This window comes from Rhododendron vialii, chromosome 10a (assembly GCF_030253575.1).
Source record: "Rhododendron vialii isolate Sample 1 chromosome 10a, ASM3025357v1".
Classification (NCBI taxonomy): Eukaryota; Viridiplantae; Streptophyta; class Magnoliopsida; order Ericales; family Ericaceae; genus Rhododendron; species Rhododendron vialii.
This window is the reverse complement of record NC_080566.1, coordinates 17,220,322-17,292,410: the sequence shown is the minus strand read 5'-3', so window position 1 is coordinate 17,292,410 and position 72,089 is coordinate 17,220,322. Positions and strand designations below refer to the sequence as shown.

Below are 72,089 nucleotides of genomic sequence, written 5' to 3'. Positions count from 1 at the left end.
TTTGTTACTATAGACACCCTATTTTGGGCTTTCCAGATTAGTTTACTTACGGCATTTGATTCCCCAATGATGAATAAGATCAAGAACACCCTGAGAATATTAGTGTGTTTGAACTTTGAGCGGATAAATCCCTTTAAACCAGAGCCAAAAATCCTCAGCCAAACCCTACTTGCATACGCTGGTCCCCCCTAGCGTACGCTGGTTCACTGCCACGTGTCAATCATCAGTCAGCTTTGACCATTGACTAGGCAAGGACCGGTGCACGCAGGTCAACAATCAGCGTACACCAGTCAAAGGTAGTCTTATCACCTTTATTCAGCCATGTTCAGAAGACTTTTGTGGCACCCTAGTGGCCTGTACATTCGTTTGAGAAGCAATCTCAGACAGAGGATGTTCCCTCACTCTCTCACATTCCCTCTATCACCTTGTCTTGTGCATTTAATGCATGAAGACTTTCCCTCCAAGAAAACCAGCCCCAACCTCAACTGGTTACACCCCTTGCTCTTACCACCTTCTCCAATATATACCCCCTTGCATTTATGTGCAAGGGGTTACAAATTCTAAAGCTCTAGTTACAAGTTCAAGTTTCAACTTCTTGTTCATCTTTTCCTTGCCAAAGGAGAACATAGACAAGCTTCATACATCCCCACTACATACATCTACTCATATACATTCTCCATCCACCCATCAAACCACAAGCTCAAGCTCAAGCTCAAACTCCTTTCAAACTCAAAAACCAAAGGTGTATATACCACATTTGAAAATTTTCTATTTTGATCCCTGAGAGGGGTTGGCAGGGTCAAGGCTAGTAATCAATACCAGCCCTGGCCCTAAAGCTGGCAAAGTTTCAAAGCTGTTCGTGGCTAGAACTGGCACATGCTAGTCCCAAGCTCGCGTACGCTAGTCATGGTTGTATGTGCACTACTGGCGTGAGGATCAGTGTCTAGCTATTTTATCCCTTTCTTTTTATTTTTATCACCTGTGAACCATGCAAAGAGCCAATTTACTGCTTTCTATAGTTAGAACTGCTAGTTTTACTTTCTCAATCTTCGTTTCTGCTGCGTTGGAATGCCTCTGGGGTCTTTCTGACCATGTCTCAGAACCCAGAAAGTGCAAAGCCAAGCACTGGATAAGAGGTTACAACTGGCGTATGGTAGCATTCTACTAGCGTTGCGCCAGTCGAACTTAGTTCAGTGGCTGGCCCTTGCATGGCAAACTAGGCCTTGGCTTCTGTTTTGTTCCCACATTGTTTGTGGGGTGTGTTATTCTTTTGTGGCTTCGTAGCCCATTTTATCTGTTTATGATTGTATATTTCCTGTGTATAAACTATTTTGGTTTGTCCTGGGTGTGCATTGGTCATTTCCAAAGCCCAGAGGGTTGAAAATAAGAATTGTGGGCTTAGGCTTATTGGCGTATGTTAGTCATGAAATGGCATGCGCAGGTGGGATGAGTATGTAGTGAGTTGATCAGTGCATACTGGTTTTTTCTTGTGCATATCACTCCAAAACAATGTCCTCCAGTCTGTTTAAAGTTCCCACAGGAGAATGTTTTCAATCTATATTAATTGTTTCAATAAAAGCAAGCATGCCATTTGTCACATCCTGCCAACATGTTACGGTTTTAATCCTCTTTTAACTATTCCCCGCCCTAATTGGCTAAAAATTGATTAAAAGAGAGAATCAAATGTTTTACAAATGCCCGAGTAGAAACCGATCTCTGGATTGGGCGAGATGGGTGCCTTAAAACCCTTCCCCTCTCATAACCTGGCTCCCGAACCTCAGATATCAAAAGGTGACGACAGACCAGTCTACAAAACCTTTTCCAATCAAAACGTAGCAAACGTTTCAAGTTCAGTTCCTTGGGTGGTTTACCGCAAAACCCGAGTGGCGACTCTGAATTGAGGCGTTTTGCTGCGCTTTTCCAAAAAGGGCGCGCCAAATTTTTAGGGGCGTGTGCCCACAGTTACACCACACATGGTTATAAGGTACACTGCACAACATTTGTAGGAAAAGTTCTGACTGGCTCAGAAAGTTGTAGGCCACGCTCATTTGAGCCACAACTGAAAAACGGCTTGGCAGGGAATAAACTTCTAGCCGGCTTAGAAGCCACCTCCTCTATTTGCATTGATATTCCTTGGCTTTTTGCCTATAAATACACACATCCTCTTAAGTGAAAATGACTCCTCCTGGACATTCACTTACTACACACATTCTCTCTCTACAACCTTACACCCACTACTCCTCCAAGTCTTGAGAAAGTTACTCTAACATTCTCTTGACATTCTTTCTCTCTCTACAAAAATTTCATTCTTCCTCACTTCCAAAGCTTAGTACACTACTAGTTTTGGAACCCCACCATTCCAAAACTCCAAACTCGTAATCATCCACACTCATACACACTTATCCATCCTCGTTCAAGCTCAAAACCGAAGGTATAAAGGCAAGTTTTCTTGGGCCAAGCTCAGCCTTGTCCCTAAGGGGGGCTTTTTGCAGTCACACTTGACCTGTTTTTGTTAAGTGTTGACTTAAAAAACCATTTTCATAAACAAAGCAAAAATCAATGATAGTACTGGAAGCACTACACCGTGCAGTGTTCTGATACATCGCACGATATAGTGGGTTCCAACATATGGTGTTATTTTTGTTTATCATTTGTCTATTTTACTTGCCTTGACCATACTCACTTACTGATAGCTCTGCTAGTGTTACTGAGGGTTCGTACAGGTACATTCCAGAACGGGGTTGTATCTAAAAATCATGCCTTCATTTTCTAAAAGGAATTTTTATGATCATTCTTAATGATCAAGTGCATCAAAAAGGGTTTGAAAACAAAAATCAATAAGAAAGATAAAAAAAAGGGTTGTTTTGATCAGAGGTTTGCTTTATCCTGGGAATACAAAGCTGTTCTGAAAAGTGCTGGAAGCTACACCATACAAGGTTTTGAGTAATAATAGTGGACTAATAGTGAGCAGCTATACCGTGCGGCGTACCAAAAGATCGTGCGATATATTTGTGCACACCGTACGGTATTGTGTATGACTAAGGCAGTCTGTTGTTAATTTGTTATTTCATCTCTGCACATCATTCATTTACCATCCACTGTACAGTAAGCACCATAGGCACACCAATGTGGTATATTTAATCCCATGTCTCTTTTCCCTACTTGTTTATTAAGAGTTTAATCTTCCAAATGATATTTAAAGTTTTTCCCTTTGAAAATATTAAGTAAAGACCGGTTCCGACAGGACGAGTGGGGTGCATTTCAACAAAACCTTTTCTATTCGTAATGTGGCTCCTGAATCCAAAGTCTCAACATTTTCACTAGGCCAAAAGCCTTATTTTCAAATCAAACCCCTCAGTTTCTCGAATCATCCATCTCAAAAATTCGGATGGCAACTCTTTCGGGCGCGCCGATCGAAGAGCCCACAACAGGTTCTGACGAAGGTTATTTTTTCATCAAGGGGTAGATGAGGGGTTTTCCGGCGACAGTTTATGAGAGTTATGGGGAATTGCGAAGGACTGTTCTTTAATGAAGTTTAATTTGAAGTCATGAATTATCATGGGGTGGTCATAGGCAACATGAGTTATCAATTATTATGATGCTCAATTAAGCGTGTGATGGGGGCCTGAAAATTAATTTTGTGGGGTTGAGCATTGGAGTGTTTAGTTGGCTTCTTATCAACTATTTTTATTATACAAAATCAAAAAGTTAAGAGGTAGATTAAGTAATGCAAGTAGCAACACTAGGGGAGTATTACACTCTTTAAGCTCTCTCAATGTGTTTGTTTTTCCTATTGCAAGGATTTCCTTCTTTTATCTATATGATAATGAAATTTTCTTTGCTGTTAAAAAAAATACTTTTGTGAACATACAAAATCAAGCTCCAAAAGTGTAGATAGAGAAAAAGGTGTGAAATTGAGATATATATATATATATATATATATATATATATATATATATATATATATATATATATATATATATATATATATATATATATAGATTCAATCAAGAATACCTTCACGTATTTGCATATTAGCGATTGAAGAGAGAGCTCAAGAGAGTAAATCAAAGTTCAGATTTGACGCTAGATAATCTCTGTGAGAGTGCGGGAGAAGGGAGGGAAATCGATTGGGAAAGCGAGTAAACAATACCTCTTCTAGTATGACGAGGACTAGACCACTTTAAATGAAAGTCTAAAATAAGAGGCACAAACAACAGTGGTAAAAATGTAATTTTAAAAGTTTGTGGGTTAAATTATATAATAGGGAATGGAATATTTGTCGGGCGCTGCTATTCGCAGCCCTCTATTTACTCCCATAGCCCGTTAAAAATTTTCAATTATACTCGACAGTTAGTTACCGAAATTGAGATATATTTTCAGCATCCAATTACCGAAATATAATATTTTTTTCAACAGATGTTTACCGAAAATGCATGTTCGGCAGTTGTTTACCGAAAGTTGAACATATTTTCGACATGTAGTTACCGAAATATAATCTTGTTTTCAACAGCAATTTACCGAAATGTTATTTATGATTTTCAACAACCATTTACCGAAATGTAGTGGGCTACGGGAGAAAATAAAAGGTTGCGAATAGCGGCGCCCTATTTGTCTTTGAGAATCAACACCCCTAGTCAATCATTGGAATCAAACAAACAAAAAAAACACCAATGGCCTTTCATTTTATTTCCTTTTCAAATGAAGCTCTTTCTTTACTTAAGAACAGGTTTGAGCAAGTTCAAGAATGTGAGAAGCTTTTTCAATTTGTGTTTGACTTTGGAGAAATTAAAGTTTACGCTGATGATTGCTTGAAGATCTACTGTGCCAATCTTGAATGCAGTGTTTGGATGAGTTTTTGAGTTGGGTTTTTGGGATAATGAGTGAAGAGAAAAATAGGGTAATAATTGGAGATATATGGGTAATGAATGGAGAGAGATAGAGAGAGAAATGAGAATAATGATTGAAGAGTGGAAAAATAAATGAGAGTAATGATTGGAAGTAAAGGTAATAAGTTTTTTTTGAGTTAGAATTTTTTTTTTCAAAAAGCAAAGCAGAAACATTTTGAGACATGGCGAGCATTCTAATATCGATGAGAGAAATTTGTTTTCAGTATTGAAAGTTATGAAGGATGTTTTACCAAAAAAAACAAGGGAGGCTTCGCCAAAAATTCCTCATATTTATATTTTTTTGAGCTCAAGGACAAGCGCCTGTATGTTCCAAGACCTTTTTTTAAAAAATAAGCAGTTTATTTTACACTTTCAAACTCAAAAATAATGTAAATGAAAAATACTAATTTTTTTATTTTTTTCGCACCGTTCAAAAGATCTTAATGAGATTTATCAAACAAGATCTATATTGCTAGAAAAATTATTTGTGTAAACACATAATTTTAAACTTGAAATTGCCTTCTTAAAAAATAAGTACTTATTTAGGTTTCTGGAAAACATAAGGACAAACACATTGTAATTAAACATAATGACAAGTGATTTGCATGATTACTAAAATACATTTTCTGCAAAACTAGTAAAAGTTTTCTAATAACTGAAAGTTAGTGAAAATACCTAAAACCCTAGGGTACCTGTAGAGACCCGAATAATTTTAAATGTTTGAAATATTTATTAAATGACTAGTTGGAAGAATATGGTTTATTAGGTGATTTATTGAATTGGAGACTAAAGTGAAAAATTGAGAATTGAGGGGTGAATATGTGGTTTAAATGATACTCCCTCTGTCCCTTTTTAAATGTCATTCTTCGTAAATCCAACTTATTAAAAAGATATCATCATTATACCTTTCACATCAACTTTTTCCTCCACTTTTCCTTCTTACCCATCATCATTACACTTTTACTCACTAAAATTTTCAAAATGGAATATACTTTTAGAGACAAAATAGACAATACACCAACTTTTACCCACTAACTTTACAAAATAGACACTTATTAAGGGACAGCCCAAAATGAAATACTGGACTCTAAAAAAGGGACGGAGGGAGTATATGTGTATATGAGGGGTGTGTGTGTGGTGTGGGAGAACATTTTCCCATCTCCTCATCTCTCTCTACCGTCCCCCTCCCTCTCTCCACCGTCCCTCTCATTCTCTCCTCTCCTCCCACTCAAAACCTCACTCAATCTTGCAAAACCTTCAAGGATTGACCACCCTCCGACCTTCCAATCGTGTTTTGAAGTTTGAATCGAAGATTAGGAGCTCGAGAAAGCTAGGGCTTGTTCGAATTTCGAAGATCTTTGTTATTGTCTTGAGGTAGGGACTTCTTTGCCTCTTTTGTGTGTATATATGTTGAAATGGTGTAGAAATCGTGCTTGGATCGTCCCTTTTTGGTGCTTTGAATGTCTGTCAAAACTGCAGAAAATCGCCTCGAAACAGCGGGGTATTGATACCCAAATTTGGGGTATCAATACCCCATCCTTCTCTGGATTTCCCGCTGACCAGGTATTGATACCTGATTTCGAGGTATCAATACCCCTTGTTGTTCTGGACAGCTTTGATGCTATTTGTGTTTTCTTCGATCGTTTCAACCCAATCGATTCTAAACCCTTTTGGATACCTTCTAGCCTATCTTTTGCTTATCTAATTGACGTCCTATGATTAATTGATGTTATTCGTGATCCTTAGGCCTTCCGTTAGTAAGAAATGATAAAGGCTTAATTGATTAAAACTTGTTAATTTGCATATTATTGATCGGTCGAATGTTTATGAACGTTTGTGACATATTTATGATATGGTTGGCGTGTCGTAACATATTTCATGTTTGATTGTGGTTTTGGGAAGGTTATAGCTTGTATATCGAGTAAGGGAATGGTCGTTTGTGTCGGGAATTGATTTAGGAAGTCTCGTAACGCAAGGGGTGGTAATACGAAGACTTAGACGGTCTCGTAACGCAAGGGGTGGTAATACGGTGACCCGAGTTGTAGGGATCACTGTGACGCAAGGGGTGGTAACACGGTAATCCTCGTGGTGTTATCCGGTAACGCAAGGGGTGGAAATACTGATGGAGGGGATTTTGGGAAATGGGGAATCGTATCGAGGTTATTGAGTCGTTTGACATTGAGTGAACTTAGTGACATTTCAAGCTATATGCATGTGATAGAATCATCGTGTTGAATGTTGGGAATATCCTTAAATCACTTTTTCCATTGTTTGAGCTGTACCTCTTACCTTCATTTCTCCTGCACATTTCATCATGTTTACATATAGAACTGGTAAAGGTTTTCCTACTGGGCTAGTGTAGCTCAACCTAATCTTTCTTTTCAGGACAAAATGCTGGATAATAGCTCGCATGCTATGTATGCTTGGGAATGAAAGATTTTTTTGGAAGTTAATCTCTCGTAGTTACTTAACATCTTTGTATTAACTTTATTTTGACAGAGATGTAATTGTAACTTATTATCTTAATCCTTTTGACTAAACGTTTGTATTATTCTAAACAGGATCGTACTTGCACTTATGTATTTTTGGGGCCAAAGCGCCAAAGTTGTAAACCTTTGATCGTGGGGATTTGATTTGCAATTTAAGACAAGTGGAAACCTTTTTGGGTAATATGTATGATAGGCGAGGCTCTTTATTTAAAATGTATTACTTAATTATGTTGAAAATCGAGGGCGTGACAAATTGGTATCAGAGCAACTAGGTTTGAATACTTTGAGACCGTGGGGAGACTTCTAGTCTCATGGGTTCAAAGTCACACCTTTTTCATATCACATGTGTGCTTGCGTGCATTGATATTATTTGGTTTACGTGGCATTGCATTTTAATACAGTAGAGTGGCGTAGAGTTGTTTCGACCCGTGTTGGAATAGTTGGAGGCTTTTACCTCATAAGATGATGTTGTTGTTGATGAACCCTTCTTTTCTTATAACTGTAGCTAGATGCCTCCGAGAACGCGTGTTAGAGCAGGTGAGATCGGAAGAAGGGGTGGCCGTGGCCGTGGTCGTGGCCGAGGGGCACCGGTTGAGGATGAAGTTAGCCAACATGGGGAGAATCCGAATGGAAATCCGGGGGAAGGGGCTGGACACGGTCAAGGAGAGGAAGTACCAATCATTCAAAATCCTTTTGCTAGGGATTTTGTTGCGGCTCTTGCAGCTGCAAATCTTCTTAACCCTGCTCCTAGGGAAAGTGCGGATAGCCGTGCTTTGTCTGCAATGAGGGAGTTCAGTCGTAGAAATCCACCTACGTTTGATGGGTCGAGCAGTGACCCTCTTGTAGCCGACCATTGGTTGGCCCAGATTCGAAAACTCTTTAGGGCTCTCAAAATTACGAAAGACGACTTGTGGGTAAATATAGTGGCCGTTCAATTAACCGGGGAAGCTAACGAATGGTGGGAGTCGGTCTTAGAATCGAGGAAGGATGCTAGGAGAGCGGCAAGGACCGCGGCTCAAGCAAATGAGCCAGATGTTGAAAACCTAACTTGGGCCGAATTTGAGGTGCTTTTCGAGGAGCAATACTTTTCGGAAACGAGTCGCGACCAATTGAGAGATGAGTTCGAGAAGTTAGAGCAAGGGGATATGACCGTGTCGGAGTATGCTTTAAAGTTCCAATCTTTGTCTCGTTTTGCACCGGAGTTGGTGGCAACTGAAGAGAGGAAATGTAGGCGGTTTGAAAGAGGCTTGCATGACACCGTGAAGAAGTTTGTTATGGCACAATGTAAAGGAAAGTTTGCCGAAGTTGTTGAGTGTGCACGGAGCATTGAGACACCTAAGGAGGCACCTAAAAATACTAAGGTTTGGGAACCAAGACAACCATTGGGAGGAATGAGCTCCTCTTCGGGGAGTTTCGGTAATCAAGGGAGGAAGAGACAACAAGATCAAATGTCGACTTCGCAGGGTCCATCAAACTTTAGACCTTCGCCTTCTTCTTCGTTTGGAACTCGAGGGATATCCAATAGGCCACCGATCGTATGCCATGAATGTGGTCAAACGGGGCACATTCGCGCCCAGTGTCCGCGACTTTTGGGGACATGCTTCACTTGTGGGAAAGGTGGTCACTTTGCTAGAAATTGTCCGCGTGGGGATGGGGCTTGCAGCGAGTCAGGATCGGTGCTACAGCCGAGGGGTGGACAGGGTCCTGGCCGACAGTCATTTCGGGGCACTCAGAGACAGCAACAGTCTCACTTTCGTCAGACCACTTCGATTCAAGGATCTCAGGCTAAGAGAGGAGCGAGTTCTTCGACACCTACTCAGGGTTCCAGTCATCGGGGTGGACACGTTCAGGGTCAGACTACGCAGGGGAGAGCTTTTGCCATTACTTCAGCCATTCCGCCTCCACCACCTCCTGTCACTTCTTAGGCCCGGAGACTTCGGTTGTGAGGGGTACATTTCTACTGTTTAATTCATTTGCTAGAGTATTATTTGATTCCAGAGCATCTCATTCATTCATTGCTGCATCTTTTGCTTGTGCTTTGGAATTGGAAATCGAGAGTATCAGCCCTCCGTTGTTTGTTGACACACCTATAGAAGGTAGGTCGCCGTTAGATCGCATTTGCCGGGATTGTGAGCTTATTATCCGAGATCGTCGTTTTACCTTTGATTTCATCGTGTTGAATATGTCGGGGTTCGATCTTATTTTAGGAATGGATTGGTTGTCGGCGTTTCATGCTACCATAGATTGCTTCAAGCGTCGAGTCCGTATTTGTCCACCTGGGGGTTCTTGTTTTGAGTTCTTCGAGCAGCGTCGGGAACCGATAGAACCGTATCTGTGTGAGTCTCGGGAGCGGGAGTCGATGTATGCCTTATTAGCGAGCTTGGCCTTAGATGAGGATATATCCGCGCGTGGAGAGTTGCCCTTTGTTGTCTGCGATTTTTTGGACGTGTTTCCAAAGGAGTTACCCGGTTTACCACCCAAAAGAGAAATTGAATTTACTATCGATTTACTTCCTGGCACCGCTCCTATTTTCGTACCTTCATATCGTTTCGCGCCCGCCGAGTTGAGAGAATTGAAGGTTCAATTGCAAGAATTGGAGAGTTTGGGGTTTATTCGTCCGAGTACGTCACCATGGGGAGCACCGGCTTTGTTTGCTCAAAAGAAGGATGGGTCGCTTCGCCTATGTATCGATTATCGTAAGTTGAACCGCGTCACCATTAAGAATAAGTACCCTATGCCTAGAATCGACGATTTGTTTGACCAACTTCGAGGCGCCACTTGTTTCTCTAAGATCGATCTAAGGTCCGGTTACCACCAGTTGAGAGTTCGGAGGGAAGACATTCCTAAAACTGCTTTTCGCACTCGTTATGGCCACTACGAGTTTGTTGTTATGCCCTTTGGTTTGACGAATGCACCAGCAACTTTCATGGATTTGATGAACCGTATCTTTCGTGCCTATCTTGATCGTTTCATAGTTGTTTTCGTGGACGATATCCTTATTTACTCGCCTTCAGAGGAGGAACACCAAACTCATCTTTTTATCGTCCTTGAACTCTTGAGAGAACACCGATTGTATGCTAAGATTAGCAAGTGCGAGTTTTGGTTGTCCGAGGTCAAGTTTTTGGGTCACGTTGTATCGAAGGATGGGGTGTCCGTTGATCCGGGAAAGATAGAGTCCGTAATGAATTGGCAACAACCGAAGAGTGTGTTCGAGATTTGTAGTTTCTTGGGCTTAGCCGGATACTATCGTCGTTTTGTGCTCGATTTCTCTCGTCTATCGGCTCCGTTGACTAAATTAACTCGTAAGGGGACTCGGTTCGTTTGGAGTGATGCGTGTGAGATGGTTTTTCAGGAGTTGAAGAAAAGGTTGACTACCGCACCGGTTTTGATCGTGCCCGAACGGGGAGTTGGTTACTCCGTGTATTGTGATGCTTCGAAAGAAGGGTTAGGGTGCGTTTTGATGCAATTGGGACGAGTGGTGGCGTATGGATCACGGCAATTAAAAACTCATGAGTGGAATTACCCTACCCATGACTTAGAACTTACGGCCGTCGTTTTTGCCTTGAAAAGTTGGCGTCATTACCTTTACGGCGAGAGATTCGAAGTCTTTTCCGATCACAAGAGTCTTAAGTACTTGTTCTCTCAAAAGGAGCTTAACTTGCGACAACGCCGATGGATGGAACACTTAGAGGACTATGACTTTGAGTTGCAATATCACCCGGGTAAGGCAAATGTAGTAGCAGACGCATTGAGTAGAAAATCAACTCAGCTTGTGAGTTTGGCCATCCACGAGTGGAAAACGATAAACAACTTAGGCTCATATGCTTTGCATTTCGAGGAGGTTCGAGATGGGGTTACATTGTGCAATCTGACTGTTCAATCAACCTTGTCGACTCGAGTGATTGAGGCCCAACAGCAAGATGAAGAAGCGGGAGAGTTTCGCGCCAAGTTTCTTAGCGGAAATGCTCGAGAGGGGTGGATGATTCATGCCGATCAAGATTTGCGATACCAAGGAAAATTGTTCGTACCCATTTCGTGTCGGGAAGAAATTTTGAGGGAATTTCACCACTCACCATTAGCCGTGCATCCAAGAGGAACGAAAATGTACCATGACTTACGTAGACAGTTTTGGTGGCCGGGAATGAAGAGAGATGTCATTGTCTTCGTGTCCAAATGTCTTACGTGCCAACAAGTCAAAGCCGAGCATCAACGACCTGCGGGGGAGTTGCAACCATTGCCAGTAGCCGAGTGGAAGTGGGAGAATGTGACAATGGATTTCATTACCGGTTTACCGAGATCGCCGAGGGGGCACGACGCCATTTGGGTGATAGTCGATCGATTGACTATGTCAGCACATTTCTTACCGATTCGATTGATACGCTTAGTCGTTTGTACATCCGCGAGATTATCCATCTTCACGGGATACCAGTTTCTATCGTGTCGGATCGAGATCCAAGGTTTACCGCGCGCTTTTGGCAGAGTCTGCAGGCCGCTCTTGGCACCAATCTTTTATTTAGTACCGCGTATCACCCTCAAACGGATGGGCAATCTGAGAGAACAATTCAGATTCTAGAAGATATGCTTCGGGCTTACGTTATGGACTTTCGGGGCAGTTGGGAAGATCACCTACCGTTAGTCGAATTCGCGTACAATAATAGCTACCAATCTAGTATTGAGATGGCGCCGTATGAAGCCTTGTATGGGAGGCCGTGTCGATCACCCATTTGTTGGACCGAGTTGGGCGAGGCTACGTTAGTTGGGCCGGATTTGATCAAAGAAACCTCCGAGAGTATGAAAGCGATCCGTCAACGCCTTTTAGAAGCACAAAAGAGAACCACCGACCAAGTCAAAACGATTCGTCAACGGTTGTTAACCGCGCAGAGTAGGCAAAAAAGTTACGCCGATCGTCGTCGCCAGCCGTTATCATTTGAAGTGGGGGATCACGTGTTCCTTAAGGTGTCGCCACGCTGGGGGCTATCTCGTTTTGGGCAAAGGGGTAAGCTTTCACCGTGTTATATCGGACCGTTTGACATTATCGAGAAGATCGGGGAAGTCGCGTATCGATTGGCATTACCACCCAGATTATCGAACGTTCACGATGTGTTCCACGTGTCTATGTTACGAAAGTACGAGCTGGATCCGTCACACATTCTAGAGTGGTCCGAACTAGAGTTGGAAGCCGATGCATCTTATGGGGAGGAGCCGATACGTATCCTAGATTCGCGTGAGCAAGTTTTGAGAAGGAAGACCATACCGTTAGTGCGAGTTCTATGGAGTAATCTAGGGAAAGAAGAGTCGACGTGGGAAAGGGAAGACGAAGTAAGAGAGAAGTACCCGCACTTGTTTCCGAGTTAACCAATGTGAGTCTAAAAATTTCGAACCTTACAATCATTGACTTGTTGTTTGGAAATATGTGTGGTGATATGAGCTTGATTTCTTGATGCATGATCTTGTTTGACTTGAATTGAAAATTTCGGGACGAAATTTCTTTAAGGAGGATAGATTGTAGAGACCCGAATAATTTTAAATGTTTGAAATATTTATTAAATGACTAGTTGGAAGAATATGGTTTATTAGGTGATTTATTGAATTGGAGACTAAAGTGAAAAATTTAGAATTGAGGGGTGAATGTGTGGTTTAAATGATATATGTGTATATGAGGGGTGTGTGTGTGGTGTGGGAGAACATTTTCCCATCTCCTCATCTCTCTCTACAGTCCCCCTCCCTCTCTCCACCGTCCCTCTCATTCTCTCCTCTCCTCCCACTCAAAACCTCACTCAATCTTGCAAAACCTTCAAGGATTGACCACCCTCCGACCTTCCAATCGTGTTTTGAAGTTTGAATCGAAGATTGGGAGCTCGAGAAAGCTAGGGCTTGTTCGAATTTCGAAGATCTTTGTTATTGTCTTGAGGTAGGGACTTCTTTGCCTCTTTTGTGTGTATATATGTTGAAATGGTGTAGAAATCGTGCTTGGATCGTCCCTTTTTGGTGCTTTGAATGTCTGTCAAAACTGCAGAAAATCGCCTCGAAACAGCGGGGTATTGATACCCAAATTTGGGGTATCAATACCCCATCCTTCTCTGGATTTCCCGCTGACCAGGTATTGATACCTGATTTCGAGGTATCAATACCCCTTGTTGTTCTGGACAGCTTTGATGCTATTTGTGTTTTCTTCGATCGTTTCAACCCAATCGATTCTAAACCCTTTTGGATACCTTCTAGCCTATCTTTTGCTTATCTAATTGACGTCCTATGATTAATTGATGTTATTCGTGATCCTTAGGCCTTCCGTTAGTAAGAAATGATAAAGGCTTAATTGATTAAAACTTGTTAATTTGCATATTATTGATCGGTCGAATGTTTATGAACGTTTGTGACATATTTATGATATGGTTGGCGTGTCGTAACATATTTCATGTTTGATTGTGGTTTTGGGAAGGTTATAGCTTGTATATCGAGTAAGGGAATGGTCGTTTGTGTCGGGAATTGATTTAGGAAGTCTCGTAACGCAAGGGGTGGTAATACGAAGACTTAGACGGTCTCGTAACGCAAGGGGTGGTAATACGGTGACCCGAGTTGTAGGGATCACTGTGACGCAAGGGGTGGTAACACGGTAATCCTCGTGGTGTTATCCGGTAACGCAAGGGGTGGAAATACTGATGGAGGGGATTTTGGGAAATGGGGAATCGTATCGAGGTTATTGAGTCGTTTGACATTGAGTGAACTTAGTGACATTTCAAGCTATATGCATGTGATAGAATCATCGTGTTGAACGTTGGGAATATCCTTAAATCACTTGTTTCCATTGTTTGAGCTGTACCTCTTACCTTCATTTCTCATGCACATTTCATCATGTTTACATATAGAACTGGTAAAGGTTTTCCTACTGGGCTAGTGTAGCTCAACCTAATCTTTCTTTTCAAGACAAAATGCTGGATAATAGCTCGCATGCTATATATGCTTGGGAATGAAAGATTTTTTTGGAAGTTAATCTCTCGTAGTTACTTAACATCTTCGTATTAACTTTATTTTGACAGAGATGTAATTGTAACTTATTATCTTAATCCTTTTGACTAAACGTTTGTATTATTCTAAACAGGATCGTACTTGCGCTTATGTATTTTTGGGGCCAAAGCGCCAAAGTTGTAAACCTTTGATCGTGGGGATTTGATTTGCAATTTAAGACAGGTGGAAACCTTTTTGGGTAATATGTATGATAGGCAAGGCTCTTTATTTAAAATGTATTACTTAATTATGTTGAAAATCGAGGGCGTGACAGTACCCTATGCAAGTATCTAAATCCTAGGATACTCAATAAAAGTACCTAAACCATTATAACCCTAAAATAAGAAAGTGTACCCTAAAATCCTATAAAAATACCTAAATTATAGAGTAATCTACCCTAGGGTAGTTTTTTTGGTGAAAATATGTTTTGTCCTTGTGACTCAATAACTCAAAAGTAGAAGGACCTCTACTGAAAACTACTTATTTTGATGGCGTTCTTCCCTAAATAAAAACTATTTTATCGTACTTATGACTAACTTTCCCAAAAGACAAGAGGTTAGTTTAGTAATTTTATATGAATAAACCCAAAAAACGTAAGTGACAAAAAATAGCGTGTAAAAAAATTAATACCCCTGAAAATATTAGGATAAATTTTTCACAACTTGAATTCTATGACAAAATTTGGAATTTTTCAAGGAGTCCCGGCTATGAGTATCGAAACTTGGGATATCGAAAATGTACAGAAGGCACGTGGGGTTCACTTTTGAGTCTCACATGAATAATCAAACCGTTCATTAATTTTAAAATAATTTTATCGATAATTTTATTTTAAAATAATTTTTGTTAATGGAATTTAAGATCCTAAATTTTGAATGAAAAATTCGAACATTGGATCAACCACTTATTCAATTGAGCTGAATTTTTTAAGAGTTAGTTGAAAATTATTTTAAAATTAATAAATGGTTCGAATTATTTGTATGAAATTTTAAAATGACACCACATGTCATGTGTACATTTTCAGTACCCCTCGTTTCAGGACCCTAGCATTTGCGATTTAAAGAGAAGAAAAATGAATCGTCAAAAGTAGTCCCTTTCACAGTAACTAGTAGGGGTGTGCACGGGTCGGGTTTGACTCTGAACCCGAATTCGACCCGACATGTCGGATAACATTATCTTAGGCCCCAAATCCAAAACGAATAAAGGGTAAGAACCGTCCGCGAGCCCGATTTTTTACGTTGGGTCGGGTAAGAAACATATCACCCTGAACCCCGAATCGAAATCTGAGTTTTAATAGAAAGTAAACCCGTATTTGACCGAATCAGTGAACCACATGTTCGACCACGCCTGAGACCCTTCGGATCGAGTCAAGTAACGGGTTTTTTTGCACAGGCCTAGTAACTAGTACTAGTACCTCCACACTTTTTTCCCTGTGCTCAGCCAAAATAAACTACTGTACTACCTAATTGCATGTCCATCCATGCATGTCCATCCAGCTAGGCCTATACGTACGGTTGTTGCTTTGTCAAACAATTTCTGTTATAAGAGCTAGCGTCACTAACGGTATGCTATGGGCCTGTTTGGACGGGGTGTTGTGAAAGGGTATTGTGATATACCCCTCTTAGTACCTGGGCTCCACCTCAAGACCCCGTTTGGCAGTCAATTTTGGAAGGGTATTCCCTTTGGGCCGGCTTCCACAACACCTCCTAATACCCCCTGAGGGGGTGTTAGCCATGGGCAGGGTTCCACCTGTTATTGTGGAGTCCCCTAATCTCCTTCATCTCGGACGATTAAACCCTTGTAATTCTTCTTCCCAACCCCAACCCCACGTACCCATTAAGCAAAAGCAAAAAAATTAAGTGTTCCAAATTTCAATCCGTTTGAATGGGTGAGAAGATTTTATTTTTCTGATCATTTAATTCTAAAGGGCCATAATTAAATTTTTTAGGGCTCTGTTGATTAGCCCTAAAAAAATCGTAGAACCAAATATCTCTTAGGGCTAACCAACGAGATCTCTAGAGTCAAAATTTAATTATGATCCTTTAGAATTAAATGATCAAAAAAATAAAATCTTCTCACCCATTCAAACGGATTGAAATTTGGAACACTTAATTTTTCAACTGCAGTTTATATATTAAAAAATATGGTTAAAAAATTAAGTGCTCCAAATTTCAATCCGTTTGAACCAATAGAAAGATTTTAGTTTTCTGATCATTTTATCATAAATGGTCATAGTTAAATTTTGACTCTAGGACTCTCGTTAATTAGCCATAAGAAAGTCCTACAACCAAATATCTTAGGACTAACCAACGAGAGTACTAGAGTCAAAATTTAATTATGACCCTTTAAAATTAAATGATCAAAAAAATAAAATCTTCTCACCCATTCAAAAGGATTAAAATTCGGAACACTTAGATTTTTTTTTATGCTTTCCCCAAATGAAGCCTTGCACTTTTTTTTTTTCCGTCCCTTGCGGCTTTGCACTTTTTTCTTTGTTATTTTTTTTTTCTGTCCACTGCGGCTCAAAAAAGCACATATTTATTCTAATTATAATAAAACTAACAAATTTTGTTATAAAACACTGCATAAGGGCAAAAAAGTCATTTAACAACTTTTTACATCAATCCCCCTTCCTTATACCTCCAATTAATCTTCCATCCAAAACAAGTACTATTTAATACCCCCTCCATAAACATCACATCAACGTGGGCCATTCTTTATTAACCAATACCCCCTACTATCCAATCCCCCCTTCTTACATAATACCTCCAAACTTAATTCCGCATCCAAACGGGCCCATATTGCTATGGTCATATCTTTCTCCATATACTGTTATGTTTGTTTGGGAGATTCAAATTTCTGGGCGCGGTCTTTAACAAAATATTTTATCTCTCTCTTTCACTCATTACTTTCAAAAATCTCCTCAAAATCCTCAAACGAACAAAATATTTACCTATCGATAATCCTACGAGGATCGATGGGGTCTGACGTGCATACGGGGCCTACTTTGGATCTCGCACAAATGATCCTAGCTGTTCAATAATTTTAAAAAAAAATGAGCAGGCCTGCAAGAAATCAGCTCTATCCGATATGTGTAGGTGTTCGATTCAATCAGCTTTTAGTGTTACACCCACCGCCTCCCCTCCTCCACACCGCCTCCTTCGGTCCACACTGGTCACTCCCCGCATCCTTCACGTCGCCTCTTTCTCTCTGTGACCGACTCACCTCTATCTCCTCCTCCTCCTCTTCTTCTTCTTCTTTACTCGATTCCAACTTGTAAACATTTTTTTTCAGTTTTGTTACTCGATCTATCTTTGCAAAATCAACTTCTGTACTCTATTTTATCCAACTGGTTAACATATTTTTCGGTTTTTTTACTCGATTTTGTTGGAATGAAACATTAAGCATGTGATGGCAGATTTTTGGTCATGTTCTCGGTTGATTCCCCCTGCCCCCTTTCCTTAAGTTCAGGTATATTGTTGTTGGAGCAAAAGCATTATGCCATATTTTTGGTGGGGTTTTTTTTGTTTCCTTTCTTGTGATCTGTTAGGGTATATTGATCTGGTTCTTGGGAAAAAAAATCGAGCCCAAATTTGGCTTGGTTGGGCTCGTTTGAGTTTAACAAGCCCTAATGAGCCGAGCCCGAGCCTTGAGGTTTTTTTTACGAGCTGAACTTGAACTTAATTATTTTGGCTCAAATCAAACCCGAGCTGAACTTGAGCCTAACTTATACCTTACTGAACTGATCCCGAATGTAGTGGAGTTCGCCTCGATTCGGCTCGTTTACACCCCTTTATTTAAACGTAACTTCTTTTGTATTCAATGGAAATGTTTTGGGTTAAGCAAGTAAGGCAATATCAATTTCAATAGGGTCAATTCACTAACAACCTACAAACTACTAGCAATTGATAGGATCTTAAATAATTGAATGGCCGGGGCAAAGTCGCCTCACTTGATCGTTACTACCTAGCTCCCTCGATCCTCAATTAAGAACGAGGATAAAGGGACATGTGGGTTTTTCAACAATAAATGGTGAATAATCTTAGATTTTGGTTCACTCTTGATTTCTGGATGTAATTTTTGCCTTCGGGCTTTGAAATATACGAAATGTGCCATTGATAAAAAAAATATTGGTGAATAATTACTTGTTATACCATTGGAGAATAAGACATATTGCTCAAGGCTCAAACTAAATGCTGCAACTATCCCAAAAAGTTTGCTCAATATGAAAGACATTAATTTTTTAATTGAGAAATAAAGTACATATATACGTGCATATTTTTTAATTATTAACAGCACGTTAAAGATCTCAATTAGTTTTTGAAATTTGTGTCCAAAAATTTTAAAAACTACTCTATAAGACTTCTTCCCGTAGTAGACTAATTTTGTGAGAAGGAGGCAGCACCACCAAATCTTGAGTGGTATTATATAATCTCGTATATGGGTACTAGACAGAAAAATATGCTCAATGTTCTAATCCCATTTTGGAGGTGTTTGGGAGCCCATTTTTATTTTGAATTATGCCTTTTTCGATTATGGGTGTTTCAGGAGCAAATTAGAAACTTTGTTCTGATAACGTAGAGTTTGATAAAAGAAAATACAACTCATATAAAAACAACACACTTATGGCATGAATGTGATATAAGTATGAGTGCAAAACTGTATGTGAAAAACTTTACATACACGCGCACATGCACTCAAATTTATGTGGTTGTTCCACATACATTGGCTGGGCAATGTGTGTGACATGAATATGAGTATGTGCAGAGACGGATCCAGAAATATAGCCTAGTGGGGGCACCTATTAAGCATAATTGCAAAAGTTCATTTTTTTTAGTCAATGACAGTAAAATCGTACAAAATTAAGGCATGCAGTACTAATTACAAAAGTTTATAACGCGTATTTTAAATTAAAGTAGGTAAAAATGAGCACAAAATCTTAGACAAAAAATTTAAAATATGTTTCAAATGAACATCAACAAATTTTAGAATAATCGAGTTAGTTTTGTTAATGATTTTATTTTACAATATTTCTCCCAGACGGTTAAAAATAAAGAGAATCAATAAACAATAGCTCTAAATAGACAAACAGCTCATAAAACAACAAATATAAATGTACCATATGATGAAATTCAGGCATAAAACTAATTTTATATGTGTATTTTTGATATATATATAAACAATAATTATATATATATATATATATAAGTGTGTATATTTATATACTAGTACACTTTCATAATTATGCAAATTTATACAAAAATATTTTTAAAATATTTTAATTTCGAGTATGGCACGTGTCCTCTTTTGTGTTTGTCCCCGGCTATGTGTGCAAAACTGTGTGTGAAACGTAAGTGGTGATAAAACTATTGAAAAAAATACTCATTCCGTTCAATTTTGTTGGGTCCTCATTAAAAAAACAACCATTAATTTTTAAGAAAACATAATGGTTAGATTGTACTTTTGTTAACTTATTCAATTTTGCCCCTGGATGGATATTTTTACACAAATCCTAACTTATGACGGCATTTTTGTCTAATAATTGTTATATATTTTGTATAATTGAATAAATATGAATCATGCATATTGTTTTAAAAACAGGCTCGACGACTTTTTGTATTTGAGAAAGGATAGATAAATTCCAAGGTCATTTATTTTGCAACCAGCATAAGATGTCTTTTTCATCGTAGACATGTAAGCTATCATTCATCAATGGATTAATGTTCACGTGCGAAAGTGTTTTTCACGAACTGCATATCTAACATATTCTATTTTTGTACGTGTTTGGGGCAATCTAATACTTAGATGAAGTAAGGCAAATATCACTTTCAATGGGTCAAATCACTAACAACCTATAAAAGCTTTAATACAATAGGATTTTTAATAATTGAAGGGGTCAAGTCACCTTGATAGTTATTAAACTTATTACCTCTCTCCTTGATTAAGAATGAGAATAGAAAGGACATGAGATTTTCAATAGAATTGTGTATGTGTAAAGAGAGCGAGGTGCGGAGACCCTAGGGGCCCGTTTGGATGCATGATAAGGATTTAGAGTATTAGTTATGAAGGGGGATAAGATAAAAGTGGGTATTATGTTAGAAGGGTGGGCCTACATTGATGTGACGTGGTGATTAAATAGTACTTGATTTAGATGAGAGATAAAATGAAGGGATAAGGTTGTTTTATAGTTGAAATGAAAGAGAGGGAGGTATTATATAATAACACCCCAGAATCTTCCCATAAATAATTCCACTGCCGGGGGTATTAGGGGGTACAAGAGAATCCGGGACGTAGCTAATACCCCTGGCAAAATGTGTTCCCAAACCATGGGCCCACGGTCTTAGAAGGGGGTATTGCTAATATTCCTTCGGTAGCTCCTATCCAAACAAGCCCTAGAGGAGGTATCTGTTATTGTTAGGAAACTTAAGGGGGGTCAAAGAAGGGTATTAATGTAAATTCATGTGCTCCGTTAAGTGATGTCAGACGAAAAGGTTGACGGGGGGAGGACAGTCCAATTGTATAAACCCGAGGGAAGGTTCCTAACCACACACAAAACACACACACACACACACACACCAATTTAAAGGACTCTTGTATTTAACCAAGGGTAGAGGTACAACCCTGGCTCAATGGGACCAAGGCCCCCTAACCTTTGAATTTTTTTTCGTGTGTCAGATTCTCACCAAGCGCCTCTTACGGGGGACACCTCATGTCCAAAATTTCATTTTCTCATGAACTGCTGAGCGGACAAAATAAAATTGCTTCCAAACAAAACCCTCTCACAAAATTGCTCTATTTTGATGGATGATCAATCTTGAAAAATGTTAGAATTCCTATTTTGCTATCCAATCAACCAATTGGAGCATACAACTGTGTTTTTGCTTTTTGTTTGTTTGTTTGTTTGTTTTTGACTATAGAATGCAAGGATATTGGTAGTTATTTTTTCAACTTATTTAATTTGTTGAGTAAGCAGTAGAAAAGATGTTTGAGATTGAATTTCCTGTTATAAACGATATATGGAAGGGTCATTTGATATGCAAAAAATATTAAGATGTCTTTTTTAACAAATAAATATAAGAGATTGTCCATTTAATTTATATTCACGTGCAAAAGTGTTTCTCACGATTTGCATAATAAACGTTTTCTTCTTTTGTTAATCAATGAAAATGTTAGGGGCAATCTTATATACCTTATAGATGAAGTACTTAGGGCAATATCAATTTTAACGGGGTCAAATCATTAACAATCTACAAACCTCAAGCAATAATTGAATCTTCAAATAATTAAATGCAGTCAAGTAACCTCACTTGATCGTTACTACCTCCATCACTAATTAAGAAAGAGGATAGAAACTGATGGACCAATAATGAGCCAGATCTGACAAAACATGTCATCCCTGATTCAGGGGAAGATATTCACTTTGTTTGGTTCTCCTTTTAAAAATAAATAGTCTCTCCAAAATTTTTGACATTTTCGTCATCCGTATTTTTTTTTTTATCTTTAGTGATTTTTTGTCAAATGTTTTACTTATTTTATACTTTTTGGATGTATAAGGCGTACCTCTATTCAAAAAGTAAAAGAATTTGTCAAAATGTTAAAAAAATTACTAAAGACGAAAAAATACGCAAATCTATAAAAAAAAAATTATCTCAGAAATACTGTAAATCTCAATATTGCAAATCAAACACAGTGAATGCAATTTCAAGGGAAAATGACGGCTCATGACGTGTTTTGATAATTAATACTCGTTAAGGACATGCTAAGAACATTTATTAATGCTGAAAATGTTATTGATGGATATTATTTATCAAAATACGTCATTGGCTGCCATTTTCCCTAATTTCAAGCCTCTCCATTAGGTTCAAATTCACCAGCTCTTCCAAGTCCTAGTTGAGAGCGGGGGCCACACCCAGTGCCTCATGGCTTAAAAAAGAAGATAGCTAGTCGTGCGATAATATACAAAAAAGGCCAAATGAATTTGGATATTAAAATATATTTAACAGATATTAATACATTTACACACAGATATTCAATAATATATATTTTTCCGCATATCGATGCCCCTTTTATCCATTATCCCCGTCCTTAAAGTTGAGGTTAACATTTTCCAAAAAAAAAAAAAAACGGAAATGAAGGAATAGCATGCGAATTGTAATGGGAACAGTCGGGACCCAACAAGAAGTCGCCGTCCTTGACCCAGCGGAGTATCACATGGTCTGCTTATTTAGACAGAGACAAAATACTATAACAGTCCTTCAGTTTCTTGGCAAATCCAATCCCCTCTGGCTCTGGACAAAAGAAAATCCTGACCTCCGCATATCTCTATGTATTCCCCTTTTAAAAAATCTCATTCGGGCATTCCGTCCAACATTCCGTATCCAAATCCATTTTCCCAGTAAATAAAATTAACTAGAGAAGCACTGGCCCTTTCTTGCTTGTTTATCATTCTCTCTGCCCCGAGTTCCACACATATAAAAACTGTACGTATATGTTTGCGTATAATCTACTTTGTGCTGGAAGACAAACTGGGTTTTGAGCCTGAGAGTCAACTGTTCATCGGAGCTTAGGTATGGTTGCGAAAGCTCAACTTTTTGTTTTTATTTGCTGGCTCATAAACTTATGGTTGTGGGTTCGGAGCGATTTGGTGTAAAGTTTGTCGAGTTTGTTGCAATTTGAGAGGTTGATTTTGATTTGGTACTTTTTTGCCGGACCTGACCTTTTTAACAAGCGTTTTGAGTGGTCCAGATCCACACGCATCCCAGTTGCCGCTTTATATTGTCGCCCACTAGTGTAATTAGTTAGTATATACTTATGGGTATAGTGCAGAGAAAATGCTAAAAGTAAAAGCCATTTCCTAGGGTTAAATCTTGGCATAAAGAGTTATGTTTGTTTAGAGCCAGTTACCTAGGATTTTGACATTTAAATTTCCATTTTTCATTGAAGAATCCCATTTCTAAGAGGTATTTTCCTTATATTCGAGACTAATTTCTCTTAAGAAAAAATTGAAAATGATATGAAAATGAGTGTTCTTTTTTTCGAAAAGAATTCTAAACAGCTACTTTTATAAGCAGCAATCAAAGATAGATAGATAATTTGATGTTGTGGTGTTAGTGTGTCTCAGTGAACATTGTAAAAGCTCGGCTCGTTTGCAGCCCTACCCAGAAAGATATAACAAATAAGCAAAGTAACAGAACCATCAACATTTAGATAACTGCATTCTTTCAAGCACTCAAAGGTCAATTTTCTTCTGAGAAAATCTAATCTTCCCCAGGGGACAACTGGCTTCACCACATCAGGGCAATGCAGTTGGCAATATGACCTCTCCGCCACAACTGAGAGGCATGAAGAAACATTCTTTGATTTCCCGCAATACGGGTATTTATTCGAGCCCAGGAACACCGGATTACCACGATGGAAATGTGGGTGGTATTCAAAAGGGATGGAATTCAGAAAGAGTTCCATTACCATCAAACAGCAGCCGGAGGCAAATAAATGCTGTCGCATTGATGCCATTCAACAGCGGAAGGACTTTACCATCCAAATGGGATGATGCAGAGAGGTGGATTACTAGCCCAGTTTCAGGGTTGGGTGTTAGCAGGCCTTTACCTCAGCAACCTCAGAGACGGCCCAAGTCAAAGAGCGGTCCAATTGGAGGTCCGGGTGTTGATTCCTTTTCCAACTATTCCCCTGCCCCGCAGGTGCTGCAAGGGGGAAGTGTTAGAGATTTCATGGCGGGGTCACCATTTACAACTGGTGTGCTTGTACCAGATGGCGTGTCCATTCAATATGGTGGTCACAATGTGGTGCAATCTAGTTTAGTGCATACTGTGACTGCTATGGGTCAAACAGCTAGTCTACTTGGATGGTCGGATACACTAACTGAGTCTTCATCGCCTAGCTCTCGAGGTATCATGTCTTTTCATTACCTTTCGAATTTCCAGCAGTTTTTAACCTGCAATTTAATATCTGGAATCAAGTAGCTGAATGACTCACACATTGACATACTTGACGATTTTCCTTCTATGAAAACTTTGAAGTCCGTTACATCAATACAGAAAGATTGATTCAGAGTGACAATCTAGTATAGAACAGTGCCATGCTAATCTTGCCACCATTCTCATGGATATAATGCATTTTAGCCGTCACAAAACATTAGAGAGTTTTAAACTTGTCCAAGCTATTCTTGATTCTTATAAAAAAAATTTCTTGATTACAAGTGATAGGATAAATAATATTATATGAATTACATCAAGCTAGACATAACATAACCGCACTACGCCCAACTGATAGCCCCATTAAGGGGACAAATAAGTAATGGGTAACCCCAACCCGGGAATAATTGAGAGGCAGGAGGAGTTTCAAATTGTGGGTGTTTTATAGTTAATCACTAACATAAAGAAATAGCTGGATTCTTGATTGAAGCAGTACAGTTTAACTCGAGTTGGAGGTTAGGCTAGCATCAAATGAAAACACGGTCATGGAGCAAAGAACCCCCATTGAGGGGAAGAAATAATCAAGCTTTGCTTTTGGCAAGATTTGACCCCCCGGCGTCCGATTTTGAAGTGTACAATGGTGGCCAACTGGGCTAACCGAGTTGGTCTTGATTCTTATGAATTCAAATTTGAGCTAAGCCTAGCAAGTACACCGGTCCAGACAACATGGAATCATAAATTGTTAGAGGTGGTCGAATGTGATGACTTGGTGCGGTTATTGCAATGAAATTTGGTTTTTTCAAATATGGAACGATATAAATAATGGAAGCCCACATCACCATTCAATATTTCTTGGCCCACTTTTGTCCAGCTATTTTGGGCCAACTACATGTGCATCTAGTGCATTGGCTTGGTTTAAGAACCCTTGACCATCTTCCAAAGTTATAAATAATCTACTGATCAAAGGCTGTAAGGGTGGACTGCTCTACATTCAGCCACACCACAGTAAAGAAAAAGGGTTTAAAGACCACTCAACTAATAAAATGCCTTCAAGATCTTCCTTCGAGCTATTTGAGAGTTATTTACAGAGGGATGGAAAAATTGGAGAAAACCGTTAAATACATGCCTCTTTCAACATCGAATCCATGTAAATTCACTTCTCAAAGATGATCCTCCTTAAAAAAAACAAAACGAAAGAGTGACATAAATAGAGGAGTGTGGAGGGCAAGAGTGGTGACCAGAGTTGTACTTGAGATCATTCTTTAAGTGGATATCAAGAAAACCTGAAAATGATGATTTTGCTCTTCAACAAAGTAGTCTACTTATTGGAGTTCAATTTCAGGTCGTGATCCGTAAATGGTGGGATACCGTGGGAAGATAAGGAAATGGGGGTTTGTAATGTAAGATCGTAGCATCTCTCAGATCTATGTGAGATCAACGTTCCCTACGCTCCTATTGCCAGAGTACTTGAGATTTTTGTTGAGAGATACCCGGTACTGGTTCTGGAGCAGGTTTGGACGGAGGTGAGGGGGTTGATGGTGGTTTCTAAAGATGTTATGGTAATGTCGTTGGCTAGTGAGGGGGTGGGGGAAGAGGAAAGATGAGGTGGAAATAGTGAAAATTATTGTTGACCGTAAAATGGCTGGAGTTAGTACGTGTAACATTTGTGTACAAGTATGTTGTGTTAGCAAAAATATGTGCAAACACACAAACACAAATAGACACATACATATTGAAACAGTATCTTCTGTATTAGTATTTGGGCTCAGTGGCTCGAGGTGGCTATGTGTTGTGCAGGCTAGCAAACTAATAGTGGTGGTATTTAGGCCATTTTCTGATTAGGCTAATTTATTTTGGCTGATATATTCCTGCACATGCCGCCATGATCACTAAATTTAAGGGAAAGAAAAAAGGAGAAAGATTGCCGTTGTATTCTTAAAAGGCATGTGCTCAAGGGAGTTGTCATGATGAATGATAGCTAATTTTGATGGCACCCATAACACCAATTACTATAGTAACATTTTAAGCCTATATCAGCGAAATGGATGATGTTTCTAGTTTATGAAGCACGGACACCTTGCCTTGGGGAACCTTTGACCCCACAGACACCTCGACGATGGTCACGCACCGGTGTTGAACACTGACACTTATTGCAAGCTCTTGGGACATGTTTCTGACACTCAAATTAGAAGCATTCCGAATGTTTTTTCAATGTTGTTCACTAGACACTTGGGGTACACTTTAGAACACAATCAAGACACTCGTTGGACTTGTTAAGAGTGTTAAAATGAATAAGAAGAATCAAGTTAAAGCTTAGGGAATCATTCTTTTTGTGTAATAGATAATTGTTGATAGATAACAACACGAGGATGATAATGCCTTTGTGCATGATGTAATGGCAACTTTGAAGGAAGGCATTTATGGTATTTCACAATAATTAGAACCTCTTTTTTTTCGTTTCTCATTACCTTTCTTTAAACACTCAGGCCCATAATAGAATCACATAAAGTAGGTTATTTTAACGTGCCCCAACATACTTTCTTCCATTTTTTCGGTTATTGTGTCAAAGTATCGATGTTGTGTCACATGTCCGTGTTGGTGTGACTTAGGTTCTAGTTTTTTAATGATAAAAAATTCTAAATATGTTCCTTTATAATGCTTGTCACTGTTGGATCAAATGTAGATGAGAAGCTTGATGGCACCAAAGACGCAGAAACCACGGTTTCTCGTGTTTTGCGTCGGGATATGGCGACACAGATGAGTCCTGCGGATAGCACACACTCCTCAGCCACATCACCCAAGGATAGGTTATCATTCTCTACTTCTCCTCCATCGATCCTGCCCGTTTTGGAGCCTTACAGCAACCACTCCGCTAAATTGGAAATCAGGGATGTCCAGGTGGACAAAAGAGTCACAGTTACAAGGCAGTCCGGAAAACATGGAGTGAGAACAAAGCAGAACGAATCGCCAGTTGTTGAGGACTTAACTTCGACTTGGGATATTTCGAAGGCAACAAGGGACATATCTAAGTATGTTTTATTGCTTTGCATTCTCATCAATGAAATTACCAAGTGCTTAGGCCATCCACAGTGGTATAATCAAAAATAGATAACCAAAAGTTGACACATCAGCTTTTGATTATTCACTTAAGAGATTACTAAGCTTAACAATGTTGAGGTTCACAATGGTCACTTCTAGTCCATAACCAAAATAAGGGGTCAACTACAATTTCACACAATCTCTCTCTCCCCTTTTGTTTCCCTCAATTCACTTCCCTTCATTACGTTTTTTTTTTGGCAAAAATATATCGAATATATGGTGTTCTTCCTAGAGTTATCTATCAAAGCAACACCGATTTTTTTTTTCCTTCTTATTCCTATAGCCTATATCACAAATCCACCACTCTCTTAATCTTTCAAAAAAAAAAAATAGATGTGTTCTTAAATTTGGAAAAGAATACAAGGTTCTTCCTCTTTTTTTTTGCAAGGTTCTTTGTTTACTCAACCATAGGAGGAGAAGCAAAAAAATGAATAACCACTTTTTAGTCCAAAAAATCAATTTTTTTTTTGCTAAAAAGTGATTATTTATCAAAATACTTGGATAAAAGTAAAAAAAAAAAAAAAACTTTTCCCGATTCCTCTTGTTGAAACGAATTAATAACCTATAAAAGTTTGGTTCAAAACTAAAAAATGCGAAAAAAATTCAAATAAAGACAATTTTCAGATTTAAGTTAAGTTTAAGTTAAATTCATAAGAATGCAACCTAAAATAGAAACGTAAAAGAAGAGTAAAATACCTTAATCCTGCAACGATGAGTTAAATTATAGATGATCGAGAAATATGAGCTTCACTTTTGGAGGAAAAGAAAGAGAAACAATTTGTGGTTGAAGTGAAGAAGATAGCAAGTGAAGAAGAGAAGAATAAAATAGTAGTTGAAATACGTGTATATAAAAATTTTGGAACTAGTTAACTTATGTAGTGTGAGATTCACAAATTTTGATTATTGAAAAAGGTTGCTAGTTTTGGTTATCCAAAGCCCAAAATTTGATTATTTCTAAGGATGTTGCTAAATTTGATTATACCATTGTGAGCCATTTTTTGCACAAATATTGTTAACTTTAGCAACAATTGTCTTTTGGTTATACCACTGTGGATGGCCTTAGTTGCTTATTTGAGAGAATACGCAACTAAGAATAACAGATTTGGAGAACCAAGAATAAGCAAAATGGTCGGTATCCACTTTGCTTGTGTAAAGGAAAAATGTTGATTTTCTTGAATGAGCAATTAAGCAATGCTAGCCCCCACCAAACAAACTTATTCACTTGGTTGGTTATCTTTAAGCAATAAGCAGATAAGAAATTGAGCCAAATGAGCCCTTGAGAGACGAAGTTGGATAGTGTTAGGGGTCACGTGAACCTCTCGTTTCATAGATGTTTTAGCTGTGTTTGAAAACTGTGTTGTCCCTCTGCCCTGCCAATCATTTGGTCATGGGAAAAACCACCATATTAGTTACCCTTTTCTCCATGATTTCAAGTAAACAAGCCTTGTAAAATCAAACGTTTAGGCTCCATGAAACTCCAAATTAGAGGAAGACGTTTCTTGAGACATAATCGACGGATTAGTAATTTATCAATGACACATACATCACATAGAGAGCTTTTTTAGCTCTCACGCACCACCCCTAGTCCGAAAATTTTTGCTCCCAAGAGCTCTCTTCTTCTCCGGTGACTATCACAACTAGAAATGGCAAATAGGCGGGTTGAAATGGGTCGTGGGTCGAATATGGGTGGGTCGAATATGGGTCAACATTAGGCGGGTTGAAACGGGTTGGGTCGAATAGGGATCAAGTCATACCCGAACCTGACCCGACCCGTTTTTCGTTTTACTTCCTTTTATCCCCTTTTTCTCCCCGTCATACAATTTTTTTTTTAACATCAATTCTTTTTTTTGAACAGCCTCCCCGTCATACATAATAACATTTATATTGTACAGGTTCCTAATTAGACTAACTTGAATCTAAGAAAAATAATAACCACATAATTAGAAAAATTCATATGAATAAGGATAAAAAATAAAAAAAAGAGAGTACGACGATCGTGAAAGAGAGTGTAATTATATAAACAAAATTTATTTATTTATCTTGAAGGGAAAAAAATAACTTCAATGACACAACAATAACATTTTTTGCCATTATAACAGATCAACGCATATTTTCCTCATACAAAACCCATTTCAGTTACTATTTGAATCGGTGAAATGTGAATTGGTCAATTCACCATTGACTTCAGGCTAAGTTCCGCTACGGGATTTTTGGGCATTTTTCATTTTGTCCTTATTTAATTTTTTTTTTCACATTTGTTCGTTTTGCGACAAACTTTTTACCCCTATTGATTCGTCTCGACGAGAGAATTGGTTTTTTTTTTTTTTTACTTTTACCCTAATATTTTTTGTAATATCCAGGATAATTTCAAAAAAATGTCTTTTTGAGATTTATCTTGGATATTTTCAAAAATATTTTTTATCTTGGATTTTTTTACTTTTACCCTAATATTTTTTGTAATATCCAAGATAATTGGCTTTGTTCGTTTGCCATTTTAGTTTTGTTTTTCAATCATTACCCTACTTCTTTCTCCAATCATTACCCTATTTTTCCAATTATTACTTTCACATCTCTCTCTATCTCTCTCCAATCATTACTCCTATCTTCAATTATTATTCTATTTCTCTCTCCACCTACTACCAAAACTAAACTAAACTAAACTCTCAACTAAACACAAATAATTTTTTACTTTCCAATTTGAGGCAATTCAATAGTGGTAAAAAGTTTGTCGGAAAATGAACAAACGTGAAACAGGTTGAATAAGGACAAAACGGAAAAAGCCCAAAAACTCATTAGCAGAACTTGGCCTTATTATCTTATGACAGTTGAGAGGAGCTCAAGGGGTTTGGTCTTGGAGATAAGAAGTCTTTGAGAGAGAGAGAGTTGACTTTCTTTTTTTTTTATCGTCAAAATGAAGACCGAATTTGGTCTTGTATAGGAGGTGAGAGAGAGAGATTGAATTGAATAGTGACCACCGACTTTCTTTGTTTTTTATCGTCAAAATGAAGACCGGATTTGGTCTAGTATAGGAGGCGATGATTTTTAGTTCCACAGTAGTTAACTCTTGTGCAAGGAATTGGTTTTTTAATTCTAGCCCATATTGAATTCATTTTCTACCCATGTAAATATGGGTTTATATGGGTTCAACCCGTTATACAATATGGGCAGATTTGGTTGGGTTATAAGTGGGCGGATTTGGGCGGGTTAAAAAATATGGATTGGGATTGCCACCTCTAGTCACAACCATTTCTTCAACCAGATCCAATGGGTCTGTTTATTTTCCCCCAATCTCCTCCGAGCACAGGTACTTCTTCCCATCTGACCTAGCATTGGTTAAATCATTCTTCCCTCAATAACATGGACTCTAGGTTATTCGTAAGTGGGTTGGATAACATGTGTTTGAAGAAAGATTAGGAAACATGTAAGTGGGTTGGATAAGAGCTCTTTATCAAGATAGTTAAGACCCTTTTGGCAACTAGCTGGTCCAGAAGAGTGTCCTGCTTGGTTTTGCTAGCAATGTAATGCATTATAGGTGTAAAAGCTTAACTTGATGTTACATTTGTTGCCCAGGCTCCAAAAAGAGGAAGCCAAGATCGCTGCATGGGAGAACTTGCAAAAGGCAAAAGCTGAGGCAGCAGTCCGGAAACTCGAGGTTAATATATGCTCCAGTCATTCTAATATACAGTCAAATGTTGTAATGATGTTCCTTACACATCCATGTTTCAGGGAGTAAGGTTTCCTCAATTGGAAGGATTCGTTTACTTCTAATAGTTTCCTATTTTCTACAAGTAGTCCTTTTTAGGCAATAGCATGAATGCCTAATGTGAAGTTTGAAGGGTGACAAAACTTTGAGGTAGTATCATCAGAGACTTTAGCCTTTACTAACAACAATTTATGTTCAGATGCGATTGGAAAAAAAGAAATCTGCCTCCATGGATAAGATCTTGAAGAAGCTGAGAAAGTCTCAGATGAAAGCCCAAGAGATGAGAGGCTCAATGCCGGACAGTTATGTCGATCCGGAGCCCAATACTACACATGAAGCTTCATTTGTCCATAAGCTTGTCAAAATTTGTTCGCCGAGGGGTTGTTATAGCTTTCGTGCCTAATTTATGCATGTTCTCCAGATTTATCCTGCTGACAAAGGTAGTTTCTAATTAATTTTTTTTTTAATCGGCGTTAGTTTCTAATTTGTTGTATTCTACATCTGCTTGATGTCTTGGTTTCTTCTACGCTTACTGATATAGCAGAAAGATTGACTAGTCTTTGGCTATTTGGATTTGACGACAATGCACTCTAGCAACTATTCTTGCATGATACATAACTATGATGTTATCTGGCAGTAACTGGCTAACAAGGTCATTGTCTACCAATGCAAGGACATCAGTAATCGAATCAGGAAATCTTTCTATGAAACTGACAATAAGTGACCTTGATTGGTCTAGAGCCTTTTTTTCCTTTGCAAATTGCTTCTAATGGTTTAATGAACGCCAAGTCATTTTAACGTATTGGCTTGGTGCAAAAACGTGTTTGTGTGAACAAGTGGCCCTTGACTGAGCTCAATGGAGGGAAATGATTTATGTAGCCGACCCCAAGTGATTGGGACATAAGGCTCGGTTTGGTTTGGTTTGGCTTGGTGCAAAAACGTGAATCTGTTTCTTGTCTTAAAAGTAATCTATTCTCATGAAATAAGTGAAATCCATTTGTCCTATTTTTCCGTGTCACAGGATCAAGTTGGAGTAGTGGGTGTTGCGAAGTTCTCCTATCGATCAGCAGCCAATTGGGTAGATGATCACTTGCACATATTTTGGGGCATAGAAGGCTTGGTTCTTATGTTTGCTGGAGACAACGCAATTTTGAGATGTAATGTGAACTTGAAGGTTGCTGGACTTCCACACCCTATTTCTGTGGAGGCTAGAATAACCCCTACCCCCCAAGTAGAAAGGAAGAAAATTTATAAGTAGAAGGTAGTAAGAACATTTTGTGTAGATTGGCATCTACATTGTCGGATTTGGGGCATATAAATTGTATGTGAACCTAGTAATATGGTGTACATTCTGTGTTCAATATGAAATTAGAAGTCTTTGTAACTTTCTGATTTTGTCCCTTGATAAATTTCGAGTTTCTGTTCCAGCAGTTTAATGACCTCTGTCATGGGTGAACAGGATTCTAGCGCGAACTGGGTTCAAGTATACAAAGCTCTTACCATTACCAATAATTTCTTCCCCAACTATGATTATTTCGGGGTATTATCACTAGATTTTTTGAAATGGTTGGTGATAAGTGGCTGAATAGAATATGTTGAATACGAGTTTACCTGATAGTTGAAGTTTAGATTGTTTTGCCCATCTCATTCGGCCTCTCAACACAAGCACTGCGAGATTGTTTTGTTGGAATATAGACAGACGAGAAGAAAACTCGTTCACTATATGCTTAAAACTTAAAACTTTTGTTCCAAAATGTAATTTAACTTTTGTTACTGTAATATTTATTGAAGCATTGAACATTGGTCGCCTTTTGTACGTGTTCTTGATCGGTTTGATTGATACTCGCTTTATGTTTGTCGGATTGACTTATCAGAGTTATACATACTTTTTTTAGGAAAAATAAGTGTTATACATACCTTTATATGTAGAGATTCATCTCTATCTTTGGATGAAGTCTCTATCTAATTTAGAAGACTCAACATGGAACATCTATTTTAGAGATCTACAATAAAGCATGATTGGAATGGTTTGGATCTCCAAATGCATCTCATAATCACGAGAGAGCAGAATTCTCACTTTTACAATAAACCTATCACAGTGGAAAAAAGGTAATCTCCCATGTAATAATCCCTTGCGTGGTCTCAACGATACAAAATGAAGCACACCAGTCTTATATTTGGTGATCTGAGCAATTCATTTTGTAGGCTCCGTTTATTATCAAACTATAAAAAATAGGTCCATCAAACATTTGCATCCGTCACAAAGCATATTAGTCACGAGAAACGGACAAACTCTGACCGTATATTTGTTTGCAAACAAAAAAAACTCAATCAAGTCTTTATCGAATTGACCCGGGAAAAAAAAAATTTGATTGGCATTGACCCAATTTTTTATTTTAAAGAAAAACGCATCTAAGCTGACAAAATAAACAGCTCGGGTCATCAAAAGCGCTTCTTGATGGATGATTCTATTTTAAATAATTTGTACATAAAGAATCATCAAATGAGAGCATCTTTATTCATCAAACTGCAGTTATTACGGTTTTTTTCTCTTAATTATGAACATGGTTCTAGATTGCGGTACACGACAAGATAATGGTCAGTGATAAAACTAAGGAAACCAGAAATGAAAAATTCACAAGAGATTCTACACTAATGCTTTGTTTTATTGAATGAATTGCCCAAGAATTACGGAAATGGTAGAGGTTACAGTTGAAGAGAAGTACAGTAGAGAGAAGATTCTGGATTAAGCTAACTACTTTCCCCTCCCAAACTCCTTACCTATGACCCGAAAATAACAGAGCATGACATTTCCTAACTAACTACTTAACGACTTCCTAACTACTTCTTATTTCATTTATTACACCTGACCTCCCTCAAATTACTCCAATTACCAGACGAACCCCAACTCCTATCAGTCAGTATCACGATGTCAATATTATTTTGTGGGGGGTGGATACCATTTTTAAAACTCACCGTTGTTTGGCGACGGACGGCAACATATGATATTCCACTTTAAGAAAAAGGTTTGATGTACTAAGAAAAAGAAGAACCCAGATTTATCTAAAGATGAATCATCTGTTTTCTACTTACTCTTCTGCTACCTCATCTCTTGTTCCTTCACGATCGTCTACCAGTAGAAATTCCTCCGCATCCTCTTCTAATCTTGAATACTTGTATGAGTTTGGATACCTACCTGATGATAGTAAGGTCCCTCTTACTGATCTCCATTTCCTTAATCCCTATAATGCTTTTGTTAAACCCCAAACCTCTGTAAAGAAATCCGTCACCCAACTTTTCTCCACAAAACGACCAACGTTCGTAAAAGAGTATGTCCAAGCCTCCAAATTTGATCAATGTTTTATTACAGTAACAGAGGCTGAACAACTTTTACCTTTAGAAATCCCAGTTGATTTGCCTCATCTTTGGCAACAACAAGGATTTACCCACCTTCACTTTGGAGCCATTAGATTGGCCGTCACTTTCCATGGAAGAAAGGGTTTACCTGTTACTTCCAGACTTGCTCTGGTAGATACCACGTTTTTACAGTATCAGTACGCATGTATTGCTACAGTCCAAACCACTTTAAATGCTGGAACTGTGATTTTTACCTTCTACCCCAATTTCAACATGCCATTAGCAGATCCTCATCTGCTATCCGCCTTGAAGGTCCAAGTTCAAATTGGTGGTGGGTCCCAAATTTCCACCACATATGCAGCAACTCTTCACTACCAAATGGCCTACCGTCTCCAAAACCATGCTTTTGACATGTCCTTACCTTCCTCCACAGATGAAGCCCTTTCCTTACTGTTAACGCACCCCATCAAGCTTCATGTGTCCATGTGCCACATCAAATTTCCCGTCCTGAGCTTCTCAAGCTTCTCCCAGAGTCTTGGGTTACAGCTTATGAGAAAAATCAAAACAAGCCCATTCCTGTCCAATCATCCAACCCACTTTTCATCACCAAACCTGATGGTACCGTGGAAATCACTTTTCCAAAAGAAACCTCTGCCTCATCTTCAACCCATCCTGTTATCTTTCCCTCGCGAATAGACATGTTTGTCGATGGTTCTAGACCTGGTCCTCCAATTCAATATTTTCAACACAGTGGTCTCCCAGTCTACTATTTCAAAAATCCAGAAACAGGTTATTGTTACTTTGATGTCTATGACTGTGATGACTGTCTAGAGGAGAGTCTTTTAGAAGATGACGAGGACTTTGATGATGATCCATGTCCCCTATGCACATCTCCACCTCTCACTCCTTGTCAATCTCCACCTTCTCCTCAACCTCCATCTGATGATGGTTCTTCGAGTCAACCCAGTGGATGTTTCATGTTCACCTCATCCTCTTCCTGGACCGAAGCAGATTTTCCTCCTTTGGAATTTCATAATTCTCAAGAAAGAACGACCCATCGGCATAAAATTCCAGACTCTATTACCATTCTCCCTGATGGTAGTACCAAAGCTGTTTCAGCAGCAGAAGCAGCAATAAATTGGCAGTCAGCAAATTCTCTGGCTCAAAACAAAATTCTTCAAAGAATTGCTAACTCCTAGCAAAATTTGGAGAATGTTGTTCATAAGAAGTTATCAACCTTGGAACTTCTTATCAGAGATTTGCAGCAGAAAATTCAGAATGTTCACCAGGAACTTCTCCAGATGGCCTATGCCAACCAAGCATTTTCAGCAACCTTTTACCAAAAGGATGCTGAAATGAAGCATCTCAAGAACCAGCTTCATTCTCTCCAAGCTCAGCAGAATTCTCAACAAAAAAGCCTGTTTGACATGTTCACATCTTCCTCTCAACAAAGTTTGTTTGGGTATCCTCAAATATCTCAACCTTTACCTATAAATCCTACTCCAGGATTTGGTGAGTCCAATATCTTTGGGAGCTCATCAGCTTTTCTTCCTCCACCAAAAAGACCATCTCCACCAAAACTTCCTTTCCCAAAGCCCCAGATAAAACATATTCAACCTTCAACCATTCCGTCTTCATCCTCCATCTTTACACCTGCCCCAACTACTTCCACTTCTTGTCAACCATCAGACCTAAATTCCAAGTCGCCTCAGTTAATGGTCCAGCCAACATCTAGCCCTGCTAAAAATTCAATCTCCACCCTCCTACATACCTTAGCCACTATACCTGAAACCACATCTCCTGAACCAACTATTGAGTTTGATTCAGATACTGAATCCACAAACTCTATGCCAATTCCTCATGTTTTCATGATGAACCTTGAAAACCCAGAGGAACATGTTGAAGATCCCATCATTGAAGAAGGTCCTGAGTTTGATACACCCCTTGAAATTCCAACATTTGATTCCTTCTCACATTCCAACATCCATACTCAAGGTTTCTCTTTTGATACTATTTCCCCCTCAAAATGGTTGGATAAACTTTATGAGATTCATGCTTGGTGCACAGCTGCTATGCTTTCCCCAAACGCTACACTCAGTGATGTCATTACTAAGTGTACAGCAAAATTTCTTGGCCGTCTACGTCAATGGTACTTAGCTCTTGGTGAGTACCGACAGCTGCAGCTTAAGCAACTCCCAACTCTTGATCAATTCATCTCAGTTCTGCATACTGAGTTTCTTGGAGACCATAATAATACGAAAGAATTCGTTCGAGAAGAATATCTCAGCATGAAGTGTTATTCATTCAAAAGAAAGGATTTAGAGATCCATTATGACCGCATGTCTCAGAAATTCTATCTTCTCAACGGCATGGATGATGTCAACCTCAAGCAAGCTTTTCTCAATTCCCTTCCTGAACCATTGGGAAATGAGACAGCACGGCTACTTCAAACAAAAGGATTGACGTTGAATGCAACATCTCTTGGTGGTATTTACCAGCACTCTTTGATTGCCTTGGAAAAATTGTACAATCACCAGAAATTTCTCAGAACTCTTGAAGAACAGGGAAAACTTCTTGGCAAAGCATGTGACCGGCCTGACCTATCTATAAAATGCAAAGACAAGAAGTGCACTTGCCGACCATCATATCGGAAGACCAAACACTTTCAGAAAATGGAAGTTCAGACCTCCTGGCAAGTTTTCAAAGTTTCTAAAATCTGGCAAGTTCTCACGCCGGAAAAAATGGAAATTCTTCAAGAAGAATCAGTTCAGAGGACAACGAAAGTCTGATCGCTGCTACATATGCGGGAAAAAAGGGCACTATGCAAAACAGTGTCCAAATAAAGCAGTAAGGGACAAACTGGTGAGCTCTTTGGCTCTTATTAATGATGATCTTGAAGATGCTGATGTGGAATCCCTTTTTTCTATCGACAATGAAGTAACAGATGAAGCGGTCCTAGCATTTACCTTTGATGATTCAGACGATTCATCAGAATCAGGTGACTCTTCTGATGACCCTGACTCATTCCCCTATGAAGTCCAAACAATTGGGTTCTCCAACATCATGCTGGCTCAACCTTTAGCCAAGGTCAAAATCTTGCTTGGAAAATATGAGAAATCCATACCAGTCATCGCTTCCTTTGATACTGGTGCAGCAGCCTCCATCCTCAACCCTGCAATTCTCCCCAGGTCCTACTGGCAGTCCTGTTTCAGACCCTTTACAGCAGCCAATGGAGAAACTTTTGTCATCACTTTGATCAGTAAGCCTATTGTCATCCAACTTTTCCCTGGATACACCATAAAATATCAAGTCTATAGTTCTGATCTCCCAGGAAAAGATTTATAGGCTTTGATATCCTTCAAAGTCTCAGCAAAGTCTCCTGGCTCAAAAAAGGCTTGAAATATAAAAATTACCTGTTACCTTGAACCACTCAACCCAACCTCTTTTCTATAGAAACTTTTTCCTCCATCAAAGAAGCCATAATCCAAATTTCTTATGCAGAATCTCATTCTCAGTTCCTCACCAAATGTTCCAATCCTCTTTGAAAAAATTCAGACTTCTTCATTTCTCTTCCCTTTAAGAAAAATGAAGATATCAACCCCACCAAAGCTACCCATCATGGAATGAACCTAGAACATTACCAGCTTGCTCTTCAAGAGCTTCAGCAACTCCAATCAGAAGGTTTAATTGAGCCCACAACCTCTCAGTGGGCGTGTGAAGCATTTTATGTAAACAAAAGGACAGAACAGATAAGAGGAAAGCTCCGCTTGGTTATCAACTACCAGCCTCTTAATCATTTTTTGCAGGATAACAAATTTCCTCTTCCTCGGAGAAGTTTTCTATTTGCAAACTTGCCTAAAGCACAAATTTTCTCAAAGTTTGACTTGAAAGCAGGTTTTTGGCAGTTGGGCATCCATCCAGATGATCGCCCCAAAACTGATTTTTGCATTCCAGATCACCACTTCCAGTGGTCAGTCATGCCTTTTGGATTGAAAACAGCTCCATCCTTATTTCAAAAGGCCATGATTCGGGTATTTGCTCACATTCTATCCTCAGCCCTTGTTTACATTGATGACATCCTACTTTTTTTCCCCAGATATTGAGTTTCATGTTGTCTTACTACAAAATTTTCATTCCCTAGTTCAAACCCATGGTATCATGCTCTCAGAGAAAAAAATATTTCTTGCTCAACCATAAATTGATTTTTTAGGGATGCATATCTCTAAAGTCAATATACCCTCCAGCCTCATATAGCCTCCCAACTTGACCATTTTTCAGATGAAAATCTCACAGTCAAACAAGTTCAACAGTTCCTTGGAATTGTTAACTATATGGCTGATTTTATTCCCAACCTGGCCCAATACCGAACTCCTCTCTCAGCTCTACTAAAGAAAATCCCTCATCCTTGGTCAGCCATTTGTACCAAAGCTGTAAAAGACCTCAAAGTCATAGCCAAAACTCTTCCTCCATTAACCATACCTTCAGATGGGAAGAGAGTCCTTTAGACAGATGCTTCTAATCTATATTGGGGAGCAGTTCTTTTGAAAGAAAATTCAAATCAAAAGCGCAGAATTTGTGGATACAAGAGTGGTGCTTTTTCTTCAGCAGAACTTCATTACCACTCTACTTACAAGAAAATTCTGGCAATCAAAAGGAGTATTGAGAAGTTTGAATTTCATCTAATCGGTCATCATTTTCTAATTGAAACTGATATGATGAGTTTTTCCAGCATACTCAAGTTCAAACAGAAGCACCTCCCAAAAGCACAGTTACTCAGATGGGCAAATTGATTTTCCAATTGGAGTTTTGATGCTGTTCACATAAAAAGAAAAACAAATGTCCTCCCTGATTTTTTGTCAAGGCTCAAAAAAGAAATCAACCAGTTTTCAAAAACAAAACCACATTCCTTTGTTCCTGGTTGCTTTCCCATAATTTCCTGTTTCCACCCACTCAGTTTTCCTGTCCACCTTCAGTGTCATATTTTAGAGTTAACCATTCTTTCTAGGTGTGTTCAAATGTGTCAAAACCTTTAACATCTTTGTTTTTTCAAATATGGTCTTGATGAAGGTCCCATAAAAGGTCTACTCTTCCATCCTGTCTATCCTTTTCTCACCCAGTTTGAAGTGTCCTACCATAATGTCTTTTATTTCAAAAAAGAAGTCTATCTCCTCTTGTGGTATTTAGTCGATGTGTATACTATAAGTGTCTGTTTTAATAAATCAACAGTCTTGGTCTATCTGGCTCATGCGGCGTTCAATCAAGTTCAACCTCCAGAAGATTTCTTTTTGAAATTTCTCCTGCTTTTTGGAAGCATACCTTACTGGCAACAAAAGATCAGATAAGTTCCCACAGGTCCAGATGAAGACTTCCAATTTTTTTTTTGATCAACTCGCAACAACAGATGTCTTCCTAATCCTGATGGTTCTCTCACTTGGCAAAAGGAGTATCACACTATATTTCTTTCAGCATATCAAGAGTCTCCGAGCATTGAGATCTACAGTGGAAATTATTTGGTCATGACTCAAACAATATGTTCACTCAATGGATTAACACATGCAGACGTTCCCTCATCTCTCCTCCATTATGAGTCTGCAAACTGAAAATTCAATGATACTTATCCGGAAGAATGACGCCAAAATATCCGCTATCTTTTGGAACAATATCACTTGACTGAAGATTATTCTGGAAGCAGTGGTTCAGATAATCCAGAGTGAAAACCATGTGCTCATACCAACTGTCTCTTTTGTGTGGTGTATATTTACTTTTGTAATAAAGTATGGTAGTATTGTCCTCTTTTTCCGAGAGGGTGAAATAATTGGTATTTACTGTTGGTAGTAGTTGTATAATTGGTGTACGAAGTTAGAAAGCCTGTCAGTGTTTGCAATAATATTCCAGTCTCTTGTGTTCTTATAATTTCTTGTTGTGTTCTCTCTACGATCCTAACCTACTTAGTGTTTGTACCTATTTCGTGTCTGTAAACTTGGTATCAGAGCCATGTCTTCCATTCTAGCTTAAACCCCTTCTGAGAACTTCTTTTCCAACACTACTTCAAATTTTTTCTAAAAGAAAAACTTGAAGTGTATGCTCTGTGGTTGCCTTCTAAGGATCCTCTACATCAAAAACTTCACTAACTATTTTGGTTAAAGAATTTTGTATCAGTGGGATAAAAGTATCTTGAGACTTTGGCCTTTGGAGTTGGCAGTGTGTCTCGATTTATCTTCCCTAGTATACAGAATTTTATTAACTTCAACTGACTTGGTTATTACAATAAGCGGAGCCCTCCCTTTATAGGCGTAAAGATAAGGAGGGAATACAAACACTGGTGATTACATCACTGATTACATCATATGAATAGTACCTATGCATAATTGTGAATTACTATTTTTAGTCTACCTGACAACATAGGAATAGTAATGGACCGGGTAATTTACGGAAGGCAACATTTGAGTTACTTGGTGTTCCACTTTAAGAAAAGTACTTTTTTTTCAAAATGTTTAAATTTCAAACTCAAATATAATGAAAATAAAAAATATTTTTTCAATTTTTTTTGCATCGTTTAAAAGATTTTAATGAGATTTATCAAACAAAATCCATATTGATAGAAAAATTATTTGCCTAAACATTTAATTTTTGAGCTTGAAATTACCTTCTTTTTCAAAAAGTACTTTTTTTGAGAAACCGGAACGGCCCATAGCCATTTCTAAACGGAGTCAGTCATCAAAACTCTAGATTGGGTAGCCTTTTTTTGTTTTTTTTTTCCCTTTCCCTTTTGGGCCACTGGGGCCCCAAGGTGTCCAAAATCGATGGGGTAGCTAGGGATGGTAATGGACCGGGTAATTTACAACCCTCCATCATCCCTGCCCCATTTCTTATCGGGGCAAAGCGGGAACGATCAAGGAGATGATAGAGTCGGAGAATAATTAAGTTCTCATTCACCGTCATTATTTGGTATTTTGTTCTTATTCTATTGACACAAATGAAATTTACTACATATAAAACAGAACTAATAATTAATAATTATAGTAATCAGGACAGGTTGGGTGAAACAGAGCGGATAAAGCAAATACCCGCCCAATCCATTTCCTTATCGGATCAAGGCGTAAACAGAACATAGGAAATTGCATCCCTAAGCGTAGTCCTCCTTTTATTTCATTTTTGTACTGAATTTTAACCTGGCCAAATGGTAGACTCAAACCCCAGCACAGCCTCACCATGCAATTGTAAGAAAGGTTTTCGACCAAAGCTGTATCACACTTAGCATAGACTAGATAACTCAAAAGGGCAATAACAAATGCAACAAATCATCCAACAAGAGAGGAAACAATAAATTGGAATGCAGAAATAACAGACTAATAAGACTACAGCACCAGGGAAAGATTCGGCTTCAGATAACCTGAAGACAAAACATTACCCTCCTAACCGCCTATTCCATCTTTTTTTTTTCCCGAACAGCTAACCACCTATTCCATCTAGCATAACTCACAAAAACAACTTGATGTGCTGAGTTAATAAGTTGAATTAAACAAGAAATCATTTCAAATTTTCAAATATCAACATTCGATGCTTTTTCCTGACGGTGTAAGCAAACTACATAGGCAAAACCCATTAAATATTCTGTTGAATATCAGGAAAAAAGAAAAACTAGCGTAGTTCTTAATGCTGATTGCTCTCAAGGACAGAACTTGAATCTCTAATATGGTCTATACCTCATATCTGCTCGTGAAGGTCTCCCTCCACCCATGCCATAGGGCCCCCACTGCAAAAAATAGCAAAGACAAAAAGCTTATCTCTGAGAACAAATATGCACTTGAGATACCAAATGTTTCACATTCAAATCAAGTGAACTAGAAGTTGGGCAATTTCACTTGCAAGGATTATATGATAAGAATCCCAGGCATTTATCATTCACATCAACCATCACGCTATCCTTCTTCCTATACTTACATTGTCATAATCCAGGCTTCCATACATTCGCCCATAACTTCGCACAGGACCGCCATAACCACCATATGGTTCAACATCATCCCTCATGAAGTTTCCACTGGGACCAGCATCATCAATAGGCGTAGCCGAATCAATGGCAACCTACAATGCAAGGTGTAAATAACAGTTCAGAAAATCGCTACGTGATTGATAAATTGAATCCACATTTGTGAGAATTAGTATCACGGAATCAAGTATAGCACTTTAGATTGATCAAGTAAACCATACATAGTCCCAGTGTCACAAGACTCACAACAAAAGCATTCCATAAAAGTAAACAATTTGGCATGAAGTATAATGCCAACTGTCACTTCAGTTGCATCTAGCAAGGTCCCAGAGTTGCCGAAAGCATACTTTTGCTTCTAGGAGATCTACTAGACAAATGCTAGAGACCATAATCAAGTGGAAAAATCTTTAATGTAAATCTTGAAGGCAGCATAATACACGTTTCAAAGAAGAGATTCAAAAGGGAAATTGATTTCTACACTCCCCAAATTGACGCACACTCCTATTTTCGTCTTTTAGCGGGTGAATTTACAAAACAGTCCCCGCATGCATACACTTTTTACAAATTTTAGGGACTTTCATAAATTCACCCGCTAAAAGACCAAAAAAGGAGTGTTTGCATCAATTTGGGGAGTGTAGAAATCAATTTCCTTCAAAAATCACCTTGTCAGATAAAGGCTGTTCAAAAATACTTTTGTGACAACTGATAAAACGTTGAGTTTGAAAGTATTACGAGGTTATGGAACTAGTACTAACAAGCACGTAGATTTTCTAGCACGAGAAGTAAGATAGACTTAGGCAGACATCGAAAGATACATCATACATGTGCGAACAATGCTTGGTATACAGGCACACGTCCGAGTCTCTTATAATCTGTAAAGAACACAATTCAAACTTTCTTTATTGCTCTAATGTCTGTGGGATTGCGAACTTCCTAATCCTGGTTGTCCAAACCAACGATGACAACGTGAAAACATACCTAAGCCAGTCCTCATGCATGCAAGATCCCAGAAGACAATTGAAAACAATGTCCAAAACACATGAATCAAAAACAACCACAACTTCACCATTTCATACATATCAATGACCAATTATCTACACTCTATCATATCAGAAAAAACATCTACACTCTACCTAGGAACCTATTCTATAACTGAAGTATGATAGAAGGTTTCTTCTATATATTAAAACAAAGTAACATATGCCCTGAGTCCTGACCTTTACAAAGGGACATTAAAAGAATGGAAACCGTTGGGACTTAGCTCAGACTTCTTGGCATATTTGCAAATTGCAATACTTTCTGCTATTTCAATAAAAATGCTACTAGTACTTTTGACATCTAGTACCTTGAATCTAGGATGACCAGCAGTAGTTTTAATTCAACATAGTGAAAAATGGAGGCAAAAGAACATACCATTCCAGGTCTCAAGTAATCAACATGAAAACTTCCAAATGTACATAACCAAGTGCAAATAATTTCTTTACAAAAAGAAACCTGTAAACTTATTTAGCTTCTCCAAAATTTTCCCTTTCCAAAACAGTGTATGCAGAGGAAAATACTTATACCCAATTCTTTCAAATGGGTTCTTAAGATCCAGACAATATGCCAGAGCATTTATACAAACCTGCTGTCCACAAATCTCATGAGACCTTCGAGAGACACGATCTGCAACACCATCTTCTGCAAAGGTCACAAACCCAAAACCTCTGTGGCCAGTTCTCTTAGGATCCTACGTCACGCGAACACTAAGGTTACTAATTGTTGGTTACAAAAAGCCATCCATCTGTTGAACTATACAAGAGTACTCCCATTATACCTTAGGAATATAGACATCCAAAATCCGGCCAAATCTACCAAAGTACTGACGAAGATCATCAGTTGTGGCCTCCTGAGGAAGTCTGCCAACAAAAACCTTTTTGCCCATTCCTCGGGTGAATTCCTCCCCTAATAACCCAAAAGATAAATATGAAAGCATTCTATATTGCACTCTCAGAAATTGCAGGGAACATATGCAGAGAGGAACTTACTTCCATAGATGGAGCCAGGATGATCATATAAAGTAGGAGCACCAAGAGCTGCATATGTAGTTGCCCCGGTAATATAAGCATTATATGCACCATATCCACCTTGTGACACACGACTTACACCACCTTGTGTCGCACGACTTGCACGGCTTATTGGTCTGAAGTCGTCCTCCTGAGAATAATATTCAGTGAAAGAATGAACAGCAGAGCACTCGCATAAACCACAGTAAAACAACTCTAACCTACTAGGAAATTGCATTGACAAAACTATCTTATGTCTACTATCTGTGACTTGGCATGACATTCTAAATCATCAGCGAATAATGTTGCAACCTAAAAAGGAGTTGTTTCTACAAGCTACTAAAACAGGAAAAATACACGTTGAACAGTCAGTCTTCCATATTACCTTGGGTGTTGCTCTGTCCACAACTACCGTCGAGCCGCCTAATTCATGAGTTTCATCCATCAGTTTGTCCACAGATTCTGCCATGGAAACAGAGACAAGATGACTAATATGTAGTCTGTAATAGAAACCACCACACCCTTGGTTCTGATAACATCATTTCTACCCATTTAAATTTTACCAAAACAATTCGCATTTAGATAACCCATTAATACAAAATCAAATTAACGTAATGCATCAACTTTACTTATCATGACCTTTCCGGCAGAAGGTTGTTCTTTATTTCCTGGGTTTTGTTATTGTTATTCCCTGTTAGGTAGGGGTAGGTGGGAGTATTCAGAAATGCCTGACCTTGACAGGAAACTCATCAAACACCATTAAATGATGGGGATGTGCATAACTTTTCAGTGGCACTTAAAAACAACCAATATTTACAACACATGGCTCTATGTTATGTAGGACAGGAGGAAAGTAGAGGGGAGGAAAAGAAAACAGCCTAGGGTTGGGCATTACCACCTTTCTGTTTGGTTGAGTAGAAAGGAAAACAAGGAAATAATATTGTGTTTCAAATTTAAAAAATGTTATACTTTATGAACTAAAGGATGAGACAATTTGAGTATAAATTGCAAGTTTAAAAGTTTAGAAACACACTCCCTCTCTTTCCTTGTCCATTGACTTTATCATGCACCTGAAGGGATTCTTGATACGTCCGTCCATTGATCTTTCCTCTCAAAACAAAACAAAACAAAAAAGTATGAACAAATCCCCTCTCTATCCGCAAAAGAAACATGGACACTTCTTAGATTGAAGGCTTGGAAGCCAATGTCGGACACCGACAACTACACTGTTCAGACTAAGTTTGGTACATGAATAATATCTTGACGTCTAAGTCGTGAAATATGAATAAGCAAATGAATTTAATTAGTGCTATGTAGCATCTTTGTTATGACATTTGAATAATGAGTTCACGTATAGGATATAGAACATTTCACAAACAATATTTTCCAACTGAAACCAGGCATGCTGTCCAAAATCCTTTAAAAATCAACATGCCGACAAGTCCGTGTCCTTTCATATCAAGCTATGAAGCACTGACAATCTAAGAGGTCACCCTATCCGTGTCCGACAAGCGGGGACACAGCAAAAAATGCATGGGATGTGCCTTGTGGCGAGTCCATTAAATTAATTAACTTTTTTCAGGGGGGACATGGGAGGGACCCGTATGCGGTCATGATTGGGGTTAGATATAAAAGGTTTCAAATTTTGGGGGGTAAATGTCCATTACATCAAGTATTTTGGGTTAAAAGTGTAATATGATGTATATATGATTCATGCTCATAGATGATCCTTCATGCTTCTACATATAACAATGTTATTTTTCCACTGGTTTAAAATGAACAATATTTATTTATTTTTGCTGACCCTGTCGTGTCCATGTCCCCATTTTTTTAGAAATCCCATGTCCAAGACCGTGTCCGTGCTACATAGATGTCACATATCTGTGGTGCTTAGCCTCTCCCTTCTTTTGTTCCTCGCTTCCCACCAACCAAACACATGACATAGCAAGACTCATCTATGAATGGGAGACAAAACAAGAGATTCCAAAGCTCTCTACAACAGACAGTCCAAAGTCTTACAGACGTAAAACAGCACACTCCACGGATCCTGATAGTTAAAGTTTCTTTACTATCTACAAAACCTTTTTCTCTAGGTTTTATTTTACCAAAGAAAAATCCTAGATAATACTAGTCCAACTGAGCAGACAAAAGGAACTTGAATTATTAGGAACTAGGGCTGCTCGTGGTCCGGATTCCTAGGAAGACCGAAACTCTAGTCACGGTTTTTATAAAATGAAGTCTGTGTCCGGACCAAAAGTCCTATTGTTCGGTTTTAATCCAATCCGTGACTCGCGGATCGGTTACGGTTTTGTCCACAGATTATAGCAAAAATAAAGCTCAAGCATATATCCCCCTCTAAAAGAGAAGGTTACACTCAGAATTAAGTTTACCACCACTAGAGAGCACTTGTTACATAAACTACCAAAGGCCTACTTCAGAAATTAGATTCAAAAGAGTCTCAACACTAGTAGATTGTATCATTACAGTACATAACATAAAAAATAAAAAATAAAAACCGGAAAAGAAATGAACTACTGAAACTGAACTAGGGTTACCCGTAACTTATACAAAAAAACTAATATGTACCCCCTATATTTTATGTACATCTACTCTATATCCCATTATTAAGATAAAATACTAAAATTGGTAGAAAAATATTTTAACATTACTAACAATTAATTATATAAATACACATATATATTTATACATATATTTTTAATTATTATTTATATACAATAAATATTTCACGGTCTAGTTCGATTAATCCACGGTTTCGTAATGAAAATCCGTGGACCAAACCGCAAGTCACGGTTTTTTGATTTTTCAATCCGTGTTCAGACTATTAATCCATGAACAAAATCCAAAAGGTACGGATCGGTCGGTTCGGTCCGGACAGGTTTCACAGTTCACCGGACTTTTTGAGCAACCCTATTAGGAACCACAATATTGATGGTTGCATTCCAGCAATGCTGCTAAGCACATGCAACCCACTACGAGCTACTCTCCACCAAGATATCCCCCAACTACTTCTTCCGTGTTTTGTATCTCGGTATGCTTACTTTTCCACTCTTAATTCCTCCCTTACACAAAAAACACAAAGCCTGAAGTAAATTTCATTAAGTGAAAGTTGAAACCCATACAGGGTGAGACAAATATTCCACATAAGGCAGAACATAAGGGTAAAACTAAAGAAGACTGACCGGCACTTGCAAAAGTAATGAAACCAATTCCACGATGCCCTTTTGTACTTGGATCCTGCAAATGGACAATGCTAAGTATAACGAATCAAATTCATTTCCGAAAGAAACCTTCTACAAGTACCTTCGGACTAAAAGGATCTGTTTACTGAAGAAATACAAAATTGTCCCCGTAAATATGTACGTGAAATTGTTATCTCCACAATGTGTGTGTGTACATGTTGGGTGGAGTGCATGCAAAGGGTGAAGAGAGATGAACCTTTGGCATGTATAAATCTGTCATATCACCGTACTGCTCAAAATAACTGCATGATGAAAGTCATAAAACAAGTTCAAAAAACACACCGTGGCTTGAGAATAATGCTTAAAAGTAGTTTCACAAAAAAAAAAACCCCAATTACCTTCGAAAAGCAGCTTCTGTAACAGATGGTGAGATCCTGGCCACAAATATCCTGCTGACTTTCTTTGATGGTGCTCGCATTTCCTCCTACCAAAAACATAAGAGAAATTTATGCTTGTTATAATTTGGATACCATCCACAACCAAAAAAAAGTTTGTATTTCAAAGAGTAACTACATATTTAAAACTGGAATTGAAATAGAAGTTCGACATCACAATAGAATATTGCAAGTGATATATGATATAGCAAGTTTGCAACACAACCTTAGGCGTGGCTACTTTTACTTCCAGCGCCCTATTGCCGAGGAAGTGCTCACTGGACAATGCATTCTGTTTCACAAGGGAGAGAAGGAGAAAGAGTAAGTGATTCAGAAAAGGTACTATACTAAGAATCAGTCTTATCCAAGGAGTAGACAGGTTTGCATAGAAAACTCCACACAATACCAAGTCTTTCAAAAGATATGACTAACAGTAATTGACTGATGAAAATAAAATAAGCATGAGTCACCTTAGCATCCTCAACTGATGCAAATGTTGCATATCCAAAACCACGAGAACGACCAGTGGACCGCTCCTGCAGCATAAGACATGTTAACGAATGTGTTTAGTTAATATTGAAACGATTCAAGGAAAACTTTATTCTTTAACTTTATCCATGTTTGTATGCGATTTTTTATATGTACCCATTTAAGCCCCGTAAGTTACAGGCGAGGTGAGGCACCCCAGCACCTTGCTGACCCCAGGCGAGGCGACTTGAAAAAAGCGAGCAAAAAGCGCAAAAAAGCGACAAGGCGAGAAAAGCAACAAGGTGCAAAAAAGCGCACTTCTTTCAAATCAATCAAAATGCGCACTTTCTTTCAAAAAAGCAAGCTTTTTTAAAAAAGAGCACAAAAAAGCGAGCTTGTTTCAAAAAAGCCCACATAACACAATTAACTGCAGAAATAAATATTTTTCGCATAGGTGCGCCTTTCTTCAAAAAGGTGTGCAACTCGCCTTGCGCCTCTCACCTCAGGCCCAACAAAACTTTGCGCCTTTCGCCCTTGACAACTATGGTTCTCCCAAAGGAATGAGAAACCAATAATGCGAGAATTTCAACTACAAGATACTTTGACGAATAAAGTGATTCAGGTCCTATAAACAAACAGCGGCCGTTCACTTCGATAAGAAAAATCACCATCCTACAATAATAGATGTGGGAGACCTATCACCATACAAAGATTCGTTTATCCGCAACCCTTGGTCATGACTCATACTAACATCATATTATATCAAAGGCTTTGAATTTACGACCAAACAATACTGTTATGACGGTGCCAACAGTAACTAAATGCCTCAAAAGTTGGAACTATATACAACACCTCCTCCTTGTTCATCTTTCCTACTAAACCAGGGTCAAGACAACACCTCTCCCTGTCTCCAAGTCTAAATCACATTTGATCAGGTAAGAACTTGAGGAAACAGTGGAGTAGTTAAAAGATGAAGGTGTCTTTTTTTAATAGGCAAAAGATGAAGGTGTCTTAATCATTTGATCTCTTACTATGTGTGCAAATAGCATGATATAAACCGCATAGGATAAGGTAAGAACTTGAGAAAACAGGTTAGCAGTTAAAAGATGGAGGTGTCTCAATTCTTATGTCTCTTACTATGTGTGCAAATAGAATGTACTGATATTCCTCAAATACAACTTACCATAAGAATTGTGACAGATTAATACGTAACAAAACTAAGAACAGAATATTCTATCCCGTGATTCTGAGAAACAATTTAAGGTGGAATCACTCAAGTAATAATTTCCTGAGCATAATCCAATACCATGATCGGGACACAAAGCGAAGTTCAGTATGGTTTGGTTTATATTATACCAAATCCTTTGCGATACAACTTCCCTATATTTGGCAACCTGCAGAAAATGCTCCAGTTTGCCATTCTCATATCAGGCCAGAAAGTTTATGGCAAGGTCAGCACGAAGTGATTAATCAATGCTTAATTGTCAGCCGATCATTCATCAACGACAGTTTATAAATCGCTAGTTCCCCAATAATAGAATGAAAAGTGCGTCCAAATTCCAAGAAATAGTAATAAAAAGAAATTTCAATCATTCAATCTCAATGCCGACCTTTCTATCCAAAACCATAAAGTCACTGTTTCTGCAATTCACATTTTGACCAAAATGAAAGAGCTAAAAAAGACCGCTAAATGACATAATTACAAGAAACACGGTTCAAGAGAGTCTTTCGTAACATGTAAACGAATATGATGTGTAAAAGGTTGTATATTAAAAGGGAAGAGTGACCTTCATCACAATACAATCCTCCAGTTCCCCAAACTTGCTCATATAATCCCTCAAGCCATCCGTATCGACATCCCACGGGACTCCCAAAACCTAAAATTCGTAGAACACAAATCACAAAATCAGTAACATCTCTATCTACACATCAAACAACGACAACGCCAAATTAAAACGCTAAAGACTTACCACGAGCTTTTTCTCCGACATGGAGATGTTAATTTAGCAAAATCGCCTAGGTCCCTGGCCTTGTGATCAAAATCCTAAGCGCTCTTTCTCTCTCTCTCTCTCCTGGTCGCTCGCGGCTCTCCACCTCACCGCCCTCTCTACGGACCTCTCACACTCGACTCCTGCACAAAACAGACACGCCTCTTTCTCACACACAACAAACATCATCATCATTATCATCATCACCGTACACCGAAGCAAACTCACCATTTCCTCCGTGAGAAGAACAGGAAGAGTATTAAGAGATTAAGACGCTCAACTGACCTCGATTCTGAAAACCCTAACTGCGGATCTCTCTCTTTCCTCTGTCTCTCTCTCTCTCTCTCAAACGCGCCGCTCAGTCCCTGGCGTAGGTAATCCCGGTCGATCTTCTGGCTCTTCTACCTTCGGGGCCCGATTGGATGGGGGGATTGGCAAGGGTATAAAAGTTTAGGGAAAATTACCGGCAGGTGGTCTTGACCGGGAATAATACCCAGTTTGATGGTGTGAAGTTTTGAAATTACCAAGACATGGCACCAGCAAACAATATTATCCATACATGGTAAGAGGTAAGAAGCATGATGACACTGGACAAAATTGCCCTTTCATAAAAACAACACCCTTCGTCCCAATCTTCCCTTTTTTCCTTTTATCTATTTTTTCTCTTTGCCATTATCCTGAGATACGACTCTTCCTGGGGTTTGGTCCGGTGTCTCACCAAATTTCTTCTCAAAATCTCAAATTAACCGAGGGATCTTGGAGCATTCTTCTCCTAGAGTCGAGTTCTAGCCTTTGATCGCGTTGGAAAGCTCGGAGGAGGTGTTTTCGGGAGAGGTTTTGCCTGGAGATTCTTGGGGTTTTAATTTCAACCTTCGAGGTAGGGATCTCCTGACTTCTTTACATGTTTAAGTGTTAGTTTGATGTACAAGAATCAAGTTTGATCATTTATTTTGAGTCTTGAATGAATCTGGTATATGCTGAAAATTTCGTGGGTTCTGGAAATCTGTCTTTTGGGAGCCCTTCTGCCAGGAATCAATTTTTGGTGTCTGAATAACAGTTAAAGTACGTTTCAATACGAAAATTTCGGTACCAAGATCATGAAAAACCGATAATCACACAATTAGTTATGAATTTTTGAATACCGGCTGTTTCCTGGATGCGCGAATCTGTGTGTGGCTGTCTTCTTTTAATTTTCTGGGCATGATGAACATTTTGGGTGGCTTTGGGTCTTTTACAGGAGCTGCACATTTAAGTTAAGAAGGGGTTGGCGTTGGAATCAAGTGATTTGGTTAAGTATACAATTTTTGGTGAATTTCTAAAGCAGGGTTGGTCGCCTAGGGCGAAAATGGTTGCGAATCTGTTTTTCCTTTGATTGTTGGGTTAATCTCCTCTCGTTTCTGAACCTGGAATTTTTACTGAGCGTAGGAATTGTAGTCGTGCAACTTTTGGCGTTGGTTCCAATATTTTTGGGTTTAAGATGAAAGAGTTATGATTTTTCAATCGAATTTACTCGTTCCCGTCCTTAAATTCAGGTTGTTTAATTGGATATAGTCTAATGTGGATAATTAACTTTGCCAATTTGACATGTAGGGATTTCTCTCCTCCTTTATATGTTTATGAGTTGGTTTGATGTGTTTAAGAATGTTTAAACGTCCGTATTTGTTGTTGGGAGAAATCTGTCGAAACTAGAAATCGTAAGCTGAAACACAAGTCCTACCGGTACGAGTTTTGGCCCTACCAGTAGAAATGATGTCCAGTAGTGTCTATTTTTTTGAAATTCTGGTCTTTTACCGGTAAGAGGTTGTGTCCTACAGGTAGGGAATGAATAATCTGCTTCATTTTAAAATTTCGGACGATCATAACTTTATCTTCCGGAATCCGTTTGGTGCATATTATATATTAAAGTTGATGTATGGAAAATCTACTTTCTAATGGTGGTAGTCTTATAATCAAACTCTAAACCTATAAGAAGTTATAGTTAAAGTACGGTAGGTTGGTTGCTAGAATCCATACCGATTTTGGAGGTTATGTCGTATTTGGATATTACGGGTGATTTGGTACACTCCTAAGTGTTCGAGGTAGAAACGTTATATGCATTGGGCATTCTTTGCCCTTAGAATCATTTGAGTGAGACACGAATGTTCCTAGGTGCGTTTAACTATTTGAATGGTCTACCGAGCCTTAGGGTAGTAGGCTAGCACACTTGGGAAAAAGTTTGTGGACACCTAGAGAAAGTAGGAGGTTGAGTGGTTGATTGTATATTAAAGTTGGATCGGGAATATTTGAATGACGATGATTGATTATATTGATGAAATGAAAATTTGAGTTACAACTATTAATTTCCTCTTGAACTATAAATCGGAAGGTGAAGTCGTCGTTTGTAGCTACTTGGATGAAGTTGAGTTTCTGATCAATTAGTAAATACTTGGTAGTAGAGTAAATAGTATCCAGTTAGCATATTCTAGAGGGTGGTTTTAAATATCTTCGATGTGAGAACCGGAAAAGTGATGAGAGATTCCAAGGGAAGTGAGATGAGTTTGCAGTTGGAGGTGCAGTAAGCTGCGTTTCCTGGCCTATTTTCAGGTAAATTCAAAATATCATTGATTTGTATGAATCCTTTGTGGCTATTGTTATTAATTCTTGTCTCATGTATGACTATCACTGTCATTTACAGATGGGGTGGCGGAAAAGAGGATAAGTATTTTGCCCGAATTGGTAAAATTGTTATCTCTGTCTATGAAACAGACACCTTTACTCTTATTGACAAGAAATCCATAAAGGTTGAAAACGTTAAGGACATTAGTTGGTCGCCTACTGATCCCATTCTTGCACTCTTTGTTCCTGAACTTGGAGGAGGAAACCAACCTATAAGGGTGAGTCGAGCTATTTCATTTCCATATTTCCTTTTTTTTATATAATTTTCTTTGAATAGTGGAAGTTTATTAACTTGGCATGCTTTTCTTAGGTGAGTCTCATTCAAATCCCTGGCAAAGAGGAGTTGACGCAGAAGAAACTTTTCAGTGTTAGTGATTGCAAAATGTATTGGCAAAGCAGTGGAGAGTACCTTGCTGCGAAGGTTGATCGGTGTACTAGTCACCAGCTGGACGTTTCATCTAACTTGCAGGGTTGAAGGGCTTCAATGGACAGTCAGAGTTCTACAATGTCGATGAGCTTAAAACCATGGCAACATCTTAGCATTTTGGAGTGGAAGCGATTACACGAAGAAGAGAAATCAGACAGGCAATGGCTTAGCATGAATCTCTTGCCTTTGTTAAAAGCACGTTGTATTATGTCTGTAGCATGAATGGGGTTTTGTTGTTGCATTGTTTGTCAACCTGTTTTCTTTCAGATATTAACGGATGAACAAGAATAAGGGATGTCTTCTCCAATCAAGAGTTGAGGAGCCCATGTTTTATCTTTTTTACTTTCAGAAAATATCCACATTTTTTTTTATTACTTTTCCACCTACCATGGTTTGACTATACACTGTCAGTCTGAACAATACCTGGATATAGAGAGAGATGGTCTAATTACCATACAAAAACAACAACCAATACTTCAATTTTAAAGGGTCTAGTACAAGCAAGTAAAGGAAAGCCGCATGTTCGGATGTTTAACAGGTGTGGGGGAAAAATATGCTACTAGCATTTGGCATAATCGCAGTACCATCTACTTTAACGCAAAAACTGACTTTGCATAAGAATAACTATGACACAATCTTCATGCATTTTTTTAGGTCTATGAGTCTAGTTTCAAAATTAGAAATCGGATCGCAATTTCATCGCCGGAGCTCAAACTTATGGCCGTTTCCTTAACACGTGTCTTTGCAATCAGCACAGTCCGAAACTGCGCTGCAAGGTCACGAATTTTTAAAGAATTGAATACTTTGAGTCTGACCCTGAAATTTTTACCATAGACAAAAGACTCATAGAGGAACTCTCCATAAAAATCTTATGATTTTTGGAGTTTAGGAAGTGCCCCAACAAAAATCCCCAAAATCAGGGCAGACACAAGGTTTCCAATCCTGCAGATTTTCCAGAAAAAAACGCAGCTTGTTCCTCTCTCGATTTCTGACTCCAAAACCTTTCAATACACTTCAAACTCACACAAAAACTTCACTAATCATGCTCAAACTCAGGTATATTAAAGAGCTATTTTAAGAACATCGAATTCATGCATCAAAACAGGTTTTAAACACTCAATCTAAACACTCAATCCAAGGGATCTCAAGTTAGGTTCTTAAGTTCCTTAAGAATTCAACCCTAAAACTCAAATTCATACAGATATACAGTGTAGTCTTTTTGCAATATGGACTTGGTCTTGGTCTTGAAAGAACCACCACCTAACTTTTTACTTATCACTTGCCCAAAAATATGATTTGCTCTTTATACAATAAACATATGGTCCACGCAGACATAGAGTGTAGTCTTTGGACAATATGGACTTGGTCTTAAAAGAATCACAATCTGTCTTGAAAGAATTACCACCTAACTTTTTACTTATCACTTGCCAAAAAATATGATTTGCTTTTTATACAATAAACATGTGGTCCACACAGACATAAAGTGTAGTCATTGGGCAATATGGACTTGGTCTTAGTATTGAAAGAACCACCACTTAACTTTTTACTTATCACTTGCCAAAAAATATGACTTGCTCTTTATACAATAAATATGTGGTCCACACAGACATAAAGTGTAGTTTTTGGGCAATATGGACTTGGTCTTAGTATTGAAAGAACCACCACCTAACTTTTTACTTATCACTTGCCAAAAAATATGACTTGCTCTTTATACAATAAATATGTGGTCCACACAGACATAAAGTGTAGTCTTTGAGCAATATAGACTTGGTCTTGATCTTGAAAGAACTACCACCTACCTTTTCACTTATCACTTGCAAAAAAACTTGACTTACTCTTTATACAATAAACATGTGGTCCACACAGACATAGAGTTTAGCCTTTTGGCAATATGGACTTGGTCTCGAGTAAGTTAAAAATTTGGTCGTTAAAGATAAAACATGTAGTTTTTAGGAACCATAGATTGTCTTTCATGATGGTGTAATAGAAAGTACTCCCTCCGTCCCTTTTTAAGTGTCCTGCTTCGTAATTCCAACTTATTAAAAAGACATCATCATTATACCTTTCACATCAATTTTTTCCTCTACTTTCCCTACTTACCCATCATCATTACACTTTTACTTACTTTTTAAAATGGAATCTACTTTTAAGGATAAAATAGACAATTCACCAACTTTTACCCACTAACTTTATAAAATGGACACTTATTAAGGGACAGCCCAAAATGGAATACCGGACTATAAATAAGGGATGGAGGGAGTATTTTCTATCTTTTTAATTGCCCTTTTTGGCCCAAATAAGCTTGATTGAGGTTGAATGGAGGATAGGTCCCATTGGAAAGACGTAAAAGGCCGGCAAGGCTTTTGAGGCATTTGGAGGACCGTCGGGTGCCAAGAAGAAGGCCAAAAGCTGGGATTCTGGAGGAATCAAGGTGGTATCATTCCAACTAAGCTCATAGAAAAAGAACTGGATAATCTAATTAATACCCATTCAGTAGAAATATAGTCACACCATTCCATACAAAACCAAAAATAAAATTGTACTTCATCAACATCAGGTACTATACAAGTTAACTTTAAAATGAAGGAAATTCATTGGACTCTAGGCCCACCCTTAAACATATATATCCCAAAAGTGGACTACAAGTCGTGACGGCAAGAAGTAATATGCGTCAAGGAAAAGGCTTGAACAATGCCCAACCGACACTAGCACATTATCATATCACCATCTTCGGCATAAGGGATGAAGTATCAATCTTTTCTTTCAACCAATCGACCTATAAAATTACAAGAAAGAAGACTTAGTACATAACATTAACCGTTCAAAAAAATAAGAAGATAATAACAATGGCCAACACTATGAGATAACATGGCAAGAACACAAGCATGCACTGTACTATTCAAAGCAATAATAAAAAATGGCCAACACTGCGAGAGAGCTATCTAGGCCAACACTCGCAGTTCATAAGCTTATATGCCCAAAGATTGATAAGGTATCACCAAGATAAAAGCAAAGAAAGTAAAATGAGTTACATATTGGCCAATGTCAATTTATGCAATATGGCCAACATTGTCATTTGGATCAACAGTTATGTCATGGTATGAGCATTTGAGTCGATGTGTCTGTTTCCTCATCTGTCGAAACTATAGGGCATGGGAGTGGATTCTCAAGCTACTAGCTAGAAAAAGATAACAACATTTCATTTACTTCCCAAATACTGGTTGGAATAAAGCTTGTCCAACTTAATGACCAAAGTAGAAACAATAAAGATCCCATATAAGCAACAACATCTTGATTGAAGGAGTGTGCAACTAAATGACCAAACCATAAGAGCCACAAAAAATAAATAGAAATTGCAGGAGCTGACTGACTTTTGTGTGTACATCCTCAAATAGTTCATATTCTACACAAAAATGCCATCTTCTTCTTCAATACTTGAATCTGTAAAAGTAAAGCCTCAAGTAGCATGAAGATTAATCCGACTTGATCAAAGCTGAAGATAATGAGAAAAAAAAAACTAGAATTTTGCATCCCTTATGTAAAAAAGAGCAGTCCAATGGGAGAAAAATAACACTCTAGGAAATGCCTCTCAAATAACAAAAGACTACATCAACAAACAAGCACCACCTAAAACAACATGGCAAATGAAGACAAACATGGCTCCAGGATTCCTTATTGTATATGTATCCTTAGCTAACCGTTTCACATCACATTTCCCACAATTCTTATCGTTAATCTCGTCACCAACCCATTTACTCTACTACCAAGTATTTACTAATTGATCAGAAACTCAACTTCATGCAAGTAGCTACAAACGACGACTTCACCTTCCGATTTATAGTTCAAGAGGAAATTAATAGTTGTAACTCAAATTTTCATTTCATCAATATAATCAATCATCGTCATTCAAATATTCCCGATCCAACTTTAATATACAATCAACCACTCAACCTCCTACTTTCTCTAGGTGTCGACAAACTTTTTCCCAAGTGTGCTAGCCTACTACCCTAAGGCTCGGTAGACCATTCAAATAGTTAAACGCACCTAGGAACATTCGTGTCTCACTCAAATAATTCTAAGGGCAAAGAATGCCCAATGCATATAACGTTTCTACCTCGAACACTTAGGAGTGTACCAAATCACCCTTAATATCCAAATACGACATAACCTCCAAAATCGGTATGAATTCTAGCAACCAACCTACCGTACTTTAACTATAACTTCTTATAGGTTTAGAGTTTGATTACAAGACTACCACCATTAGAAAGTAGATTTTCCATACATCAACTTTAATATATAATATGCACCAAACGGATTCCGGAAGATAAAGTTATGATCGTCCGAAATTTTAAAATGAAGCAGATTATTCATTCCCTACCTGTAGGACACAACCTCTTACCGGTAAAAGACCAGAATTTCAAAAAAATAGACACTACTGGACAACATTTCTTCCGGTAGGGCCAAAACTCGTATCGGTAGGACTTGTGTTTCAGCGTACGATTTCTAGTTTCAACAGATTTCTCCCAACAACAAATACGGACGTTTAAACATTCTTAAACACATCAAACCAACTCATAAACATATAAAGGAGGAGAGAATTCCCTACATGTCAAATTGGCAAAGTTAATTATCCACATTAGACTATATCCAATTAAACAACGTGAATTTAAGGACGGGAACGAGTAAATTTGATTGAAAAATCATAACTCTTTCATCTTAAACCCAAAAATATTGGAACCAACGCCAAAAGTTGCACGACTACAATTCCTACGCTCAGTAAAAATTCCAGGTTCAGAAATGAGAGGAGATTAACCCAACAATCAAAGGAAAAACAGATTCGCAACCATTTTCGCCCTAGTCGACCAACCCTGCTTTAGAAATTCACCAAAAATTGTATACTTAACCAAATCACTTGATTCCAACGCCAATCCCTTCTTAACTTAAATGTGCAGCTCCTGTAAAAGACCCAAAGCCACCCAAAATGTTCATCATGCCCAGAAAATTAAAAGAAGACAGCCACACACAGATTCGCGCATCCAGGAAACAGCCGGTATTCAAAAATTCATAACTAATTGTGTGATTATCGGTTTTTCATGATCTTGGTACCGAAATCTTTGTATTGAAATGTACTTTAACTGTTATTCAGACACCAAAAATTGATTCCTGGCAGAAGGGCTCCCAAAAGACAGATTTCCAGAACCCACGAAATTTTCAGCATATACCAGATTCATTCAAGACTCAAAATAAATGATCAAACTTGATTCTTGTACATCAAACTAACACTTAAACATGTAAAGAAGTCAGGAGATCCCTACCTCGAAGGTTGAAATTAAAACCCCAAGAATCTCCAGGCAAAACCTCTCCCGAAAACACCTCCTCCGAGCTTTCCAACGCGATCAAAGGCTAGAACTCGACTCTAGGAGAAGAATGCTCCAAGATCCCTCGGTTAATTTGAGATTTTGAGAAGAAATTTGGTGAGACACCGGAGCTGGTTCTTAGGCTGCGAGAGAGCTTCCGACAAGAGGGAAGATGGTTAGGACCACCGCAATCAAAGCAGCCAGAGAGAGGGGAAAGCGCAGAGAAGGGAGAGAGAGGAGAGGAGAGGAGAGGAGAATGTCAGAGGCTGAATGAGAGAGAGAGAGAGAGAGAGGGAATACCTGGATAGTTAGAGAGAGGTGGAAACGTTGATATGATAAAGTTAGGGCTTCAGTCTGATACATATGTAGGGGTAGAATTGTAAATCAACATAGACCTACCATGTCTTGGTGAATAATTTTGCTTGTGTCATGAGAGTGGTAATTTGGAGAGTGGAAACCATGTGATGGTAATTAAGGGCGGTCTGCTCCGCCTGCCCGTAATTTTCCCAAAAGTTTACACCCACGTGGGCCCAGGTCTTATCCTTGGTTTGGGAAGGTAAATGGCGAGGGGTTTTGATCCCGTACAAAATCTTTGGGAGAATTACCGGCAGGTGGAGTGCAAGTGTGTAATTTGCCAGTTTAATAGTCTCCAATTTCCAAATCACCATCTCCTATTTTTATCACCAAAAAAAATATATGGTACCATGTTCAGAATGGACCATTCTATCCTTCTCTTAAACGACGTTGTATCGTACTCCTCAAAATCACCTCTTTCCTCCCTCCTTCTCTCTCCCTAGTAAAACGTTCTCTCTCCATGCTCTATTTAGGTTTGCTCCTCATTTTTTCTTCTCTTTGCTCTCCATCCTCACAAGACTTACCTGAAATTGAAGAGTTTGGAGTTGACGGCTGTCGTAGAGTTTTTTGAAATTGAATGGCGTAAATTCTTGTCCTCCATTAAGTGGGTCTTTCATGTCAAATTGATGTTCTCATTCTTTACTGTTTTTTATAAGTAACGATGTTCTCATATTTTAAGGGGATCCCATTTTGAAGCCCTAGTTTAAGAGCAGAATCATCTATTTCGAAGAACCCAAACATGAGAAGGTCTAGCACTAATTATGTTGAGTACTATGCAAACGTAGTAGTAGTTTAATTCCTACACCTACTCGGGTATAAGTGTTAAGAGTATTACTTTGAGTTGTTCGTATGGTGTTTGTGGGTGTTAACTAGTTTGGGTTTCAATAATATAGTGTTGGACATAAGTTTACTTTTCTGGTATATTAGCTGTTTGATAAATTGCCCCATTGAAATGCTTTTTGTTTGAGTTTTGATTGTCCATGTGTTCAATTATGAAAAGTTTACGGCAACACCCTGAGGTTGGAAATATACATGTAAAAGCCATTAATAATTGTCCAAATTAAAGAGGATTTGTGGTGGTCAATCTCACACACACACACTCGGGGAAACCCCATTTGGGTTCCCCTCTTTCTCTTTGCCACTATTAGGAGATTAAACACAACAATTCTACTTGTATGGGCAAACTGAAACATGAATCACATCATGCATTTATTTGGTAGTGGCCCTAGTGGGTTTTCATTCATCACTCATCAAGACTGAAAACTTCCCTTAGACATATTGTTAGCATGAGCAGATGATTGGTCAACAATTAGCAACAATAATGTTATGTCATGGACAAAGCGCAAAAGTGATTAGTGCTCTTTTTTGTTCAACAAGTCCATTTTCTCTCCTTTCTTGCTCTTAATTTATATGCTAGGCTAATCCTTTACTTAGGCCACTAATTATTTTGCTTGGTTCCATGGACACCATTGGTTATGCAGAAATTTTGGTACTGTGATTGGGTGTATGCATACTTGATGGGTATTTCCTTAAGTTTCAATGATGGAAACTTTTTGGTACTTTTTATTCTATCTTTATCAAGTCTTTCTAAACTTTGACTTTTTGATCATCGCACACTCTAAAATGGTTTGGTGTTATTATTTCATTTTGTTGTCAGCCAATTTATTTTCTCTATTTTATCTTTTAATGGGCTATCACATTAATATTGTTCATTTGTTAATTTGCTCTTCAGGCTTTCATCTTCCTTACTTTGACGATCTCCCTAGGTGTTTGCCACTAAGATGAATATAATAATAATTACTAAGTTTACTATCGTGGAGGATTGTTTGGGAAGGAGCTGCCCAAGGCAACAAAATACTCACATTGCATCAGTTTGACTCATAATGCACTTCGTTATAAAGCTTCACATAGCCAGTGAGAGCTAGGCACTTCATTTACCTGCGAACGTTTGCCCATGAAACAAAAGCAAAAGCCTTCTCTTCCTTTTGTATAGTGGATGCTTGTATCCAAAGTATTTAGTTTGCATTCCAAGATTTGGTTATTTATCATTTTGAGACTTCTATATTTGAATACCCTCCGCATATTATGTGTTTGATGGATACATTTTATTATATGAAAGTGAGGATGCATTTCATCATTCTGATTTAATCATTTACTGTGCTTTAATCAATTTCGGGTATTTGATGATATTTTTAGAGAAATATTAATTTTATCCTGCATCAACATGGTTTCTCCTTTTCTGGTGATGCATGAATAATATGGTCTTTTAGAATAAAGTTATTGGTCTTTTACAATAAATGACGTAGTCCTCTCCTTTTATTGACTTGGGCTTTTATACCCCTTAGAATGTTGGTTGAGGTTAAATGGGAGATAGGTCCCCCCTTACTTTCCACTCTCATGTGTTCTTAGAATTGTCATTAGATTGGTTTTTTAAATGAGACATTGTTGTGTGACAAATTCTCAATCAACATTCTTTGGGCTAAAAAAGGGCAAGTTAGTAAAAAAAAAGAAAGTACTATGTCATTCATCGTAAAAGAGCACTACCAATTCTAACAGGGACCAAGTCGTATCTCTTGACATGACATTGTCCCATTTGAATGATCATTCAAATGGAAGCCATTATTCAAATGAACATTCAACATCACCGCAACAAGTTAGAGGAAATGAGGTTTACGAGCATTAACTCCATGGGCAAGTCATTAATCATAAAGAACTATATTGGGTATTAGTGAAGACCAATTATTTTGTTAACATGGACCAATGCATAAAAGAGCAAGTCATTAATTATAAAGGACTACTTCGGGTACGAAAGATGGCCAATCTTTTTTTTCACATGGACCAAGTGGTATTTTTCTGATAAAATTTTGTCCCATATGATTGACCATTGTAATGACAACACTAAGGGCACATGAGGGTGGAAAGTTATGGGAGCCATTAGGGCTGTCCAGAAGGTCCGCCCGCCCGACGACCCGACCCGACCCGACTCGAAAATTCAGTCTCGAACAGTTTCGAAACAGATAATCAGTCGGGTTCGGGTTGACTGTATAAGACCCGACAACTTTTCGGTCGGGTTTCGGGTTAATGATATTTAATGTCGGGTCACCGACCCGACCGAATTTTACCCACTATAAAAGCAAAAAAAATTAGGGATTTAGCCTTTTAGGGTTCAGTGGTGTTCTGAACTTCTAATTCACTTCAGATCTCGAAGTCTCTTCTCCTCTTACTCTCGGTCTCCGCCGACGCCCACCCTACCCCACCTCCACCCCACTCTCTCATTTTCTCCAATCAGCGACCAGATCTCTGGCCATTCCTCTCCTCTCCTCTCCTGCTCTCCACCGTCCACTATCCACCCGATCTCGCAGTTGATCGACAACGGCTAACTTTATCACTTTGGTACGTCTCTCTCTCTCTCGTGCAGCTAACCACTCTCTGTCTCTCTCGTTCTCTCTGACAGAGACAGAGAATAGTTTTTTTTGATTTAAAGATTGTCTACTGATGTAGTTTTGATGATTTCATATGAACACTACGAACCCATTTGCAGTGCAATTGAACATAATGGGTTGTCTTGCTTGTGGTTATATTTGCTATCCTCCTGTTGCCTTTATTTTTTTTTGGTGGGGGGTGGGGTTGTAAAGTTTATGTTTGGGTAATCTGGTGTGACTTTGACCCTTTCTCATTCAGTACGTTGGACCACCCAAACATATGTTGTCGACAGTAACAGTTCTTGACCATTTTTCTCACGGTTTCAATTCATGAATGTCAAATTTGATCTGTTTAAGTTAGAGCCTGTCTGAATAAACTGTTTAAGAAATTATCATAGTTCTACAGTTGGATATCTTTGAAGGAATAACATACTTTGCATTTGGATGATTAGTCTAGTTGACATAGTTGTCATTGTAAGTTTTTAGGGGAAGGATTTGTATACTTGCTCATTTTAGATGAGTAAATACTTGGTTTGAAGATGAACGAAACTCTGAGCATTTATCCTGGTTATCCTTTTGAATTGGTTGTCCTGTTTTTTTTTTCGATGTTGATTACACTTGTTATTGATCTTGATTACACTAGTTTGTATTGTAGGTGATGGATTCAGAACTTTTGGATTTTTCGCTTGGTGCGGTTCGTGCGGATGTTGAGGATATTGTCAATGTTGACGACGATGTGACTACCCTTGCTGATGTTGAACTTGAAGGTAATCCTAATCCTGGTGTGACTACCCTTACCGATGTTGTCAATGTTGAAGATGATACGGTAGATAAAGTAAATCAAGTTACGAGAAAAAACAAGAAAAGAAAGCTTCCACCACAAACACGTCAAGGCCCCAACCCAAAAAAAGATCGATATCGATCTCCTGCCTAGGATTACTTAGAAAAAATAATAGAGGGTGGTGAAACATGGGGTGAGTGTAACTATTGCAAGAAAAGATATGCGCTAATAGTAAAAAACATGGCGTTAGTAATTTGAAAGCTCACATCCCCGTTTGCCGTTATATCCTCTTAGAGACCAACATGGACAGCAAAATCTTTCATTCAAAGTCAACGAAGGGAAGGGGGAGGGGGGTGTTGACGTTGTGACAAGTGTATTTTCTTTTAACGAGTGTAAGAGAGCTCTTGCAGAAATGGTGATTATTGATGAACTACCGTTTAGGTTTGTTGAGGGGATTGGGTTCAGAAAGTTTTGTAAGGTCATGCAACCGAAGTTCACACCGGTCCCTTCTCACCAAATGATTAGTAGAGAGGTTGTTGCAATTAAAGAATACGAGAGGGCAAAACTAAAAAAATTATTAAAGGGCCGTAGGATTTGCCTCATGACTGATACATGGACATCAATTCAAAATCTTAACTATATGTGTCTCACTGCACACTTCATTGATGATGATTGGAAGTTGCAAAAGAGAATCTTAAACTTTTGTCAAATTGAAAATCATAAGGGAGTTACAATAGGCAAGAAAATTGAGTCATTATTGCTTGAGTGGAATGTTGATGGTATTTTTACAATGACGGTAGATAATGCAAGTTCAAACGCCACGGCTATTGAGTACTTAAAAAGGAAAATAATGGATTGGAAAAGGACTGTCTTGGGGCATGAATATATGCATATGCGATGTTGTGCACATATTTTGAATCTTATTGTCGTTGAGGGGTTGAAAGATACGAGTGAATCAATTTTGCGTGTTCGTGATGTTGTGAGATATGTGAGATCTTCTCCACAAACAATGGATTCGAAACAAACTGTGTGTCTTGATGTGTGTACTCGGTGGAATTCCACTTATTTGATGTTAGAAGTAGCCATTAAGTTTGAAAAGGCATTCCAAAGAATGGGGGAGGAAGACAGTAGTTTCATAAAATTCTTTGGCATAAAAGAAGGCGATAAGGATTTGTCATTGGAGGGTGAGGGTGACCAAGGTGGGAGCCATAGAGTCCCAACTCTAAGACACGCAACTGTCCCAAACAAGCTTGATTGGAAGAAGTGTGGATTGTTTGTTACATTCTTAAAACTTTTCTATGATGCAACCAAGAAATTTTCAGCTTCTCTTTTTGTCACATCCAATGTGTTCTTTCATGAGTTGTTTGAGATTGAAACCCGTATAGATGAATCAATGCTCAGCAAAGATCCTTTAATGTCTAAGATGGCAATTGAAATGAAAAAAAAATTTGGGACGTATTGGGGGGATGTAGAGAAATTCAATCCCCTACTTTATGTGGCGGTGACACTTGATCCCCGGTATAAATTAAGGTTGGTGAAGTTTTGCTATACAAGATCCAAAGGGAAGGCGATGGGTGAGAAAATGGAGAAACAAGTGAAGGATGTTTTGAACAAGTTGTATGATTCTTATGAAAAAGAGGGTGAAGTTAGACAAAATGTGCCTAGTGCAAGTTCAATGCCGAAAGTAATGGAGGAGAATGAGGATTATGATCGTCGCTTGAATTTAGCTAGCGAATTTGACACTTACTTGGAGGAGGAGTATTCTAGTGTTTGTTCCTCGGAGGTAGACAAGTACTTAGGGATTTGTGCGAACGTAGAGACAGTCCAGATTTTGATATCTTAATATGGTGGAAGAACAATTCCAACAAGTATCCAATCTTGTCCAAAATAGCGCGTGATGTATTAGCTATGCCCATGTCTACCGTTGCTTCCGAGTCGGCCTTTAGTACGGGTGGTTGCGTACTTGATTCATTTCGAAGTTCACTCTCACCGTCAATGGTCGAGACTCTTGTATGCACCCAAAATTGGCTTTTAAGCACGGTTCCAATCTCTCTTCGACAATCTATAGATAAAGTTGAAGATCTTGAACGAGGTAATTTAATTTAATTGATCTAGTCTACTTACTATTTAGTTTTTTCTTAGTATTGTATTCAATAAAGTGTTTTTTTTTCCAGAACTTTTACAAACTGAATCAACTGATGATGCAACATGCAAGGCAAGTTCCTAGGTATTGAGTGATGGGCCTTTGGACATTGGACCTTGGTATAACATTTAACATTATGTTATTTTGTAATCTTTGAAGTTTTTAATTCTCTTCTAATTTTTTCTTTCTATGTAACAGGTTTGGATTGGACTGATGGTGCTTTGGATGGTAAAACATTTTACTTTGATGTTATTTTTTGTGATCCTTGGTGTTTTTAATTCTCATCTAATTTTCCTTTCTATGATAACAGGTTTGGCTTTGGACATGGGATTGACTACTTTAGACTTTAGTGGATGGAGTATTGGACTATGTTTGGCTACTTAATATATTACTATTATGGACTTGTAGTTTTAATTATTTTGGACTTGTAATTTGGTGGTAGTTTAAACTTGTAATGTGGTGGTGAACTGGTGGAAATGTGGTGTTTTAATTGTTGTATGGCTGCTGAAAAAATAGGAAGACTGAGAGAGTGAGAGACTACTCTCTGCCTCTCTTGAGCTGGAAGTAGTTTGTGTTTTAAAATTTTAATCTTGGTTGCACAATTGAGCATTTGCACAGTTGCACTTGGCACTTGTTGTAGCTTAAAAACAGGGCTGGAAATGTTTGGAAATGGCAAGACTGTTAGACTGATAAGGGCCATTTGATTTAGGCCTACTCAAAGTCTCAAACTATGAAATTGGTAATCTGGGCATTTGGCCTGCTCAAAAATGAAATTGTGAAATGTTGGTCCATTTTGGGCTTTTTGATCTACTAAAATGTTGGAAACAATTGGAAAAGGTCTATCAAAAAAAAAACAATTGGAAAAGTAGCCTAAAACAATGGCCTAGGAAAAAAAAACTAGCCCAAAAAGGGCCCAACCCGACTAAACCCGTCCGAACTCGTCTGACCCAACCCGACAACGTTTGGGTCGGAGCCTGACCAATTATTCGGTCGGTTTCGGGTGATGTTTTTCGCAACCCGACAACGGTCGAGTTAGACCCGACCCGATCCCGAAAAACCCCGACCGCTGGACACCCCTAGGAGCCATCTTCCATTCAACCTCAACCAACATTGTTTGAGCCATAAAAGAATAAATCATTAATTATAAAGGATTGCGTCGGGTATAAATGAGCACCGATTAATTTTTCTGTTCATATGGACCAAGTCGTATTTTCTAATAGATATGATTGACCATTGTCATGACAAGACTAAGGGCACATGAAGTATGTAAAGTTAGAGGGTCATCCCCCATTCAACCTTAACTAATATTGTTTGAATTATAAAAGAGCAAATCATTAATTTTAAAAAATCACGTCGAATATTAGTGATGACCAATCTTTCTATTAATTTGCATGGATCAAGTCATATTTTCTAATAGAACCTTGTTCAATATGATAGATCATTCTAATGACAAGTTTAAGAGCACATGAGGATGGAAAGTTGGGAAAGCCATCTCCATTCAACCTCAATCAACATTGTCTTAGGTATAAAAGAGCAAGTCATTAATTATAAACGACTACGTCGAGTTTTAATGAGGACCAATCTTTCTATTCGCATGGACCAAGTCATATTTTCTAGCTAATGACAAGTCTAAGGGCACATGACGGTGGAAAGTTAGGGGAGCCATCTCCCATTCAACCTCAGCCAACATTATTTGAGGTATAAAAGAGCAAGTCATTAATTGTAAATGACTACGACGGATATCAGTGAAGACCAATTTTTCTGTTCGCATTGACCAAGTCATCTATATCTGTAAACATAATTGACATAATTGAACTTAGTCTGTAAAAGTTGTGAAACATCATTAAAGTGCTTTAAAATCGTCATCTTTCAAAAAGATGACATTAAAGCGTAACTAAAAAGTCATTACAAAAAAGTCAAACATGACAGTGTTAATCTGCAACAAAGAAAGTCATCCACTACTATTTTCTTTCGACACAAAAAATCCTTACAAAATACAAATAAATTTTCCTACATAACGATTCACCAAGCTAGTCTAGCTTCCCTCAACCAAAAGATTTTGCATTTCTTCAACCGAAGTCTAGAAGATCCACTAAGACCTCTGAGGACAACTTCTCCAATAGCTTTTTCTTTCCTTGCTCCCTGTACAATCAACACATGATATGCTCCAACAAAACAAGATGACATTTTTTCATTCTCAGTATGGATTCGGCCTTTTCGTCAATATGCAGGTTGTTTAAGTTTAAAATTATGCTAGACAAACTCAAGATATTATGCAAATTAACTTTGGATAAAAGAAGTCTTTTCATCATTGAAAGCATACCTCAAAGCGCACCTACAGCATGTTCCTCCATAATATGTTAGATCCGTACAAGGCTCTTCCAGCTCACATTACCATGGCCTGAAAGACATTTCGGTTTTGAGGCACCCACCTTCTTATCGATGGGTATCTATGGCACCTCCTTTATATATTTGCATATTTCAAACATCATGAGGTTAACAAATTTCGCTAGTACTTCCACATACTTTTTTTACAACAAAAGAATACACAAGCTAGCAATTATTGTTGTAAAAACTCATTGCTGACCGGACTTCTCTAGTTTCCCTTGGAAGTTTCTCAGATTTTGAGAGCTCTTGACCAAAGAACTACTATACAATCCCAAATGTTAGAAAAATTACATGGTACATATACAATTAGAAATAGATTAACAAAATTTGAACTTATAAAAAAAGAAGAAGAAGATATGGGATCAAGTTCAACTCTTCATCCACAATCACCTCTCTATATGGTCTGTCACTCTCTAGTATCTTTAACTAGTCTCTATGTATACAGACTTTTTGACAATGAATACAGTGCTTTTTAGCTTGGAAGTTGCACTTAGAATGAATGAAATTGACCACTTGCTAACTAAAAAATCATTCAAGCAACTGATTATGCTACAAACTTACACGCTTGGTTGCAAGATGATGATTACCTAAAAAATGCTCTTTGCAGAACAACCCAAGAGAAACAAAGTCATTATGCAAATAGAAGCATTAAAATTCACACGTCAATCAAACACAAAACTAAAATCCTATTTCAAAACACAGTTAACTAACCCAAGTCTATTTGGGAAATTTAGCACTAGTGATGACCTTTCTTTTTCTTAATTAATGGTTAATGTGGAGGAATGTATTTCAAATTAATTGTATATTTCATTAGTGTGGTTGTACAGATTAACGTGCCGTTTTGTATAGGATATTCGGAAAATAGTTAAGCTATGATTTTCAGTGTTAAAATGGCATTTGGGATGTGGGTGTGTTAGCATTGATCGGGATTTAAGCCGATTGTCTGTCTTTCCAAAATCTAGCTAAGTATAAGAAAAATGACTTTTCAAAAAAGTATCGATTTACGAAATTAAAAATAGTGGTAATTATTCTTTGATTTATTCCAAGAGAAATGGTAAATTTTCATAGTCATAGATGAAGGGCAAGGTGGGGTTTCATTCCTTTTTCTTTGGAGAAAATGTGCAATTTTGCATTTTTGTACTAAAACTGAAAATCTAGATTTTTGTACATTTGGAATTTAAAATTTTTGACATTGCCATTAGTTCCAAATGGGGGGTACTTTCTTAGTTTCATTAAATAAATTAAAGTAAATAGAGGTTATAAATGTAATCTTTACTTAACTTTACAGAATGAAAATAAGTGTTGATGTGCTGGGGATGATTGGGGGCTGAATTGGTGAACTTTGGAGAAATTCTAAAAATTTCTAAACTTGTACCGGTACTTGTTAGCCCCATGGTTTTAGATTTTGATGATAACAAACACAACCTAATTGGAATTACATTAGTCAATTGGGTTTCATTGGAATAGTATATTATTGTTGGGCTAATTTGGTTACTAATTATCAATGTAAGGACTTATGAGCAAGTTCTCTTAAGGCCAAGGATAAATCTACTATTCTCTTAAAAGCCCTAGATTCTACATCAGGTGTTGGGTACACAATATTATTTTTCCTAAACCTAAAAGAGCAACGTCTGATAATGAAAACAAGAGAGAGGCAGTGAAAGTCATGAAAGGTAAAAGAAATTGCTGGTAAAGAATCAAGGGGTTCTTCGGCTCAATCAAAGATTCAATTGAAAGGATTCTCTTCTTCACAATTCCTATCTCCAATAGGCAAGTAAATTGAAGAAGGAGAGAAATTAAGGAAAATCTCTCCCTAATTTCTAACGGCTGGAAATCAACTCGTATGGAAAGTAGAAGATTGATTGCTGTAAATATGAAGATGGAAAGATCTAAGAAGGAAAGATTGTGGCTGATTGTGTGCAACGGCTATGAGAAAGTCTCCAACGTTCAATTGGGTTTTCCACTTTAAAAAGAAAAGCAGGAGCAAGGTCGGATTACTGCATCACTGAAGAAAAATTGCAGTGAGTTCTTACTTGAAAAATCTGTCAGTCATCTCTACGCTTACATCTTGAATATTCTACACTAGCTTGAGTGTTATCTTTGAACCATATTGTAAAAGGGATTTCACACCCATATCTGAGATTGAAACTGTTTTTGTGAGTGATTTTTAGGTAGAAAAAATCATTTGGATTTAGGTGTAACTAGCGCCAGAGTCTTAGCTAGTTGGGAGTGGATTTGGAGTAATCGCTCATTGTAAGGTTCTCTAGCACCCGCAAAACTAGAGGTTTGTAATGACTATTGGAGATAGTGCAACAATTCCTAAGTAGGACACTTGGGGAGTAGAGTAGGCCGTGAAGTTGCGGACCGAACCACTATAAAATTCTTGTGTTAATTTTCTCTATCCCTTACTCTTTTCCTTTCTGTTCTTGCATTTCTATATTGCATAAGCAAATTGATAAATCACTAAAAACTGACTTGGAGTAGAATAGCTTGCTAAATTGGTTGATTAGCCTACTTATTGAAGCTCTAAAAATCTATTACTTAGTTATCTGTTTCTGCTATGTTTTAGATTTTGAGCTTGCTCCATCTACTTTGTTTATAGTATTACTGTTTTGTTTGAGTTGACTCAAATATTGTGCTGCAGCGTTGATTTGTTTCTATCTTGCATTTTGTTTTTTTAAATTGTAGAAAGTCACTGTGACACCCAATTCACCCCCCTCTTGGGTTGCTTTTGGACCAACAATACTGTCATTTTCTTGGTACTGTACAGATTGATCAGTGTCCGTTTTTGACACATTTGAGACTTGTATCAATACAACCATTTTCCCAGTACCGGTACAACTTGCAAAAATCTTGAATTTTTAGCATGCGATTCGAACCTTTATAAATAGAACCTTTTACTATTTTTCACTTCCAAACCCACAAAATTGACCTAGAAACACCCCCTCTCACCTACCCCATTTCAATCTCACTCAAATCCCTTGATTTCTACCTAAAATCTTCAAGATCCAAGTGTTTTCCACCTCAAACACACTTGATTTTTGAGTTTGGCAAACAAGGGGTAAGTTTTATGTTCTTGCTTTCACTCCTTGACTCTAAATCACGTTTTTCTTTCTCTCCTCTCAATTACTTGTTGATCCACATTTGTTTATCTTGTTGTTGGGTTATATCCACTCTAGATTTTGTAGCAAAGCTTAGAAGGAGCTTGTTCTTGGTAGATTCAAGCTTGTAATACTTGGTATACATAGGTTTTGCTCAAAATCCACTTTGGTAGGGATATCTCTCTTTCTCTTCATGGTATGTGATGATTTTCGTGTGATGTTAGTGTTTGATTACTTTTCTTGGATTGGGTTGAACACCTTAGGGCTTGAGGATCATTTTTTTTTTAAAAGTTGTATTTTCCTCTTTGATTGTTGTGATCCACGAGTTGTTTATTGACGTGTTAGTTAATGTTGGGATGAGTGAAATAAATAAATGGTTTCGGTGTCGATTATGATGATATTGTGGATGTTGTTGAGAAGTATAAGTGTGGGGTTTGCTGTAACGTAATGGATGGAAATACAGAAACCCAAATGGGGATAATTAAACTATAACGCAAGGAGTGAAAGTACAGAGTCGCAAGGGATGGAGTTTACTGTAACACAAGAGGTGAAAATATAGTGGGAGGTGTGTGTGAGAGTACTTTAATTCTAGTAAATCGTGTTGGGTATGTGTTGTTTCTAAATTTATACTTGTGTGTTAATTCCTTGATGAAGCGGTTTTTGGTCACCTCAGGAAGAGGGGTACCTCAACCGTCCATCTAGTCCTTCAGTGGATGAAACGGCTTCCTGCATGCTCGATTAACGACCTGCAATACAAAACAGAAAAGCTATGGCCACCGGCGTGGCTGTCGCCATCACCCTTCCGATGCCTAAGTCAGTCGATCTGCTTTAGAAGAGAGTATGGACTGAGTATGAGTTCTGTAGT

General features: G+C 38.2%; 2 protein-coding genes and 2 long non-coding RNA genes across 10 annotated transcripts; 2 read left to right on the top strand and 2 right to left on the bottom strand.

Annotated features, from left to right (window-relative positions):
* The first annotated feature begins 22,635 nt into the window (after nucleotides 1-22,635).
* Nucleotides 22,636-32,498, top strand: LOC131303696 (uncharacterized). 5 transcript variants are annotated; one of them, XM_058330689.1, is made up of 7 exons: nucleotides 22,645-22,947; nucleotides 23,652-24,286; nucleotides 26,996-27,119; nucleotides 27,201-27,341; nucleotides 30,982-31,063; nucleotides 31,314-31,554; nucleotides 32,136-32,498. In XM_058330689.1, the coding sequence occupies exons 2-6, from the start codon at nucleotides 23,695-23,697 to the stop codon at nucleotides 31,515-31,517; spliced, it is 1,143 nt and encodes a 380-aa protein (XP_058186672.1). In that variant the 5' UTR covers nucleotides 22,645-22,947; nucleotides 23,652-23,694; the 3' UTR covers nucleotides 31,518-31,554; nucleotides 32,136-32,498. The 5 variants fall into 5 exon arrangements, with proteins under 5 accessions (XP_058186669.1, XP_058186673.1, XP_058186672.1 ...); XM_058330686.1 differs by having other exon boundaries at nucleotides 22,636-22,947; nucleotides 26,996-27,341; XM_058330688.1 differs by lacking the exon at nucleotides 32,136-32,498 and adding an exon at nucleotides 31,752-32,113 and having other exon boundaries at nucleotides 26,996-27,341.
* A 9,471-nt stretch (nucleotides 32,499-41,969) lies between these two features.
* Nucleotides 41,970-51,039, bottom strand: LOC131303700 (uncharacterized). Of its 2 annotated transcripts, none has more exons than XM_058330694.1 (14): nucleotides 50,825-51,039; nucleotides 50,579-50,739; nucleotides 50,396-50,485; nucleotides 48,611-48,676; nucleotides 48,367-48,432; nucleotides 48,105-48,190; nucleotides 47,963-48,008; nucleotides 47,707-47,761; nucleotides 44,892-44,968; nucleotides 44,489-44,657; nucleotides 44,278-44,405; nucleotides 44,086-44,190; nucleotides 42,416-42,556; nucleotides 41,970-42,227 (listed from the first exon to the last, which is right to left on the bottom strand). In XM_058330694.1, exons 2-14 carry the CDS (start codon nucleotides 50,597-50,599, stop codon nucleotides 42,162-42,164), a joined length of 1,116 nt encoding a protein of 371 aa, XP_058186677.1. In that variant the 5' UTR covers nucleotides 50,600-50,739; nucleotides 50,825-51,039; the 3' UTR covers nucleotides 41,970-42,161. The 2 variants fall into 2 exon arrangements, with proteins under 2 accessions (XP_058186677.1, XP_058186678.1); XM_058330695.1 differs by having other exon boundaries at nucleotides 50,882-51,039.
* Nucleotides 51,040-51,049: 10 nt separating this feature from the next.
* On the top strand, nucleotides 51,050-54,031 carry LOC131303719 (uncharacterized). Its single transcript, XR_009192150.1, has 3 exons — nucleotides 51,050-53,179; nucleotides 53,271-53,469; nucleotides 53,562-54,031. It is a non-coding gene; the product is annotated as an uncharacterized LOC131303719 (long non-coding RNA).
* Nucleotides 54,032-56,145: 2,114 nt separating this feature from the next.
* On the bottom strand, nucleotides 56,146-59,538 carry LOC131303717 (uncharacterized). Of its 2 annotated transcripts, none has more exons than XR_009192147.1 (2): nucleotides 59,336-59,538; nucleotides 56,146-59,189 (listed from the first exon to the last, which is right to left on the bottom strand). It is a non-coding gene; the product is annotated as an uncharacterized LOC131303717 (long non-coding RNA). The 2 variants fall into 2 exon arrangements; XR_009192148.1 differs by having other exon boundaries at nucleotides 56,146-59,178.
* Between the last annotated feature and the right edge of the window lie 12,551 nt (nucleotides 59,539-72,089).

Coding starts and splice junctions, on each gene's coding strand:
- LOC131303696 (XM_058330686.1), top strand. CDS start 23,695: ATGACCTCTCCGCCACAACTGAGAGGCATGAAGAAACATTCTTTGATT. Junction 24,287..26,995: donor TTCATCGCCTAGCTCTCGAG/GTATCATGTCTT, acceptor GATCAAATGTAG/ATGAGAAGCTTGATGGCACC. Junction 31,064..31,313: donor CAGCAGTCCGGAAACTCGAG/GTTAATATATGC, acceptor ATTTATGTTCAG/ATGCGATTGGAAAAAAAGAA.
- LOC131303700 (XM_058330694.1), bottom strand. CDS start 50,599: ATGTCGGAGAAAAAGCTCGTG. Junction 48,009..48,104: donor ACAGAAGCTGCTTTTCGAAG/GTAATTGGGGTT, acceptor TTCATCATGCAG/TTATTTTGAGCAGTACGGTG. Junction 44,969..47,706: donor CATTACTTTTGCAAGTGCCG/GTCAGTCTTCTT, acceptor TTTCCATGGCAG/AATCTGTGGACAAACTGATG.